General features: G+C 40.7%; 1 protein-coding gene and 1 pseudogene across 3 annotated transcripts; both read left to right on the forward strand.

The window, feature by feature from the left end:
* Nucleotides 1–9,266: 9,266 nt before the first annotated feature.
* Nucleotides 9,267–58,990, forward strand: LOC132405556 (protocadherin beta-16-like). 3 transcript variants are annotated; one of them, XM_059990454.1, is made up of 2 exons: nt 9,267–11,903; nt 57,913–58,990. In XM_059990454.1, the coding sequence occupies exons 1-2, from the start codon at nt 9,444–9,446 to the stop codon at nt 58,045–58,047; spliced, it is 2,595 nt and encodes an 864-aa protein (XP_059846437.1). In that variant the 5' UTR covers nt 9,267–9,443; the 3' UTR covers nt 58,048–58,990. The 3 variants fall into 3 exon arrangements, 2 of the variants coding, with proteins under 2 accessions (XP_059846437.1, XP_059846438.1); XR_009515915.1 differs by lacking the exon at nt 9,267–11,903 and adding an exon at nt 49,141–49,263 and having other exon boundaries at nt 57,913–58,048; XM_059990455.1 differs by lacking the exon at nt 9,267–11,903 and adding an exon at nt 49,276–51,792.
* Nucleotides 31,999–34,644, forward strand: LOC132405558 (protocadherin alpha-C2-like; annotated as a pseudogene).
* Nucleotides 58,991–60,948: the final 1,958 nt, after the last annotated feature.

Genomic DNA, 60,948 nt, shown 5'->3' on the forward strand with positions numbered 1-60,948 from the left:
GAATAGGCAGGAAGTAGCAAACGGTATTCTTGTGAACTATAAGAAAGGCAATAAAACACTGAAGAAGGAAATTAGGAGGGATAAAGGAAGCAATAGGTTGCTCTAACAGACAAGTTGAAGAATAATCTATAGGTATATTAGGAGAGCAAAGGAAATTGGCCTTCTGGATAACTATGTGGTCATCTATGCATGACACCATAGGAGATGGGGGAGATTTTAAATGCTCTTTTTATGTTGCATCTGTATTTACTCGGCAGTGGGAAAAAGTCCAAAGAATTGGGGCACAGCAACAGTGGGATCATGGACCCAAACCAATTACAGAGAACAAGTATTTAATGTCTTGAGGCAAGTTAGAGTGAATAAGACCCCAGGGCCCTGTTCTCTCTGTCCCTGTGAGAGGCTAGTTCTGAAAATGCACGGGTGCTAGCAGAGATACATAAACCGACTTCAGCCACAGGTGAGGTTGCCAAGGATTGGATGACAGCTAACGTTGTTCCATTGTTTACGACAGGGTCTATGAACAAGTCGGACTACCAGGTTATCTATATTGTAAACTCACCAACCTTACATCAGTCGTGTGTAACTTCGAAGGTACTTTAACTACAGGATACATATTTCGATAGACAGTAAATAGGGATCGTCAAAATCGCTTTTTGTGTAATAGGTCGTGTCTCACCAATATTATGGAGGTATAGAGGAAATACCCATAAACCCAATGAAAGTAAGAGAGCAGAGCAGAAGTTTTCTACAAGGACCTTGGCATGTTTGGCAAGCTTCGATGTGGGAGAGTGGTCAAAAATCTTTAGTCGCTTGGCATTTAAGCTGAGATAGTTAATAGGATGTGTCATGATCTTCGCAGGAAAAGCCACATAATTGCTCTGGATGTTTGCTGCTCTGACTGGAGGTATGCAACTAATGCTGTGCCGTGGTTATCAGTGCTGGTTATGTTGTTGCTTCAGCTATATCAGTGACCCGGATGATAATGTTGTAAACTGGATCAGCAAATTTCCGGATAATACCAAAGATTGGGTTCGTACCGGACAGAAAGAAATGCAGTCAAAAATTGTACCGGGATCTGGACCTGATGGAAAAATGGACTGAAAAACAGTTGTAGAGGAATTTTAAGGCAGTGAAAAATGTAAGGTGTTGCACGCTGGGAGTGGAAAGCAAGGTAGTACTTACAGAGTGAGCGGCAGGGCACTGAGTAGTGCGCTGGAACAGAGAGATCTGGGAATGCAGATCCAGAATCACTTAAATGCGAGGTCGCAGGTAGATAGCGTCCTAAGGAACTCTGTTGACACATTGGCCATCATAAATCAATTTCTTGAATACAGGAGTTAGGACGTTGTATTGAAATTTTATAAGACGTCGGTGAGTCCAACTTTGGAGTACTGTGTCCAGATTTGGTGATCTCCCTACAGGAAAGATGTTAATAAGCTTGAAAAGTACAGAGAAAATTGACGAGGATGGGAATGACTTATACGTTCGAGGTCGAACTGCTTAGGCATTTAAACTCCTGAGCCAGGGAGAATGTGGCGGGGGATGTGTAGATTTCACAAAGTCATACAATATTATGACGGTATCGATAGACTAAGTGCAAGTAGGTTTTTTCCCCCATTGAGCTTGGGTAAGACTAGAAACTGAAATTCTGGTGGAAAGGTGAAATATTAAAAGGGAGCATGAGGGGGTTCTTCTTCACTCAGAGTGGTGAGAGTGTGGAACGAGCTACCAGCGAAAGCAGTGAACACAGGTTCGATTTCAAGTTTTAAGAGAAATTTTGATAGGTGCATGGATGGGAGGGGCATGGAGAGCTGCGTTCTGGGTGCAGATCGATGGGCAGATCAAGAGTTCGGCACAGATTAGATATTCCGAAAGCCCTGCTTTGGCGCTGTATTGTTCCATGACACTGTGAGTCTTGCATTGCATTTGCTTCCTGAACAGTGACTCAATTTGCAAATTAATCTTTATGGAATGCTGCAGGAGGACGCCCGCCTTCCTCGCACCTTCCCAAGTCTATTTGCACCTCTAATTTCTGAACTTCCTCCCTGTTTAGCAAATAGTCTGTACATGTACTCCTTTTACCAAAATGCATGATCATACCGTTCCCTGCACTATATTCCATCTGCCACATCTTCTCCCGTTTTCTTGGTCTGTCTGATTCCTTCTGAAGACTTCATGCTTCCTCAACATTTTTGCCCTACATCCCGTCATATAAATCATTCGCATATAACGTGGGGAAAAGTGGATGGAACATCAACTCCTGCGGATTAGAACAAGTCAACAGCAGCCAACCAAAAAAGGCCCTCTCTATTCCCAGTCTTCGCCTCCTGTCAGTCACAGTTTTTTTTATCCCTGCAAACAACTTTTCCGTAATACTAAGGGTTCCTATCTTGTTTAGCAGCCTCGTGTGAGGCAATTTGACTACGTGTTTCTGAAAAACCACGTCAACAACATCTACTGTGTTTATCTTAACTGTTACATCCTCAAAGCATTCTAACAGATTCGTCGGGCATATTTTACTCCTGAAGGAAGATCGGTTCGTTTTATCATGTACTTCCAAGTACCCTGAAGCCTCATCCCTAATAATGGACTCCAACATAAGTGTATAAGTTGATCAGAGGTATTGATCGTGTGCATAGTCAGAGGATTTTTCCCAGACCTGAAATTGTTAACACGAGAGGGCACAGTTTTAAGGTGCTTGGAAGTAGGTACAGAGGAGATATCAGGGGTAAGTTTTTTTTACGCAGTGAGTGGTGAGTGCGTGGAATGGGACTAAAAGATGCCTGGACAGGTAAATGGAGCTCAGAAAAATAGAGGGCTATAGGTAACCTCAGGTAATTTATCAGGTAAGACATGTTCGGCACAGCTTTGTGGGCAGAAGGGCCTGTATTGTGCTGTAGGTTTTCTATGTTTCTATGTTGCTGTATAACATCTTTCAGTGAAGTCAGGTTAATGGCCTATAATTTCCTTTCTGCTATAACCTCCCTTCTTAAAGAGTGGAGTGTTATTGCAATTTTCCACCGTCCGGAAGAAATCCAGAAACAGGTGACCGTTGAAAGATCACCAGTATTTTCTCCACAATATTTTCGGCTACCTCGTTCAGAGCCTGGTCTATAGTCCATCTGCTCCAGACGACTTTTCTACCTTCAGAACTTTCAACTTTCCAAGCATCTTCTCTTTAGTAATAACAGCTGCAATCACCTTCGGCCCCTAACACTCTTCAATTGCTGATATGCTGTGGTGTTTTCCACAGTGAAGACTAACATAAAACACTTTCTGAGTTCCTCCGCCACTTCTTTGCATTCCATTGCTACCTCTCCAGAGTTATTTCCCAGTGGTACAATGTCCACTCTCCTCTTTTATATACTCTCAATGTATTTGTAATAAGTCTTTTGGTATCCTCTTTTATACAACTGGCTTACTTACCGTCGTAGTTAATCTTTTCCCCTATTGTATTTTTGATTTTTTGTAGCATATTTTTATTGAAATTCATCATAAAACAAACATTTCCATAAGATGAATTTCAAATATTGTACATATCATATAGTCATATATGCCACATATCACCCCATAGTATTTATCTGAGGTATACACTTCTAGAAAAGAGAAGAACAAAAGAACAAGTGAAAGGAGAAAAATATGTACAAGTAGGGGTGATTTTTTTAACAACATATTCATCGATTGTTCAGGATAAAATCAGGACTATGAGATGTTATGTAGTTAAAGCATTTAACCCAGTATGAATTAAATTGTTTCAGCTCTTTTCATCCATTATTGAGAGATCAGCCAAAATGTATGGTCTTAATTTCTAAGGGTATTTCACATTTAAAGATGTCTTGTAGAGCATTGTGTATACAACTCCAATAGGCTTTGATAACGGGGCATTCCAAGAAAATATGATAATGGTTTACATTTTGATTTCAACAATTTTTCCAGCAAACAGGGAGGTTACTATCATAATTGAATTCTGAGAGGGTGTAATAAAATATCTTATCATGTTTTCCATCCGAACTCCCTCCGTTTCTGTGAACTGGTACACTTCCACTGATACCTCCATATTGTTGTCCATTCTTCCTCAGATATAATTATCCCTTCTTCCTTCTCCCATTTTGTTTTAATGTATGAAGTCAAATGTGTTTTAAGATTTGACAATTCTACTACTGTTATTTGAATTATATGCTTTTCTAAATTGCTCCATCAAACACGCTATTGCCTTGGTTCTATTTTTAACTGTCCTATTAACATATTGTCGTGCCTATAAATACCGATAAAGGTCTTGTTTTTCTAATGTGTTTCTCTTTAACTATTTCAAAGCTGAACAGTGTTCCTTCGTTCATTATATTGCATAGAACTGTTATTCCTTTAGCTGTCCTGTCCTTGAATCTAATATCCAGTTTATTCGGCATAAAATCCGAGTCATGTGCACATTATTTAAGAATTGCAATATTTTCCTCTAGTTTATAATCTTTTATAACAGTTTTCCATATTTTAAGAGTCAATTTCACCCATGGATTATCAATAGTATTTATGTACGTTTGTAGGTTGTTATCAGCCAAAATTGCTTGTATGGGGTTGGGAAGTATCCCCTCCTCAAAGTTTTTCCATTGAGCGTCATATGATGGGTTGTACCAACATACTGCAGCTCTCAACTGTGCATATTTCTGATTTTTTTTTAAACAGTCTTTTTTTAAAAATCTTTTTAAAACAATTTTCCTAATCTTCTAGCTTCCCACTAATTTCTGCAATGTTGTATGCCCTCTGTTTTGCCTTTATGCTATCTTCATCACCCATTGTTAGCCACGTTTTGTAGATCTTGTTGACTTGGATTATTCAGAAGCACTCAGTCAAAATTTAATCTTCATTATTATGCCTTTAGAATACTTTGTCTTCCAAAAAGATCGTCATATCTGCTAGTAGCATGGTGCAGCTGTTTTCTCAAGCATTTGTAGTTGTTTTTACTCCACTGTAATGCTGATACACTATTAGTACACAAAGAGCTTTTCAATATGCAGGTAGATTAGAAACATCAATTTGGATCTAGATCCCAAGAGAGGGAATTTGTAAGATTGCAAGGAGAGCTTTTTTTTTAAAGTAGCTTCTGGTTCAGCCAACTAGGGGAAAGAGAGTTCTGGACTGGGTGCTCTGCAGTGTACCAGATTTGCTTATGCAACTAAGGTAAAGGAACCCTTAGGAGGCAGTGATCATAATACGATAGAATTTACCCTGCATTTTAAGAGGTATAAGATAAAGTCAGACATATCAGTATTCCAGTGGAGGAAAGAGAATTACAGAGGCATGAGTGTGCAACTGGCCAAAGTTGACTGGAAGGGGACATTTGCAGGAATTACGGCAGAACAGCAAAGGATGGAAGCAAATAAGAAGGCATAGGAGAGATACATCACAATGATAAATAATTATTCTTCAATAGGTTGACGCAAACGTGGCTGACAAGGGAAGTCAAAGACAGCAGAAAAGCAAATGAGAATGTACATAATATAGCACAGTTAGTAAGAAGTTGGAGGATTGGGAAACTACTAATAAGCAACAGAAGAAAATAAATCTGCAGGAAGAGAGAAAATGAAGTATGAACGTAGCCAATAGTATATAAGAGGATACGAAATATTTTTCAGATATATAAAGAGTTAAAAAAAAAGACAGGCAAGAGCAGAAAACAGGTCGCGGTAACGTGACGGCTGTGCAATACTAACGAGGGGAGGGCACGAACAAATAGCGGACGAATTTATGAAGCATCTTGCCGCAGTTTTTCCTATGGAAGACAGTAATAGCATGCAAGAAGATAGTGCCAGGGAGCAAAAGTGAGCGTAGGTTGTAATTGCTAAAGAGAAGGCGCTTAGGAAGCTGAAATGTATGGAGGGAGATAAGTCTCTGGTCGAGATGGACGACAGACTAGTGTTCTGAAAGTTGTACCTGAGGAGATTGTGGAGGTAATAGTAATGATTTTCTAAGAATTGCTAGATTCTGGAATAGCTCCGGAGGACCTGAAACTTCGAAATGTCACTCCACTCTTTTTAAGAAGGCAGGGAGATAGCATGAAGGAAATTATGAGCCATTTATCCTGTTTCATTAGTGGAGATGTTGGAGTTCGTTATTAATGCTGAGATTTCAGATACCTGAAGGAGCATAATAAAACAGGCCAAACACAGTATAGCTTCCTTAAGCTGAAATCTTGCCTCAATAAAACTATTGGAACTCTATGAGGAAATAACAAGTAGGATAAACAAAGGCGAAACAGGAGATAATGTTCCCTTGGATTTTCAAAAGGCCTTTGTTGAGGTGCCACGCATGAGTTTGCAGAATAAAATATGATTGCAGGATAGATACCAGCATGAACAGAAGATTAGCTGACGGACACGAAGCAAAGAGTGGGAATAAGGGGGTACTTTTCTGGTAGCTTGTCGGTAATTATTTGTGTTCTACAAAGCAGTGTTGGGAACACATTCTGTCATTTTAATATCAATGATTTAGATGACAGAATTGATGGATTTTTGGAGGTCTAAGGACGATACGAAGATAGGTAGAGGGGTAGGTCGTATTGTGGAAAAAGGATATTTCTCTTTGCAATGCATTGGTAAGACTACACTTGGAGTATTGCAAGCACATTTGGGCCCTTTATCTAAGAAAAGTTGTGTTGGCATTGGAGAGTAAGCATGGAATATTTATGAAAATGCTTCCGGGAATGAACGGTTTAACGCGTGAGGAGCGTTTCCTGGCTCTGGACCTGTACTGGAATTTCGAAGAATCTGGCATAGGGGGTGGAGGAGGGGAGGTGTCTCGTCTAAACATATTGAACAGTGAAACGCCCAGAAGTAGCGCCTATGGAGTGGACTTTTCATATTATGGGGGAGTCCAAGACCAACGGGCACAGCCTCAAAATAGAGAGCGTTACAGGAGGAATTTCTTTAACCAGAGAGAATCGAATCTAAGGAATTCTTGCCACACCCGGCCGTGTAGATAAGTACTGTAATTACCTATACTTAAAGCAGTGGTTGATAAGTTCTTGAGTAGTAAGAATGTCAAAAGTTACGGGGAGAAGAGGAGTATGGGGTTGAGAGAGAAAATAAGTCAGCATGATTGAATAGCGGAACAGACTCGATGGCCCGAATGGCATAATCCTGCTCCTGTGTCTTATCTGATTTCAGCTTCTTCTTCACATATCACCACATGAATTCCAGTCAATGGAAGAAAAAGTCTTAACGGGTTATTGGCTGAATGTGTGCAGCTGGGACCAGAAGGAGGATGCTCTGGTTGTCATTGACCTGTTGTGCTGAAGAGCCGGTTTCAGTCATTATTACTCTTTGATCGAGCTTTTGGTAGATTAGGAAATGGCTAACCTGTAGAATCAGTCGAGGTACTGTCATTCAACATAACAATAAGAAAAGAAAATACAAAATAGTCCCAGCAGATCAAATAGCATCCATGATAAGAGAAAAGTAAATAAAGGTACAAAATGAAAGTCCTTCTAATCTTGGTCCGACAAAGGGTTTTTGACTGGGAAGGTCCATCTTGTTTCCTGTAAATTGATACATTCTGTCATGTTGAGAGTTTTTACCATTCAGTTGTTTTTTTCCCTGAATTTCCAGGCTCCGCCGTTTTTAAATACTTATCTTCTGTGAAAACACCGACAATCCAACACTTTCGTAGTTCTAGTGTAACCAACTACCTTGATACCCCTCCGAGTCCAGATAAATTGTGAGCGAAAAATACATTCCCGTTCTCAATGTAGTAAAGTTGCAGAATCAACACACTTGAATGGAATCCAATTACTTAGTAAGGAAATCCATATAGGTTCTTGATGAGATGGAGAGATGTCTCACATTTAAAGTAACCAAAGAAATTTGGCACAGAATGGCTCAGACAACAGAGGATTACAGAAAATCAAATCGATGCATCCCTCATCGTTAAAAGCAGGTGGTGTGAGGCAATGTCCTTTCTCAAAGTCCTACTATCACCAACAGCTTCAAGCTATCATTGTACAATCAATACGTTATTGGTATCAACGGCTGAAGGAATTTGAAGGAGATTCATCTCCTGATAGGATATTCAATTTTCTATAAGTAGTCTAAACATTGGTAATTGAGTACACTTGCGTACATCATGTAAAAATACTTGGTCCTGCTTTTCTTTTGTAAACCTTTCAAGACCGGAGAAAACAGACACTGGTGTGGGCCTCTAGTAATTTGACTGATGGAATGGATTCTGAAAAGTAAACGTATCTACTTAACTCATCACTGCTAAGGCAAATTATATTTCCAAATTACGCACTATATACATATTGCTGGAGATGATATTTGAATATCACGTAGCTGATAAATATCATTTTCCTCACTTCAGCCAAGTTCCATTAAGGAAGCAATGAATTTCTTAGCTTGCAAATAATTCAAATGATAGTTTGGAAGAATTGCACTACTAGTCACCTATTAATAAGATGCATCAATTCAATGTTGATTTATCTATGGAATTAAATAACTTATATAAAACCGACAGATTGTCAATAGGTGCAGAATCTAGATGAAGATTTTGAGCATGTCAATTAAAACTGTGATCAGGAGAAATGTTTTCACCCCGACTTTTATGAACGTTGGGGTATATTTATTGTAGTCGTCAGTAGAAAAGAAAGAAAATATCTCCATGCAGGAGTCAATTCTTACTACTGTATGGTTCCACGGTTATGAGTACAAAGTAGAACATGGTGCTGAAGTGGATGCGTTGAAAGTTGGAGCAAGTCTATGGAGACAAATGATAGATTCCTTCTTCTATTTTTAGTGCTTCTGTATCTGTTCAATGTATTGTTCCATTATCTACTTTTTTGATTTGACCAAATCTGGTTATCCTACTTATGTTATGATGGCCACTTTGTTACTTATCTACTGCAGCACATTTGTTCTAAAAGAGAACGGAAATGCGTAAGCAAAAAAAAAAGGAAAAACTTGCTCGCAATGAACACTAATAACCTAATAAGGTCACAGGACAAATATTCGTCATCGAAAAATAATAATAGTATTTCTGAAAATAATGTAGAACTAATTGAAGTTGCACACCAGAAAATGCAGACCGCAATTCTTCTGATGTTCAGTAGAGGCACCATTGCTTTAAGATAGTTTGCTGTTATTATTGGTCCAGTCTCTTTGTGTCGCTGTCTACCAATGAGATTTTAATATGTGGCCAGCGATCCAGCAACCCTCCCCCAACTCCATGTACTGTGCAGTGTGGAAAGAACATACAGCAGTCTTTCCGGAATTGCCTTCAACCGCGTTTGAAAGAAGGACGCAAAGACTCAGAAGATTTTCTGCGGTTATCGTACTAAAAATATACAATACTCCTGCTGTAAAGTATTTTATGAAAAATCTAGTTTTCGCCGTAATATTAAGGGGTGTGCATTCATCAACGGTTCTGGTAATTATATTTCGATAGTTTGTTCCGCAATGGCAAGCTTAATGTACAATCAATTAAGACAATGGCAATTTTTGTATCTGTTGCTCGTATCTGTTTCGGATTTAATCTGTAAGAAAATCCACTACTCAGTCCCCGAAGAACTGGATATTGGAGCCTTTGTCGGAGATATTTCCGCAGATCTCGGAATAGATGCAAAAATCCTAACGGAGCGAAAATTACAGATATTGTCCGAGAGCAAAACGCAATATATCGATGTGAACAGAAACACAGGAACTCTTTTCATAAAGGAAAAGATAGACCGCGAGCAGCTCTGCGAACAAAGCCTCACGTGCGTATTGATACTGGAGGTTGTGCTGGAAAGTCCGCTAACGCTATATGGTGTAGAAATTGAGATTCTCGATGTAAATGACAATGAACCGGTTTTCCCGAGAAGTGAGCTAAATCTTGAAATCTCCGAAATGACTATTGTAGGAACGTCTTTCCCTCTCCAGAGCGCGCAAGACCCGGACACGGGAACCAACGGTGTTCGGTCCTACGAACTGAACCCCAACGGGCACTTTGGTTTGAAATTTCGACCAGGCGGCGAAGGAAGTGGCAACCTAGAACTGGTGTTGCAGAAATCGCTAGACAGAGAGCAACAAGCCACTTATCAGTTAACACTTACCGCGTTTGATGAAGGGCATCCCCGAAAGATTGGGACCAGTCAAATTAAAATTACTGTTGTTGATATGAATGACAATGCTCCAATTTGCGAACAGAAAGTGCAAGAAATTTCAATTACGGAAAACATCCCCGATAATACATTAATAGCGAAAGTAACTGCGGTGGATTTGGACGAAGGATTAAACGGTAAAATAGAATATTCTTTCCATAATGACACTCCAGAAAAAGTGCGGAAGGTATTTAGCTTGGATCCCTTAACCGGAGACATTACAGTAACTGGTAACGTGGATTTTGAAGAAATCCAAATTTATCAGATTACAGTGCAGGCCAAGGATAGAGGCCCACATCCATTGTTAGCGTATTGTAAGATTGTGATACTGGTTAAAGATGTTAATGATAACAGTCCTGAAATAATGATAAAGACTATGTCGAACACTGTTCCTGAGAATATTAGCACGAATTCTGCGATAGCTTTTCTCAAAGTTTCAGACCGAGATTCTAAAAATCCGGCAGATATTCTTTGCCAAATCAACGATGCTATTCCATTTAAGCTTAACACCTCTTTAAGTAGCTTCTACACATTAGTCACACACGGCGACTTAGACCGTGAAAGTATGCCAGAGTACAACATTACCATTACATGCACCGATGCAGGCTCCCCTCCACTGTCGTCCAGCAAGACTGTCCATGTTCTTGTCACAGACATAAATGATAATGCTCCGCGTTTCACTCAGACTTCCTTCACAATGTATGTCAGAGAAAATAATGCCGTGGGAGTTTCAATTGGTTCCGTATCGGCCGTTGATCCAGATTCCAATAAAAACAGTCAAATGACCTTTGTTATTCTGAATAAGTTGGTGCAAGGTTTGCCTACGTCAAATTTCGTCTCATTAAACGCTGCAAGTGGTGTGATAATTGCTGAAAGATCTTTTGATTTTGAAGAACTAAAACAAATTCAAATCAATGTTCAGGTAAGGGATGAGGGAATCCCCCCTCTCTGTAATAACGTTACTGTTAAAGTGATCATTGTCGACCAAAATGACAATGCTCCTCTGATCGCGTCACCTCCGCCAAATGCAAACTCTATAACTGAAGAGACAATACCGAGGTCTGCAGATTCTGGTTATTTGGTGGCAAAAGTGACAGCCACTGATGCCGATTCTGGCCAAAATGCGCAACTTTTCTATCAACTTCAGCTGCCCACGGATAAAAGTCTTTTTACCGTGGCTCACGAAACAGGCGAAATTTGGACCATCCGTCGTTTTCTGCGTAGAGATCCCTCCAAACAATCAATTGTAGTTGTGGTAAAGGACAATGGAACTCCATCCCTTTCATCTACTGTCATTATCAATGTATTAGTGCAAGACGATTATGCAGACAAACCATCCAGTCCTGGCAGGTTTCAAATCCCTAGTCAGTGGCAACATGATTTGAAGTTTTATTTGATTATCGCATTTGGCTCAGCCTCCTTGGTTTTCTTTGTGGCGATTATAATCCTTGGCATTAAGGTGAAGAAAGATAGGATTGAGAATAACCTTTGTTGGAAAGGGTCAAAATTCTCGAGAGCAGAGTCGTTTCATGGGGTTCAAAAAGCTTGCACGAATCTACAAATACAACACAATTATTTGGAAGTTTATCAAGGCGAGGTTGTCTCGAAACCATTTCGTTATGAAGTCTGTTCAGATCCAACTATGAGTGACTTCATGCTCATAAAGTCGCATACTTCTTCTGCACCCACGATATGTAATACGAATGGTCCATGTGTCCCGGAAACACGTATAAAGTCATCAAACTCTTCGAACAAGGATTCAAATGGATTTCACGAGGTAAATTCTGTATTATTAAAATGTGTCTAAGCTTTCTTTTTATTTCACCAAGTATGTTAAAGAGTACGGTAATAATTATGGTTCATGATTAGAAATAGAGGACTCTAACTAAAATGCCCCAATGGTTGAAAAATAACTTCACTTAAAACAAGTCTATAGATTTACTCTTGGGAATTAAGCTATATGTGTTGCAAAGTACAACTGAGAATTCACCTCTTAAATAACAATTACTCTCTTAAATAACTTCTGGTAACGTGTCGTAAAAACACCGGTAAACTTACTTTCTTTACCCAGAATACATAATACTAGACGTCAGTTCAGCGACGAATTGTCTTACAATCATGGGAAATGTACGTATGGTCTAGCAGGATTGCTAATAGAGCAGGTGGACTCAGAAAAAGGAAATGTTGGAGCAGGATCTCCGCATGAGCATACTAAGCCAAAGGGACCTGACTTTATATTTCTTTCTCAGCTTCATACGTGGCTTTTTGGGCAGGCTGTTCCATGTTTTGTGGTTTAATTTAGACTGTGACAGAAAAGCTCAAAGTTCAAAGTAAATTTATTATCAAAGTACACATAGGTCACCATATATAAACCGGAGAAACATTTCCTCATGGTCATACTGAAAAAAATCTGTGGAATAATAACCACAACAAAATAAATAAAAGACTGCCTGACTAGGGCGTTCAGCCAGAGTGCAGAAGAAAACAAACTGAAAATACAAAAGAAAAAAATAATAATACATGAATCCGCAATAAGTATCAAAGACATGAAATGAAGAGTCCTTGCAAGCGAGTGAATGGTTGAGCGCAAATTTCAATGATTAGGCAAATGAAGTTGAGTGAAGTGATCCCTCTGGTACTTGAGCTTGATGGTTGAAGGGTATTAGCTGTCCCTGAGCACAGTGATGTGAGTCCTTAGACTCTTGTACCCTCTTCATGATGGAAACAGCGAGAAGCAATCGTGTTCTGGGTAATAGAGACCCCTGATGATGGATGCTGCCTTCCCATGGCTGAGTTTCATATAGATATTCTCCTTGGTTGGGAGGGCGTTACGCGTCATACACTGGGCCGTATCTGGTGCTTTTTTTAGGTAACCGTTCAAGGGCAATGGTGTTTCTAATCAGGTTGCGATGCAGCCAGTCAATATACATTTCATTGCATGGCATGGCATTTCATGGCGATATGTTGTCCAAGAATTTTATTTATTGGAACAGAATATTAAAACATAGGCGAGTGAAACGAATTACACGGAACAGAGATATTGGACACTGATCAAGCAAATGAAATTAAATATTGGGATGAATTATGTAAGAAAGTCAGAGACTTGATTTCAGAATTTGTAGAAGTAACTGGATTAATGCATTACGAGGCAGTGCAAATAGCTACCCGGAGAATATAATGGAAATAAAATAAATGGAGTTTCCTGAGGCGTAAAACGGCTGGAGCCATGGTATTGACACCATAAAATTTTAAAGAAGTGAATATTTCATTTGTTTGAGACCTGGTTCCAAAATATCAGTTTCTGTCTCCCTGTATTGGTGGGTATTTATAAGGCATTGGTTATACCGCATTTTGGGGTATTGTGAGTAGTTTAGCGACCCATATCTAGGAAATAATGTTCGACCACAGGAGAAGGTCCAGATGAGATTGACGATAATAAGACCGTATGACATAGGAGCAGAATTAGGCCATCTGGCCCATCGACTCTGCTCTGCCATTCAATCATGTCTAATCCTTTTTTGTTCTCTTCCTCAAACCCAGTTCCCGGTCTTCTTCCCGTGACCTTTCATACCATGTCCAATCAAGAACATACTAATCTCCGCCTTAAGTGCACCCAACGACCTGGCCTTCACAGCTGCACGTGGAAACAAATTTCTCCGCATCTCTGTTTTGAAAGGGCGCCCCCTATCCTGAGGCTTTGCCCTCTTGTTCCACCATAGGAAATACCCTTTTCACGTCCATTCTGTCTAGGCCTTTCAACATTCGAAAGGTTTAAATGACATCCGCCCTCATCCTTCTGAATTCTAGCGAGTACAGACCCAGAGCCATCAAACGGTCCCCGTATGATAACCCTATAATTCCTGGAATTTCCTTGTGATCCTCCTCTGGACCTTTTCCAATTCCAGCATATGTTTTCTAAGATGAGGGGCCCAAAACTGTTCACAATACTCAAGGTGAGGCCTCACCAGATTCTTGTAAAGACTCAGCATCACATCCTTGCTTTTGCATTCTAGAATGCTTGAAATGAATGCTAACATGGCATTTGCTTTCCTCACCACCGACTCTACCTGCACGTTAACTTTTTGGGTGTTCTGCACAAGGATTCCCAAGAACCTATATATCTCAAATTTTTGGATTAGCTCGCTGCTTAGAAAATAGACTGCACATTTATTTCAACTACCAAATTATTTGCCAATTTCTTGACCATTGTCCAAATCTAAGTCCTACAAGTGTGAGGTGTTGCACTTTGGAAGGACAAACCAAGGTAGAACATACAAGGTAAATGGCAGGGCACTGAGGAGTGCAGAAGAACAGAGGGATCTGGGAATACAGATACATAATTCCCTAAAAGTGGCGTCACGGGTAGATAGATTCGTAAAGAGAGCTTTTGGTACGTTGGCCTTTATAAATCATATCATTGAGTATTAGAGTTGGAATTTTATGATGAGGTTGTATTAGACATTGGTGAAGCCGAACTTGGAGTATTGTGTACAGTTTTGGTGACCTAATTACAGGCAGGATATTAATAAGGTTGAAAGATTGCAGAGAAGGTTAGCAAGGATGTTGCTGGGACTTGCGAAACTGAGTTAAAAATAAAGGTTGAATAGGTTAGGACTTTATTCCCTGGAGAGTCGAAGAACGAGGGGAGATTTAATAGAGGTGTAAAACATTATGATGGGTATAGATAGAGAGAATGCAAGCAGGTTTTTTTCCACTGAGGCTAGGGGAGAAAAAAAAAACCAGAGGACATGGGTTAAGGGTGAAAAAGGAAAAGTTTAAAGGGAGCATTATTAGGGGTGGTTTCTTCACACAGAGTGTAGTGGAGTGGTGGAATGAGCTCCCAGTTGAAGTGATGAATGCAGGCTCACTTCCAACATTTAAGAAAAACCTGGACAGGTACATGGATGAGAAGGGTATGGAGGGATATGATCCAGGTTCAGGTCAGTGGGACTAGACAGAAAAATGGTTTGGCACAGCCACGAAGGGCCGAAGGGCCTGTTTCTGTGCTGGAATGCTCTATGGTTCTGCATCCTACCTGTTTCCTCAACACTACCTGTTCCTTCACCAATCTTTGTATTATCTGAAAACTTGGCAACAAAGCCATCTATTCTATCATCTAAATCATTTATATACAGCATAGAAAGAAGTAGGCCTAACACCGACCTCTGCGAAACAACACTAGTCACTGACAGCCAACCAGAAAAGGTTCCTTTTATTCCCACTCGCAGCCTCGAACCAATCAGCCAATGCTCTAACCATTTTCGTAACTTTCCTATAATACCACGGGCTGGTTACTTGGTCGGCAACCTTATGTGTGGAACCTTATTCAAGGCCTTCTGAACATCCAAATGTATAACATCCACTGCATCCCCTATATCTATCCTGATTGTAATCTTCTCATCAGGCAAGATTTTTCCTGAAGGAAACCATGTTGACTTTATATTATCTTGTTCTGTGTCACCAACTACTCCATCACCTCATCCTTATCAATTGGCTCTAAGATCTTCCCAACCACAGGCTAACTGGTCTATAATTTTCTTTCTGATGCGTTCCTCCTTCCTTAAAGAGTGGCGTATCATTTACAATTTTCCAGTCCTCTGGCACCATGATTTTTGAAAGATCATTTCTAATGCTACCAAAATCTCTAACGCTACCTGTTTCAGACCGCTGGGGTGCAGTTCATCTGGTACGCGTGACTTATGTACCTTTAGCTCCTTCAGCTTTTTGAGCACCTTCCCTGTTGTAATACTAACCGCACCCATTCCTCTACCTTCACACACTACAACATCAGGCATACTGCTAGTGTCTTCCACAGTGAAGACTGACGTAAAATACTCATTTAGTTCATCAGCGATATCCTTGTCCCCGTTATTATTCATCCTCTCTCATTTTTAGCGGTCCTATATCCACTCTTATTTCTATTTTAAGATATTTAAAACAACTTTTAGTATCTATTTGATCTTATTTGCTAGCTTTTCTCATATTTCATCGTTTCCCTTCTAATGATTTTTTTTTTAGTTGTTCTCTGTAGGTTTTTAAAGAACTGCTCGATCCTCTACCTTCTCACTATTTTTTTTTTGTTTTGATGTATACCCTTCCTTTTGTTTTGCAATAACTTTGACTTCCCTTCTCAGCCATGGTTGTCCTATTTTACCATTTGAATATTTCTTCATTTTTGGAATACATGTGTCCTGCACCTTCCTTAGTTTCCCCAGAAAAGTATGCCATTGCTGTTCTGCTGACATCCCTGCCAGTAAGTCCTTCCAATTTCATTTGGCCAAATCCTCTATCATAGTACTGTAATTTACCTTATTCCACTGAAATACTGATACATCAAAGGTTACTTTTTCCCTATCAGATTTCAAGTTGAACTCAGTCATGTTGTGATAATTGGTTCCTAAGGGTTCTTTTACCTTTAGCTCCCTAATTGCATCCGATTCATTATATAACACCGAATCCAGTATAGCTGATCACCTAAAAGGCTCCCCGATAAACTGCTCTGAAAAGCCATTTCTTAGGCATTCAACAAACTCACTGTCTTGAAATCCATTTTCCTAATCGACCAGCATGTTAAAATCTCCCATGACTATCATAACATTGCCCTTTTGACACGACTTTCTATTTCCTGTTGTAAACTATGGTCCACCTGCCAGCAACTGTTGGAGGCCTGTATATAACTGACATCAGAGTCCATTCACCTTTGCAGTTTCTTAAATCAACCCACAAGGATTCAATATCTTCCGACCCTATGTTACATCTTTCTACTGATTTGATGTCATTCGTTACCATTCTTTAAAGAGCCTGGAAAGAAAGGGTTAACGTCTAAGGAGCACCTGATGACCCAAGGCCTATACACATTGCGTTTGGAAGAATGAGCGGGAATATAATTGAAACCTACCGAAATATTGAAAGGCATAGATAGAGTGGATATGGAGAGGATCTTTCCAAAATAACGGAAGCCTGGGACCAGAGAGCACAGTGCCAGAATGGGAGGACATACGATTAGTAGAGTGTTGAGCAGGGATTTCTATCGCCAAAGCGAGGTAAATCTGAGAAAATCGTTGCCACAGATGACTACGGAAGCCATTTTATTGGGTATATTTAAAACGGAGGTTGGAGGTTCTAGATTAGCAAAAGCGTTAAAGGTTACGGGAGAAGGCAGGAGAATGCGGCTGACAGAGAAAGTAAGTCAGCCATAATCAAATGGTACAGCAGACTCGATGGGTCTAATGACCTAATTTGTTCCTATGTCTTCTTTTATAAACACAATATTCCGAGGCCTTTCAACCTGCCAGAACATTGCTCAATCGCAGTTTCCTTTTGTTCGTCCCTCCACTGGTATACTCTATTTACAACTATTCTTGGATATTTTTTTTTACGTTATTCCAACAACACTGATGCAAATTAACTTCTTAATTTCTTCAATTGTCAACTTGCATTCTCTTATTGATTTCCAGATGTACCTTCCGCGGGAAAGACCCTCACGTTGTTAACTTTATTTTTTGAAGTATCCACGGAAATATTATTTATCTGATTTTCCACAATTACAGTTAGCATTTGCACTTCCCTCAAAGAAGAGTATTTCTCTACTTTAATTCATTACTTGACGCTTTTTCACGCAGTTCTCTTTATGACCTACTGCTCAAATTTTCACAAACGTATGTTTCATTTCAATGTTTACCACGGCATTTAAACTATTTTGGTCACCTTTTTTCTTTCTGGTTAGCATATAGCTATCATATTTTTTTTTGAAAAGTTAATCCTCAGGTTCCCGATGGTTCATTGCATCTCGATCGACTAATCCCTGAATACAATCTGCGAATTGATTTAAAGTGGATATACTTTCAGTTCTTCAGAATGGCTCCAATTTAACGTTTTTGTTCTTAGTCATATGGTCCGCAGCTTCTGCCTGAAGGTAAAATTCGGTAATTTTATGAGCGCTACCACACACTAACATGTCACTGAATAATCCTCCCTCACTTCGCATCAAGAAAAGACTGGGGTAGAAGAACCTTTTGTTTTCGTGTATTTGTAGGGTTATAGAATGTTAAGACCATAGGTCGTAAGGCGCAGGAGCAAAACTAGGCCATTCAGTCCATCGAGACAACTCCGTCATTCCATCATGGCTGATTGCGAATCGCATTCAACCACATAGACCTGTTTTCTCGCTATATCCCTTGACGTCCTGACCGTTCAGGAAACGATCAACTTCCGCCTTAACTGTACGCAGGGGCTTGGCCGCAAATGCATTCTGTGGAAGAGCATTCCACAGATCTACTACTTTCTAGCTAAAAATAAAATACCTCCTTACCTCTGTTCTAGAAGGTCGTCACTCAATCTTGAGGCTGCGCACTCTAGTTCTGGATAACCCCGCCATACTCCTGACATCACCCTAGTTAACCCGGTCAAAATTCTATCGGATTCAATTAGATTCCCCTGTGTTCTTCTAAGTTCCAGTGGGTACAGGCGTAAAGTTCACAAACGCTCGTCATATGTTAACCCCTTCATTCCTGAAATCATCTTCGTGAGCTTCTTTTGGACTTTCTCCAATGCCAACACATTCTCACTGAAGTATGTGCCCCAAAACTGTTGACAATACTCTAGGTGCGGCCTGATTAGTGTCTTATAAAGGCTCAGCATTATCTCCTTGCTTTTATATTCGATCCCCTTGAAATAAATTAAAATATTACATTTGCCTGCTTTACCACAGATTCAACCTGTAAATTAATCGTCTGGGAGTCTTGCATGAGGACTCCGAAGTCCCTCTGCAGCTCTGAAGTTTGAACCTTCTCCCTATTTAGATAATAGTCCTTTTACCAAAATACGTTACCATACATCTCAAAACACTCTATTCCATCTGCCAATTTTTTTGCACATTCTTCCATATTGTGTAAGTCCTGCTGCAATCGCACCGCTTCCTCAGCACTACGTACCCCACCTAGCTTTGCATCATTCAAAATCTTTGCCACAAAGCCTTTAATTCCCTTAACTGCATCATTGATAGACAATGTGAAAAGTAGCGGTCCCAATACTGACCCCTGAGGAGCACCACTAGTCACTGGCTGCCAACCAGAAAAGATCTCTTTTATTCCCACTCGCTGCCTCCTGCGGTCAACCATTTCGCTATCGATACCAGTATCTTTGCTGTAACACATAGAAATTTAGATTGTTAAGTAACCTCACATGTCGCACCCTTTCAAACGCCTTCTGAAAATCCAAGTAAATGACACCCACTGCCTCTCCTTCGTCCACGATGCTTGTTACTTCCTCGAAGAACTGCAGTAGATTGTCAGGCAGAATTTCCGTTCACAGAAACCATACTAACCTTGACTTATTTTATCATTAGTTTCCAAGCGCTTCGAAACCATATCCTTAACAATAGACTCCAACGTTTTCCTGACTACTGATATTAGGCTAGCCAGTCTATAAGTTCCTTTCCTTCGCTTTCTTCCCAACTTGAAGAGTGGGACCATGCCATTCGTTTCTTGAAAGATCATGATCAAGGCAACGGTTATCTCTTCAGCAACCTCTCTCAGGAATCTGCAATGTAGTCCATCTGGCCCAGGTGATTTACCCACCTTAAGACATTTGAGTTTGCCTCGCAATATTTCGTTTGCAATAACAATAGCTCTTTTTCTGTTTTCGGGAATAGTTCTGAAAAAACATTCAATATATGATTCACCGTAGTGTAGTCCTTTTTACATTTATTCCAATCTGCACGTGAGTTGGTAGCCTCCGTGATCTTATTTATGACGGCTCTAGTTGCCTTATTTTACATTCTATCCTGCGTCATGTCTATTGCTAAGGCAGATCTGTCCTATTGCCTCTGTTGTTTGCTTCTGATGATGCTCTTCTAAAAACACTTCCAAAACCCATGTTCCTGAATTAAGTCCTGGTCTGCAGGATGAAATTCATAATTGGAGAAAGGCTAATGTTGATGGCATCAGAAAGAATCCTGCAAGTGCGGACAGACTGTTTGCTGCCAAAGGTATACATGGAATGCAGAAGGCTTCGAAAAACGAAAATTTGAGAGTACAAAGATTGTATGTGCCTGTCCGAATAAAAGGAAACGATAACAAGTGTAGGAAAACTTGGCTTTCAAGAGATGTTGAGCCCCAATAAGAGAGAAAGAAAAAAGGAAGTGCATAGCAGGTATAGGCAGGTAGGAAAAAAATGAAGTGCTTTTGGCGTGAAGCATCACCCTACCCTTTTAAACTCGGTAGGTTCCTACCTTCGGATTTCGGCATAGTGCTTAAAATAGGGACAATATTTAATATAAGATATTTTTGACATGGCCATAGGATTAAAACGAAGAGCAGGGATTTTATGTGAATATTCGAAAAAAGATAGTAAATAAGGCTGCAGTAGATTCATTCAAGGACAAACAAGGGTTTGTCTGTTGATCGAAAGTAAGTGCCTGGTACACTTAATAACTACTTTCCACCAGTGATCTCTATGAGGAACATAGATGTTGTTAAGATTACAGGGTTTTATTTTGATATTCCAAAGAATGGCGATATTGAAATGCTGAAGTTTCTGGATGTCTACAAACATAAATATGAACAAATCCACGTGCACGGAGGGTTGTATCCCAAGATTCTGCCAGAAGCAAGGGAGAACATTACTGCGGCCTTGATACAGATCACTGTATACTATTTAGGAAAGGATGAGGTGCTAGAGACCCTGAGAATGCTCAGTTTTGTTCTATTGAATAAGAAGGGCAAAATGGCGAAAAAAAAAGGAAATCATTCATGAGCTGTAGAGTCGTAGAGGTTTAGCCAAGTACAGCACAGAAACAGCCCCTTTCGCCCATCTAGTCCGTACCACATAATTCAAACAGCCTAATCCTATCAAAGTCCACTTTGACCATAGCCCACCATGTCCCTACCAGCCATGTACCTGCCGAAAACTTCTCGTAAATGTTAAAATCGTGCTCGCATGTGCGAGTTGCATTGGCAGCTGTTCTGCACTCTCACAGCCCTCTGAGTAAAGAAGACTGCCGTCATGTTTCCCTTAAACTTTTCAACTTTCACCCTTAACCCATGACCTCTGGCTTTATTCCTATCCAAACTTAGTGGAAAAAGTTTGCATGCATTTACCCGACCTGTAATCGTCATTATATACCTCTATCAAAACTCCTTTCAATCTTCAAATTTCCAAGGAATAAAGCTTTAAGCTTTTCAAACTTCGCCATAAATCAGGTGCACCGGTCCCGGCAACATCCTTGTAGCATTTCTCTGTACGCTTTCACACTTATTTACAACTTTGCTATAGATAGGTTAGAAAAGCTGCACATAGTAGTCCAGATTAGGCCTTAACATAATATCCCATCTCCTTTACTCAATACGTCGAGTTAAAAAGGCTAATGTGCACCGATCCCTGCACCACTTCACGAACCACAGGCCTCCATCTACTATCACTCCCTTTCGTTTCCCATAGGGGAATGTCTAATCCAATTTAGCACCTCATCTTGAATACCGAGCGACTGAAACGCCTTGAACATCCTCCCATGAGGGCGTTGTGAATCGCACTGCTAAAGCCCAGTTAAACAAAATTCACTGCCTTGCCTTAATCAACTTTCCTGGTAACGTCCTCAAAAAACTCAATAAATTCGTTAGACACGACCTACCACGCACAAAGACGTATTAACTATCCCCAATCAATCCGTCTGTCCAAATATCCATATAAACAGCCCCTTAGAATACCTTCCAGCAACTTTCCCACTGCTGATATCAGGCTACGTTTATATTATATTCCACTAATACCCTGGTTTATTTTTAGAGCCTTTCGTAAACAGCTGAATATTATTTTTCATCCTGCACTTCTCTGATACCTCAACTGCCACTAAGGATGATTTGAATTTCTCTGGTAGGACCCCTGCAATTTCTACACTTGTCTCCCACAGGGTCCGAAGGAGCTTCATGTCAGGACCTGGGATTTTTCCACCCTAATTTGACTCAAGACAACAAAAGCCTCCTCTTCTTTAATTGTATAGGATACATGAAGTCGATGCTGCTTTGGCTCGCTTCTATAAATTCTGTGTCGGCGTTCCAGATAAATACTATTCCGAAAATGGATTTAAGATTCTCCACTATATTAATATCCTTATAGTCGTTGATAACCTTGTATTAATTGGTTGTAAATTATTTGGAAAACATTGACGCAGTTGTGTGGTCAGCATGACTTTATGCAGAGAAGGTGCTATCACACAAATCTGATTAAGATTTTTGAGGAAGCGCTGAAGGTGTCGAATGACAGTGGATTCGTTTACGTGATTTTAGTAAAGAATTTGACAATTTATCCAATGTTAACAGAGTGCAGAATATTAGATCACATAGGACTCATGGTGAGTTTTTAAATTAGATCCAATTTTGTCTTACTCATCAGAAGAAATAAGATAGTCATAGCTAATGTTTTACATTTTGTTTTTACCAGCTGTAGAGTAGTGTCTCATATTAAGTGGAAATCAGCGACCTTTGATGTTCTCCATAAATCACTGCTGGTATCAGTGTTGTTTGTAATATACAGTATTTAAATAATTTGGATGAAAATAGGGGTGATTAGTAGGTTGCAGGTGACAAAAATGGTAGATTTAGTGGTAGACAGGAAGGACGTCAAATGATACAGCAATATAGGTCAATTAGAAAACTGGACAGGAAATTTGTATGGAATTAATTTGCCGAGTGATGTATGTTTGGAGGTCAATGCAAAGCTAGAGTATACATTAAATGGCAGGACCTTTTACAGCATCGATATATAGAGATCGAGGATATTCATGAAACCACACGTGGCCTCAGAAACATGAGAAAATCTGCAGATGCTGGAAATCCAGAGCAAACACAAAAATGCTGTAGGAACTCAGCAGTTGGGCAGTATCTATGGAAAAGAGGAAACAATCGACGTTTCGTGCCGAGACCCTTCATCATTCCTGATACTGTTTATTTCTTTCCGTAATGCAGCCTGACCTGTTAAATACTTCCAGCATTTTAGACCAAATGACACATGAGCAGAAATAGGCCATTCAGTCCATCGAGGCATCTCAGTCATTCTATCATGGCTGATTTCGGATCCCACTCCACAGCGTAAACGTGTCTTCTCTCCATATTCCTTGACGCCCTGACAGATCAGGAAACGAACTACTTCCGCCTGAACTATACGCAGAGACTTGGTCTCTAACGCACTTTGTGGAAGAACATTTCACAGATTTACTACTCTCTGGCTAAAAAACATCCTCTTTACCTCAGTTCTAAATGGCCGTCCTCTCAATTTTGAAGTTGTGCCCTTTAGTTCTGGCTACCCTCGCACAGGAAACATCCTCTCCACATCCGCCATATCTAGCCCTTTGAACATCCGGTACGTTTCAATGAGACCCCAGGCATTCTAGACAAAGAAAGTAACAAGCAGCTACTTTTAGTGGGCTTGTAATTCAGTGAAGATCGTGGCAGCAGTATTTGCATTTTTATCCCGAATGGCCTCAATACTGAAAACTTAGTTGTGACGATACCATGTTTTTTTCGCTGTATTCATGTATGTTACACTTTAGAGTTTTGAGAACATTAGCTATACAATTTCCGAAAAAAATAACATTAGCATGTATAATTGCAATAGTTCTGCCGATGCAGACATAAATATCACCGTTACTGTGTAACCTTTAGATTTCATTCGAGTCTAAAAAGTATTTACCGTATCTGTGAATTTAAATAACGCAATATTTTATAGAACCGTAAATATAGACAGAGAAGAATTGTGCCATCAAAATCATTTCTGCCTGCCTAAACTCGAGAATCCGTTAAAACTATATCATTTAGAAATTACAATTCTTGATGTCAATTACATCAACTTCCCTTCTGGAAAAGAGAAGCCGACATAGAAATATCGGAACTGACGCAGATTGGAGCAACGTCCCAGCTCCTGTTCTCGCACGACGTAGATGCTGGTTGTCTGACGCTGACGACATTTGACGGAGAGAATCCAAAATACTCGGAACATCTCAAATTTTCATAACGGTGCTTGACGCGAACGACAGAGCTCCGGTCTGCAAAAAGTGTCACAACCACGGATTCGGCAGCGTATCAAATTAGGCAATTGCGCTCGTGAATATTCACGTTTCAGCTAGTTACTATTTCATTGTGATAGTATTTAACTCCATTCATTTCGTCGCAGTATTTGTCGAGACTTCGACATAGTTACGCTTCGCTGTCTGCATTCCGCCTTGCTCGAGAAATTGTAGTATCGAGCGAAATGACTCTGGAATCTAGCGATATTCGTTTCATACTTAGTTGTTCTTTTCAGTCGCTGTGTAGTCTACGTTATCCATTTGAGAGTTATAGTTCACGGCTCTGTTTGGCCCAGCATTTACTGTTTTCTTTTCCCTTTAATACTGTTCGCATTAAAGTCTGTGAAATGTCGACCCACTTCAGTGTCTCTCACTCCGCACTTGGGCCATATACGAACCTGATGACAGCAAGTCTCGACCGCGCAAAGCTGAACCCAGCTTAGAGAGAGCAGCTGACTGACGCATGAAATTCATTGATCAGAGTGATTCGTCGAGGCAACAATGTTCCGTTCGAATGAACTCTTGTTTCTGTCTCCAGCGTGACGGAAGGATCTTGCCAAGTAGTGGACCCAGCAAAGTTTGAACAGTGACGGTTTGATATTGGTGGCTTGAGGAGAATGTGCCTTTATTCTCATTGCATGTCCTGACTTTGCATTCCGGGAGTCCGGAGTCTACATGCCAAACTTCGCTAGTCTACGTTGAGTTTATCCGGTATCCATTCCAAGCGTTCAAGTCAAAAGTACTCGGGTTCCCAGCATTGTGGTCCCGTGACTCAGATCTGCATAACAAATGAGGGCTTCAAGCAAGCTTTTCATTTGATTCAATATTCAAGTCAAGTAAAAATTCTAGAACAGCCCTACTGCAAAATACTCAAGTGTGCTTTAGTAAAGTGTTACTGTACTTGAGCATGCAAATACCAAGAAAAGTAACCTAATCAAGAGCATTTTTAACCCCTTGATGAAAGTCATGGTACAGCTTGCAAAAAAATGTGAAAGAGAAGACACTGTGAACAAGATTTGAAAACTTTCCTTCTCTAGTTTTCAAGTTTCACGGTTTCAAGGTTACCCAAGGACTTTTCTCAGTGTCCCCAGGGTTTTCTTATTCTGTTCTTTTCCAAGGCTTATTCAATATGTTTAGGATTTTCAAATGATCTCCCCATCTCGAGTACTCCCAAACCTCCCTCTCGACGCCGCCCGGGGTTTCTTGATATCAGTCTTTTGGGGTTCCAAGGTCTCCGTCTCTCTAGATCCCAAAGTCTCCCTGCCTCCAGAGTTCCGCACGCCTCACTCTCAAGTTCACCAGGTCTCTCGATTATTCCCTGGATTTCGAGTTTTCAGGTCTTCCAAGGCCATCAAATGCCAGCTATAGTGAGGGGGTACTATAGAGACTTCTTCAGGCCTGTGCAGGGCATCAAAGATCTTTTGGGCTCCGAAGTTCTTAGAGCACCTGATCTGGTTAATTGTTGCTTAATAGTTACTAATGGCTTTAGAGTTTCTTGAGTTTTTCTCGAGCGACTCGCTCTCTGTAATGTGGTTTCCTGGCGCTTTCTGCTTAAGTTTAAGTTTGTTTTGATAAATTCATATTCTGTGTCAGTTTTATTCTTGAAGCAGCTGCCAGATTTGCTCCAACCGAAAGGTCCTCATTTTGAGGATGGTTTGACTCATGGTGTCACTTGGTCGAGCTACTTCTGTCTAAGCTCTTGTTTCTGTCTCTACATGGATGTTTTCCGCTCCGATATTGGCAGTGCAAACCATGCCACTTATCTACCAGCCTCACTGAAGGACATCTTGTACTCCTAGGTAGGTACATGGAGCTTAGAAAAATAGAGTGCCATGGGTAACCCTCGGTAATTTCTAAGGTACGGGCATGTTTGGCACAGCTTTGTGGGCCGAAGGGCCTTACTGAGCTGTAGATTTTCTCTGTTTCTAAGTCTCTCATTCGGGACTTACAGCGATTGTGGTGAAAACAGCCAATTATCTTACTCTATTTCAATCTCATGCTTGACCTATATAATCACTCATCCCAATAAACTCAATAAATAGAATGGAGTTTGCACGCAGGAAGTTTAATTTTGTAGAACTTAAATCATTTCAATTCCTCGTGTAAATAAGGGATGCTGGATCACCATTGCGTGGTAGTAATGTAACAGTGAGTGTAATCATGACAGACCAGAACGATAATGCCCCATAGTAATGTCACCTCTGCCAAATAACTAACAAGTAGAAGAAATAATTCCAAGTACTAGAGAACCAAGAGATTTGGTAGCAAAACTGACATCCACTGATGCTGATTAGGTTTAAATGCATGGCTTTCCTGTCGCCTAAGTCAGCCCTCTGCTGGACGTTATTTACGTTGCAACTGGAAGAATGTAATTCGCTGCTTTCTGCAGAAAACCCAATTAAGTCAAAAAAAGTCGTCATTGTAAGAGACAATGGCACGATATCACTTTCATTCACAGAGACAATCAATGTTTCGGTGCAGGATGACTGGACAAAACTTACACCTAATATTTGCATGTTAGAGAGTTCTGGACGAGAGAAAAATGCTTAATAATGGCATCTAGCTCCACCTCCTTGTTACTACTTTTGGCTATTATGTTTGTTGGTATTAAGATGCACAAATTAGGAATGGATACTAACACTTACTGCCCTTACTGGGCACCTTACTGCCCTTGCTGGCATTCTTCTTCGGTCGAGGGATTCAGTAAATTGAATTCAAAGGCAAGCGGAACAATTGAAGTAGCACGCAGATCTACGGAGATGCAGTGCAATGAAAGTCTTCCACAAGCATTTTGAAGTGATATGGACGCAAAGTCCAATACGACTGATTTCATGTTGCTGAATTCATGTGGACAGTCTGCGCCCCTGACTAATATCAAGGCTGGCTCATATGGCACAGTGAACATAGGATTATATAGAACTCCCGTGCATGAATGTCATAGAATTTCACGAGGTGAGTGTTTTAGTGTCCAAATATTAGGACTGAATAGTGCAAGATACCATGCATTCGGACTCGAACAAAACCAGACTTAAGAGTAAATGCCAAAATAAAAATATGAACATCTGCTCCCAATTCACATAGAAAACCTACATCACAATACAGGCCCTTCGGCCCACAAAGCTGTGCTGAACATATCCTTACCTTAGAAATTACCTAGGGTTATCCATAGACCTCTATTTTTCTGGGCACCATGTACCTCTACCACCGTCACCCGCAGCCCATTCCTCGCACTCACCACTCTCGACACACAAAAAAACTTATCCCTGACATCTCCTCTGTACCTACGTCCAAACACCTTAAAACTGTGCCCTCTTGTGCTAGCCATTTCAACCCTGGGATAAAGGCACTAACTATTTAAATGATCGATGCCTCTCATCATCTCATACACCTCTACCAGGTCACCTCTCATCCTCCGTCGCTCCAAGGGAAAATGGCCGAGTCACTCAACTTATTCACATAAGTCATACTCCCCAATCCAGGAAACATCCTTGTAAAACTTTCTATGGTTTAAATATCCTTTCTTTAATGAGGCGACCAAGTGGGGTCTGACCAGGGTCCGAGATCGCTGCAACATTACCTCTCGGCTCCAAACAGTTACATGGACGGATTTAAGGTGAGGAGTTATATGGGAGGCAGGGTCTAAGGGTCGGCACAACATTGCGGGCCGAAGGGCCTGTACAGTGCTGTACTATTCTAAAAAATCTCAATCCCACGATTGATTAAGCTCAATGCACCGTATTATTTCTTAACCACAGAGTCAATCTGCGCAGCAGGTTTGAGTGTTCTATGGACTCGGATCCCAAGATCTCACTGATCCTCCACACTGCCAAGTTTCTTACCAGTAATACTAATTTTTGTCGTCATATTTGATCTACCAAAATGAACCACCTTACACTTACCAGGGTTGAACTCCATCTGCCACTTCTCAGCCCAGTATTGTATTCTATCAATGTCCCGCAATAACCTTTAACAGCCCTCTCCACTATACACAATACTTCCAATCTATATCTCATCAGCGGATTTACTAACCCATCCCTCCACTGACTTATCCAGGTCATTTATAAAAATCGCGAAGAGCATGACTTCCAGAACAGATCCCTGAGGCACACCACTGGTCACCGACCACAATGCAGAATATGACCATCTACGATCATATTTTGCCTTCTGTCCGCAAACCAGTTCTGGATCCACAAAGCAATGTCCCCTTGGATCACATGCCTCCTTACTTTCTCAATAAGCCTCACATGCGGTACTTTGTCAAATGCCTTGCTGAAATCCATATATACTACATCTGCTGCTCTGCCTCGATCAATGTGTTTAGTCACATCCTCAAAATGTCAATCAGGCTCGTAAGACATGACTTTCATTTCACAAAGCCATGCTGACTATTCCTAATCATACTATGACTCTCCAAATGTTCATAAATCCTGCCTCTCAGGATCTTCTCCATCAACTAACCAACCACTGAAGTAAGACTCACAGGTCTATAATTTACTGGGCTATCTCTACACCCCATCTTGAATAGTGGAACAACATCTGCAACCTTCCAATCCTCCGGAAAGTCTCTCGTCCCCATTGATGATGTAAGTACCATCGCCAGAGGCCCAGCAATCTCCTTCCTCGCCTCCCTTAGTAGCCTGAGGTATATCTCGTCCGATCCCAGTGACTTATCCAACTTGATGTTTTCCATCCCCTTTCTGAATATCAACATGCTGAAGCTTTCCAGACAACTGTAAGTCATCCCTACAATCGCCCAGATCATTTTCCGTAGTGAATACTGAAGCAAGTAACTCATTATGTACCTCTGCTATCTCCTGCGGTTCCATACACACTTTACTGCTGTCACACTAGATTGGACCTTTACTCTCACGTCTTATCCTCTTGCTCGTTACATACCTGTTCGTTAAGGTTTTCCTTAATTCTGTCCGCCAAAGCCTTCTCATGACCCGTTTTGGCTTTCGTAAGTTCTTCCTTTCTTCTTTACTAGATTTACAACAGCCTTTATACACCACGGTTCCTGTACCATCCTTCCCATGTCTCATTGGAACGTACCTATGCCGAACTCCACTCAAATATCCCTTGAAAATTTGACATATTTTTTTCCGTACTATTCCCTGAGAACATCTGTTCCCAATTTATGCTTCCAAGCTCCTGCCTGACAGCCTCATATTTCCCCTTGCTCCAATTAAACGCTTTCCTAACTTGTCTGTTCCTATCCCTCTCCAATGCTATGGTAAATGAGATTAATGTGTGATCACTATCTCCAAAATGCTCTCCGACTGAGATTCTGACAGCTGACCAGGTTCATTTCCAAATACCAGCTCAAGTACAGCCTCTCCTCTTGTAGGCTTATCTACATATTGTGTAAAGAAACATTCTTGAACGCACCTAACAAACTCCACCCCATCGATACCTATCGCTCTAGGGACATTCCAGTCCATATTTGGGAAAGGCACATCAATTAAAAACTGCTGTCAGTAGATTTGGCAAAATGTTCTCGCGTTACAGGATGAAAGCTGGCCGGTGCTTCGAGGCGAGCGGTCGCAGGTATGAGTCCGACTGGCTCTTTGCCGGCTTTCTGTTAGTGCTGGGTTGAGCGTCTCAACTCGGCTTCGAAAAAAGAACAGACAAATGCTAAAGAAACGGCTGAATTGCGCTATGAATTCATAGCCACAGTTGTTAATTGTCTTCAAAGAAACAAGGCTCTTGATCCATTATGGCCGATATATACTCAGTCTCAGAGTAACGTGCATGAGCATTATTTGCGCACTGTTTCACCCAGAAAGCCCTTCTTTCAGTTTTAGTATCTAACACAGTAAGGTGTGTCATTCCTGCCACATGTTGTTCAATTATTTTGCATCTTTCCCCATCCCCCAATTACCCGCCTTTGTTGTATATCTCTAGATGGATCCAGATAACAAAAGGTAAGCCTAAGTCCAAAGAGAAATTGCAATGAAGGTGGTGAGTTGCTTTTTGGTTTAGATTCTTCAGATTTGTCTGTTACACCAAAAGAAAGCGCCAAAGCAGAAAATTGCATTAATTGTTTTTGAAATACAATTTATGTCTCGATTACAGATTAACTTTAACTTAACACAACATATTCTTAACATGCATATTTTGAATAATTATGAAAATATATTACCATTGAGCGTAAGATTCAACCTGAGCAAAGTAACATAGATAATGAATTATTTTGAAAACTAGTTGAATTTTAGAAAAAAAAACATGCAACACGATTGTTGCCACTTTACTATTTTTATGGCTTCGTGATACGTTCTAAAATTCAACCATGAGCAGAAGAGATTCTGCAGATTCTGGAAATTCAGGTCAATACACACAAAATGCTTCAGGAACTCAACAGATCATGAATCGTCTATGGAAATTAATAAACAATCCAGTTTCGGACTTAGACCATCATCAGAAGTGGGAAAAAAGAGAGAGCGATGGGGCGGGGGGGGGGGGGTAGAAAAAAGGTAAAATCAGAAGGTGCACAAGCTAGAAGATGATAGGTGAAGCCAGGTTAACGGGGGAGGAGGATGAAGCAAGAAACTAGGAGGTGATAGATGAAATATCGAAAGGGCTGGAGAAGAATGAATTTGATAGGACAGGGAAGTGCAGCATGAGAGAAAGGGTTGGATCAGCGCACCAGGGTGAGGTGATAAGCAGATAAGCAAAACAATTGAGGGAAGGGGGCCGAATGGGAATTGAGGATGTGGGCTGGGAGGCGGGGGGGGGGGGGGTTGTCAAATTACCGTAAATTGGAGAAACCGATGTTCACGTCATGAAGTTGAAGGCTACTCAGATGGAATATCAGATGCTGCTCATTGAACCTGGGATTGGCTTCACCATAGAGATTGGAATTAAAATGGTTGGTCCTCGGAAAATCTTGCCTTTTTCGGAAAGATTGAAAGTGCTTAACAAAACGATCTCCAAGAGGATCATATGTACCTGCGCTGTATTTAATGCTTTTCCTCCAGCTTCTTCAGACTTTTCCTTTTCATCTATCACCAGACAGAATCGGATTTTATCCTACCTACCCCACTTAACCGCCTTCCCCCTCACTTAGTTTCAACTATCAGCTTCCAGAATGTGCTCATTCCACATCCCCCATCATATTATTCTGATTTTCTTCCCGCTTCCTTTCTAGACCTGATTAAGGGTCTCTGCCCAAAACGTCGACAGTCTGTGTTGCTCCATAGATGCTGCCTGATCTTCTGAGTTCTTCCAGAACATTACATGTTATTCTAGATTTCCAACAGCTGCTGAATCTCTTGTGCTCCCTATTCCCTGGATGAGGCTTTGCTTTCCTGGACTCAGGGGTGTCCTCCTTCTTCAAAAAACGGGGTCTCTATTCCTCCACCATTGGATCTGCCCTCACCTGCACCTTCTCCGTTTCCCGACTTTTCTCCATCTTCCCGCTGCCTTAACAGAGATAGAGTGGCTCCTGTCCTCATTTACCACCGTTTAAGCCTCTCATTTGGCATATCGTTCTCTGGAACGTCCACACTTTGAACGGGACCCTACCACCAAATACTAGATTTCTGTCATTTGCAAACTTTCTTGTGTTTGTGCAAGAAGTAACGCGTATAATTTTATAAATAATTTCCTGCAAAAAATTAATGTTGCACACCGTTAAATACACAAAGCTGGTGATCGATCTTAGTGGAGGCACTGTTGCTTTAAGAGTATTTGCTGTTATTATTGGTCAAGTCCCTAAGTGTCGCTCTCTGCCAATGAGGGGAGAAAATGTGGCTGAGGATTTTGCATCACACCGCTCTCAGCATACACTCTGCAGTGTCGAGGAAAGGGGAAAGGATTCTTTGTTCCATGCGCTGGACTCGGTGAAGGAAGTGCGAATTCTGCGAGATTTATTGTAACAAGAGAGACAAAAGAAATCCTCTCGGATCTTCAGAAGATGTACATCTTTTAATCGCCACAACCAAGGTAACCAACAATTCCATTGCTTGCGGTCTTGCCAAATATCTTATATCCGGCGGCTATTCCTGGCTTCATGTAATTCAAAATGGCTTCACAGCTGAAAAAAGGAGTGTTGCCTGTTTCTATTTTTCACGTGCTACTCTTCCGATTCCCTGATTCAGTACAGGGCAATATTCGCTACTCAATTCCGGAAGAGATGGAACTTGGGGCTTTCGTTGGCAATGTTGCACAAGATCTCAATTTAGAGGTTAAGCAGCTTTCTGAGCGCAGATTTCGAGTTGCATCGGAGAAGCAAAGGGAGTATCTCGCTGTAAACTTAAAAACTGGAACGATATTTATAAAAGAAAGAATAGACAGAGAACAACTTTGCGGTCAAATTTTTAATTGCATGCTGATGTTAGAGGCTGTAGTTGAGAATCCACTTAAGGTATTTCAAATTGAAGTTGATATTCTCGATATTAATGACAATGCGCCCAGATTTAAGAGAACGGAGATTAGCAAAGAAATATCTGAAATGACGCCCGTCGGAACAGTATTTCCACTCCCGAGCGCAAAGGACGGGGACATTGGAAGCAACAGTATTCATTCCTATCAGCTGAGCCCAAGCGAGTATTTTTCGTTGAATTTATTATCAGACGGCGAGCAGATTGGCATGCCAGAATTGGTTCTCCAGCGCTCCCTAGACCGAGAGCAGCAGGCAGTACATCTACTAACCCTGACGGCATTTGATGGAGGAACCCCAGAAAAAGTCGGAACAGCCCAAGTCGTCGTTCATGTGCTCGACGCCAACGACAACGCACCGATCTGCGGACAGAGCCTCTATCAAGTTACAATCCCGGAAAATGTGCCTAAAGATTATTTGATAGTGAAGGTAACAGCCAATGATTTGGATGAAGGACTAAATGGTGAGATAACTTATTCCTTCAGCGATCACACTTCTGATGAAGTTCGTGAGTTATTTGCGTTGGATGCAGCAAGCGGCGAAATCAAGGTTAAGGGTGTTGTGGACTTCGAAGAAGCAAATAACTACCAGATTTTGGTGCAAGCTGCAGACAGCGGTGCACAACGAAACTCAGTATACTGTAAGGTTTTGTTAAATATTACGGATGTTAACGATAACTGGCCTGAAATCATTACAACTTCCGCTTTCAACGCAATACCAGAAAATGTTGCTGCGGACACAGCAGTGTCTGTTATAAGAGTCACGGACCGAGATTACAAAAATTCACCTAACGTTTCCTGCAGTATACCTCGAAGTATCCCCTTCAATCTTAATTCTTCATTCAACAACTACTACACGCTAATTACTCGGGTAACATAGATCGTGAAAAAGTGCCGGAATATAATATTACGATTACGTGCACAGACAATGGCTCACCCCCTCTTACTACCAAGAAAATAATTCGAGTTCAAGTCGCAGATATCAATGACAATGCCCCACGATTTACGCAATCTTCTTACACGGTGTACGTAGTAGAAAATTAATGTTATTGGTTCTTCGATTGGATCAGTGTCAGCTAGTGACCCAGATTCTAATCAGAGTGCCCAATTGTCTTACTTTATTTTGGATAGCCTGATAAACAGCTGGCCTTCAGACACTTTTGTCTCAGTAAGTTCGACCAGTGGAGTGCTGTTTGCTCGCAAGTCGTTTGATTATGAAGAAGTTAAAACCTTTTCATTCCATGTGCAAGTAAAGGATGCAGGAGCCCCCCCCGCTCAGCAGTAACGTCGCCGTGAAGGTAGTCATCATAGATCAGAACGATAATGCTCCTGTGATCTTGTCGCCTTCATCTTCATCTGCAATTGATGAACTGATACCACAATCTGCAGAGTCTGGCTACTTGGTTTCAAAGTTATCGCCACAGATGCCGATTCTGGCCAAAGCGCCAGACTCTCCTATAAACTGCGTCAGCCAACGGATGAAAGTTTGTTTACCGTATCTTCAGAAACGGGCGAAGTTTGGACAATTCGCAGATTTGACCATAATGATCCACTCAGGCAGAAGATTGTAATTTTGGTGACGGACAATGGAACCCCATCCCTTTCAAGTACAGTCACGATTAATGTATCGGTGCAGGGCGATTTAGCAGAAAGTTCATCCAAAGCAGGTTTGATTGGCAGAACTGGACCTTGGAAATCTGATTTGAAACTTTATCTGATTATTTTGTTCAGCACGACGTCATTTATTTTACTTGTAGCTATTGTATTCCTCAGCATTAAAGCATACAGGAGCGGATATTATGCCAACAGGTATTGCTGTTTTGGGGGCACATCATACCTTCCGCGGAGAAATTCGCCCTATGGAATTCAAAAGGCCAGTGTGACTCTTCAAATACCGTCTAATTATCGGAGGCACGTGGTGGTGACAGACTCCCAAAGGAAATTATTGATGAGGTAACACCAGATGAAACGTTCAGTGATCTTATGCGTCTGAAAATATATGAGGGTTTGGCTGCATCCACGATTAATAAGAAGAATGGAACAAGTGCACCTGCAGATCACAGAAAGACCACATACTCTTCGTACGGGGATACACCAGGATTTTACAAGGTGAGAGTAATTTTCCTCAAATCCCTGGAAATATGAATGTAGGATATAGCTAATGAGTGAGATTTGGTGGTAAAGTGAATTCGGAAAGATTCATTATTGCTTTAGTGAATAAACATCTTATTTCTAGCCCATGCCCTGTACAGTCTTATTCAAAATATAAAGAATTGTTTACAAAACATACATTAGACACCATCACCTTTAAAGTAGCGAACAACCGAGGAATTGATAGCAAAGGCAGGGAAATACCCTTAGTGGTATTTCTTATAAATTCTACAATAATTCCGTTTCAATAAAATTTGCTCTTCATTGAGCTAAAATTTGCTCATAACTTTAAACGATAAGTGAATTTGAGACTGAAAATCATATATTCAGTATATTGGGCCAACGAATAACATGAATTTAGTTTGAAACTGTTTTATTTTCTGAAAACCCATTTAAGTTTGTAGCAATAATGAGGGAAAGAGTACTGAGTTCAAAAGAACTGTACGCATAGAATTGTCTCCAAGTAGGTAAAATCGAAATACCAGCAAGAAGAAGCAGCATAGTACTTCGCATCGTCTCCTTTATTCAAGTAATGAAGCTGACCTGGCGCAATAATTGCTGCTGCTTCGTCAGAGCAGCAGGAATGCGAGCTCGGTGCTGACCTGTCGAATGTGTGTTCCCGTAGATATCTGCCGGTTCCCCTACTTTATTTCTACTGCGTACAGGTGGTTCTCATGGCTTCATTTTAATAATAGTTTAGCATAGCTAAATGGGAAGAACAGTCAGAAGCGAGATGATGGACATGCAAAGGGAGTATAGACTGAGTAAGAGGTGGAAATGGCGTTGGAAGTGACGTGTTGCTGGGAGCCGGCAGTCCCCAATAGAATAGCTTCGTTTAGTATCAAACTAAACAAGAAGTCCGCGCCTTTCCATCATTTTTTCCATAACCTGTAGTCCAAAATTGTTTACCTGAGCTGTGATGATCCTAAACAAATAGCTTTTCACAGTTGTCCCTAAGTCAGAAATCCGTGGCTTCCGCGAGAGTTCTTGCTACCTGTCATTGTAAAGCCAAGCTGTTTGGTTCCAGATTTCTATTGAAGTATTCTCTCAGCGTGTCAGCTGGCGAATAGTCTTAGAATGTTACATTTTTTTTCCAATAATATCACTCCTGATGAACGAATGTAAACTAAACATGGTAAACCCTAAAAGAAATAGTGGCGTGGGTGTGGACTCGGAGAAAGGAGAAAATGTATGAGCATGGGCATTGAACTAACTGATACAGATATAAGATGAAAACATGCAGAAAATTATGCCTGAACATTGAACTTTGACGTATGCCGCATTTTACCCAGACCGTGATGGCAAGCCATGGTAAGTATTGCTAAAATTTAGACTTTGACCGTGTGCTCAACATCACATTTTCCAATGCTGAAATTATACATCAAGACGCAAACACCAGCAGGGAGTTATTATTATAATTTAGAACATCTAGATATGTGTAGTTCAACAGAAACAACCAGAAAAAGTACTACAAATCAAAGAGTGATATCTCAGGACTTAGTACACATTAAGCTAATGAAATATGTTGGTGATATGCCATCTCGAAGTAGCATTTGTCCCGAATTTAAAAAGGCATAAAATGTTGAAAGCAGCTCAAATAACTTTGTGAGGTAGTAATATGGAAAGGGCAGGCAATCTTAAAAAAAAAGATACATTCTAGATTGTCGATGCGAGTGGCGATTTGAATCAAACGCAATGAATTCTGGAGGATATTGAAAGATTTTATGAGGATACAAAGCAATAAATCAAGTTTATTGTCACTCAACCGTTTACATGTATATCGTCAAATGAAACAACGGTCTTATGCACAAAGGTACATAACGTAATACAAATAACCCAAACAGAACACGTAAAGTATTGTTCCAAGAAAGAAATTACAGAAAGTAAAATATATTCCAGAAGAATGACAGATGTTGAAGAACCTTGAATAAAGAGTCTCTGCTTAAAACAAATGGGAGGCTGAGCTAAGAACGATTGAGAAAATAGTTTTATCTCTCTCTCTCTCTCCTCTCTCTCTCTCTCTCTCTCTCCTCTCTCTCTCTCTCTCTCTCCTCTCTCTCTCTCTCTCTCTCTCTCTCTCTCTCTCTCTCTCTGTCTCTCTCTCTCTCTCTCTCTCTCTCTCTCTCTCTCTCCTCCTCTCTCTCTCCTCTCTCTCTCCTCTCTCTCTCCTCTCTCTCTCATCTCTCTCTCTCTCTCTCTCTCTGTCTCTCTCTCTCCTCTCTCTCTCTCTCTCTCTCTCTCTCTCCCTCTCTCTCTCTCTCTCTCTCTCTCTCTCTCTCTCTCTCTCTCTCCCTCTCTCCTCTCTCACCCCCCCATCACCACCCACCAGAAAGTGAATATCTACATATCTTCAAAGAGCTGTCAATATCATAAATTATATATTTTCAGGCGAGGTATATAATTTCTTGTAACGCAAGATATTGAACAGTACCCTGTGGGTAGGCAAAAATATACAGCTGGTATGATGATAAGATTGTGATTCATCTAAATCTGTGATCTGCGGATAATTCTGTAAAACTGCAGTGGTGCTTTTTTTATAATGCTTGTCGTGTTATTACATTCTTGCTATACTTTCCTGTTAGAAATTATTTCAGCTTGAGAGGTTAAATATTGACTTACGTGTATAAATAACCTACATTTCCCGAATTAATTTATTTAAATTGGTATATAGAACTAATGATTAGATTAAATTTTTTGGACAATTATATAAGCAGTTTTAAATTTTCGTATACTGTAAACGTTCTAATCTTTCGTTTTAAATAAATCAAAGGCAAGCCCCCCTAGCTATAAAGGAGCAGAAAGTTGTTGAAGTCCACAGACCAATAAATGGGGATGAAACAAGCCGTAAGAGTTTGAAGAAAGCACAGAGAATACGGGTCTTAAGCACGCGTAGCTTGGTGCTGAAATAGTTCTCCGGGATGGTTGCCTGAAGTGAACTGTTTCATTTCTGAGGAGAGATTGAAGAGGCTGGGTTATTTGCTTTGAAAGAGAGTATGCTGAAAGAGGACATTAGAAAGGGACACACCATAATAATATAGATGGGCAAGGTAGATAGTTAGAAAACGTTAACCACAGCAGAGGTATCTTAAGCAATAGGCCTGGATTTAAGTAAAGGTTAAAAGGCTTGAAAGAAATATGAGGACGATTTTGATTTAGCCTACACGGACTTAGCTGCACAAAATTGGTGGAGCTGTCTTCGTTTCTGATGACACAAACATGGGCAACGATGTGGACAATGTAGGGGGCTTTCAATGATGCAGCTGACAGCCGCTAAGCCAATTATCTGCGCTCTACTCATCACTGTTACATTGAACTCCAGTTAAAATCCATGTTAATTCCTCCCCCCATTCACGTACTAAACTACTCGGCCTTCTCTATCACCATGACGTAGCCCAATAAAAACAGAAGAATAACACTTTATATTCCGCTCGGGTGATATTAAACCCAATTCCATCAACACCGAGTTTTCCAAATATGGTAACCCGCCTTTACGATGTTCTTTACAGTCGCCCGCCCCATTTACCCGCACTCATTCGCCGTCCGAATTTGCTCAAGCTCTACTATTTTTGTCCCTCCGCCCACCCCACCATCACCTATCTTCGTCCCCTCCAAGTCCTGGATCACTCACGGGTCACCCACAGGATTTTTTTTTAGTTATCATTACCATTCCCTGCTATCCCAATAGTCCCATCACCACCTTGTAGACGTAACACTTGCCTGAAGAATCTCCAGCATATTTTTTCAATTTCTGAAGGACATTTAGCACCTAACACTGGACCATATGTGCTTATAATTTCAGGATCATCTCCATGTCCGTCGAAATATATTCAAAATCAAATTTCTTCTTAGTCCTGTATTCTCTTTCATTTAAATATAGAAAGCCTACAGCACAATGCAGGCAATTCGGCCCACAATGCTGTGCCGAATATGTCCTTACTATAGAAATTACCTAGGGTTACCCATAGCCCTCTATTCTTCTAAGCTCGATATACTTTTCAGAAGTCTCTTAAAAGACCCTATCCTATTTGCCTCCACCAGGCTGCCGGCAGCCCATTCCACACACTCACCAGTCTCTGAGGAAATAACTTTCCCCTGACATCTCCTCACTACCTACTCCCCAGCACCTTTAATCTGTGTCCTCTTACAATAGCCATTTCAGCCCTGGGAAAAAGGCCTCTGACAACCCACACGATAAACGCCTCTCATTATCTTTTACACCTCTATCAGGTCACCTCACATCCTCCTTAGCTCCAAGGAGAAAAGGCCGAGTTCACTTAAACTATTCTCATAACGCATGCTCCCCAATCCAGGCAACATCCTTGTAAATCTCCTCTGCACCCTTTCTGTGGTTTCCACATCATTCTTGTAGTGAGCCGAACAGAAATGAGCACAGTACTACGAGTGGGGTCTGACCAGAGTCCGGTATAGATGTAACATTACCTCTCGGCTCAATCCCACAATTGATGAAGGCCAATGCACCGTACGCCTTCTGAACCACGGAGTCAACCTGCATAGCAGCTTTAAGTGTCCTATGGACTCAGACCCCAAGATCCCTCTGATCCTCCACACTGCCAAGATTCATACAGTTAATACTATAATCTGCCATCATATTTGACCTACCAAAGTGAACCATCTCACACTTATCTCGGTTAAACTCCATCTGCCACTTCTCAGACCAGTATTCTGCGAGGAGATTGGTCACCAGTCGTGTGCATCAGGGATCTGTTCCGGGACCCTTACTTTTCGTGAATTTATAAATGACCTGGATAAGGAAGTGGAAGGATAGGTTCGGAGGTTTGCTGATGACACAAAGGTTAGAGGTGTTATACATAGTGTGGAGGGCTGTCAGAGGTTACAGCGGGACACTGATGGAATGCAAAACTGGGCTGAGAAGTGGCAGATGGAGTTCAACCCAGGTAAGTGTGAAGTGGTTCATTTTGGTATATCAAATATGATGGCAGAATATAGTATTAATGGTAAGACTCTTCGCAGTGTGGAGGATCAGAGGGATCTTGGGGTCTGAGTTCATAGAACGCTAAAAGCAGGTGCGCAGGTTAACTCTGTTGTTAAGAAGGAGTACGGTGTATTGGCCTTTATCAATCGTGGAATTGAATTTAGGAGCCGACAGGTAATGCTGCATTTATATAGACCCTGGTCAGACCCCACTTGGCGTAAGGTGCTCAGCTTTGATCGCCTGACTACAGGAAGGATGCAGCAACCTTAGAAAGGGCGCAGAGAAGATTTACAAGACTGTTACCTGGATCGGGGAGCATGCCTTATGAGAATAGGTTGAGTGAACCCAGCCTTTACTCCTTTGAACGACGGAGGATGAGAGATGACCTGATAGAGGTGTATAAGATGATGAGAGGCATTGATCGTGTCGATAGTCAGAGGCTTTTTCCCAGAGCTAAAATGGTTGCCACAAGAGCACACAGGTTTAAGGTGCTGGGGAGAGAGTATAGAGGAGATGTCAGGAGTAAGTTTTTTACTCAGAGTTGTGAGTGCGTGGAATGTGCTGCCAGGAATGGTGGTGGAGGCGGATCCGATAGGGTATTTAAGAAACTTTTAGATAGGATCATGAAGCTTCCAAAAATGGAGGACTATAGGAAAGCCTAATAATTTCTAAGGTAGGGACATGTTCAGCACAACTTTCTGGACCTAAGTGCCTCTATTGTGCTGTAGGTTTTATATGTTTCTATTAAGTTCCTCCGCTATCCCCTCTGCTTCCATGCCTACTTTTCCACTGTCAAACTTGATTGGTCCTATTTTCTCAAATCTTATCCTCTTGCTCTTCAAATAATTGTAGTATGCCTTGGGGTTTTCCTTAATCCTGTCTGCTCAAGGCTTTCTCATGGCCGCTTCTGGCTCTTCTAATTTCATTCTTAAATTCCTTCCTGATAGCCTTATAATCTTCATTACCTAGTTTTTTGACCCTTTCTTTTCTTCTCGACTAGATTTAGAACAGCCTTTGTACACCACGATTCCTGTACCCTACCATCCTTGCCCTGTCTAATTGAGACGTATCCATGCAGGACTCCACGCAAAAATCCTCTGAACATTTTCCACATTTCTGCCGTACATTTCCTTGAGAAAATCTGTTCACAATTTATGCTTCCAAGTTCCCGCCTGATAGCCTCACATATACCCTTACGCTTTCCAACTTGTCTGTTTCTATCCCTCTCCAATGCTATGTTAAAACAGATAGAATTGTGATCATTATCTACAAAATGTTCTCCCAGTGAGAGACCTGACTGCTGACCAGTTTCATTTCCCAATACCAGATCAAGTGCAGCCTCTCCTCTTGTAGGTTTATCTATATATTGTCTCAGGAATCCTTCCTGAACACACTTAACAAACTCCACCCCATCTAAGCAATTTGCTCTAGGAAGATACCAATCAATATTTGGGAAATTAAAATCTCCCACTACGCCCTGTTATTATTACACGTTTCCAGAATCTGTCTCCCTATCTGCCCCTCGATGTCCCTGTTACTATTGGGCGATCCATGAAATACCCCAGCAGAGTTATTGACCCCTTCCTGTTCCTAACATCCACACACGAGGACTCCGTAGACAATCCCTCAATGACATCCTCCTTTATCTGCAGTCGTGAAGCTATCTCTGATCAATAGTGCCATGCATCCACGACTTTTGCCTTTCCCCCTTCTTTTTTTTCTGAACCATCTATAGCCTGGCATTCTAAGCAACCATTCCTGCCCCTGAACCATCCAAGTCTCTGTAGTAGCCACAGCATCACTGCTCCAAGTACTGATCCACGCTCTAAACTCATCTGCTTTGTTCATAATAGTTCTTGCATTACCTGGTCTGAGCGCGTCCCTTCTCTATCACCTGCCTATCCTCCCTCTCGCACTGTCTACAAGCTTTCTCTATTTGTGAGTCAACTGCCTCTTCCTCTGTCTCTTCAGTTCAGTTCCCAACCCCAGCAATTGCAATTTAAAGTCTCCCCAATAGCTATAGAAAACCTCCCCGCACCCCTTCCCGCTCGGATTCAAGTGCAACCCATCCTTTTTGTACAGGTCACAGCTGCCCCAAAAGAGGTTCCAATGCTCCAGAAATCTGAGTCCCTGCACCCTGCTCCCACGCATTTATCCTCCATCTCATTCTACTCCTATACTCAATATCATGTGGCACAGGCAGTAATCTGGAGATTACAACCTTTGAGGTCCTGCTTCCCAACTTCCTTCCCAACTGACTGCAGTCTGTTTTCAGGACCTCCTCCCTTTTCCTTCAGGATATCGTGGACGCGATCAGAAACATCCTAGACCCAGGCACCTGGGAGGCAAACTACAATCCTTGTTTCTTTCCTGCGTCCACAGGATCGCCTGTCTAACCCCTTAACTATAGATATCCCTATCACTGCTGCCATCCTCTTCCTTTCCCTACCCTTCAGAGCCACAGGGCCAGACTGTGCCAGAGGCGCGGCTACTGTTGCTGCCCCCAGGTAGGCCGCCCCCCCCCAACAGTTTTCAAACATGAATACTTATTGTTAAGTGGGACAGCCACAGGGGTACTCTGACAGACCCTGTTGCATCTGACTCTTGCCCTTCCTTCTCTTGATTGTTACCCATTTAAAGAGTGTCTCAAAGATAAATTAACAGCAGACAAAATAATTAACTGATATCCTTATCAATGAGTATCAAGTTGAGATAAAATTAATCGGATGCATATCTTCAGTGCAGTGTCCTTGATAGCACAATGGCATTCGAATTAATTTACTCTGCAAGATCGAAAAGCTTGTTCTGAGGATTTTGAATGTGTTTCTGTTTTACATAAAAACTTAAGCATGTGCTTTTACATGCATATCGAATTCTATTTAGTATATTGTAGTCAGGTGTTGCATTTAAAAGACTGATTCTGAAAAGAGTCCACTGACCACTCGGGGTGCATCACATAAACAAGGTTGGGAACCCCTGCTTTAGTAGAACTGAAATTTTAATGATTTTCTTCTTAATCAAATGAAACAAATGGAAGTGAAAAATTCAAGATAGGTGAATGTATTTTACGTTCATCACGGGAGGTCGAGGCAAGACCAATTGTTGCTTGCCAACACTAACTTTCCTCAGAAGGAAGTGGTGAACTGTTTTCCTGGATCATTGTAGTGTGTGCAGAAAAAAAGACAGTGCTTATCTGATGACGAAGACATACTGATATTATTCAGCGTGAGCGTGACTGAGGGACTGAGATGTTGCGATCCCAGCCAATTTAATATCAGTAGCGATTCTGTTTTAGGAGGAATTGGTAAAGGGCCCTTGACTAATTTTTGCAGGGGATCGTGTAAATGGCAGATATTGCTGTAATGAAAGTAGTGAACAATTAAGATGGTGTATAATGTTGTAAGCATGAAATCTGATTTGTCCCACAAAAGACTGAGATGTAAACGTGATGTTGAAGCTTCCTAGATGAACTGAAATGTATCTTATGCCATGAAATCCCTAACAACACTGAAGAGAATCGAAATAACTCGGAGGTATTCATCATAGAGTGTACACTCTCTTAACTTTTGGTGCACGGTGTTGTTCTTTTTATTTCAATCATTCCTTGTTTCAGGTAGATAGTGCTTGACGACATAATGATTGCAATGGTTTCGAATGTCCAGAGGGAGATAACTGGTCCTTCTCTCCTCGTTAAAATGCTCATTAGTTGTTTTATGCATTGTCAACTATTAACCCTAAAGTTAATGTTTACCATCAAGTTTACGATGGGATCTATCAGCAATGAGTTGGAAATAATTCTAAATATTTCTGCAAATTTCTGAAAAATATTCCAGTTCAGATATGATGGCGAATGCGAGGGGTGGAATATTTTAGAAAAAGTCTTCCTTCGCTAATATCTTGTTGCTGAAATAGTTGGTGTCAATTAGCCACAGATGTTTTCCTTGGTGGAAGCGTAATGTTCAGGATGTAGAGCATGTTTTCCTTCATTACATTTGGAGTTTCTTTGAACTCCTACAATTGCAATATGTGAGACTTCTGCATGCAGTCATTAAAATGACTATTATGCTTGATCATATGTGCTTATAGAATATAGAACATAGAGGAGAACAGCTCAGGAACAGGCCATTCGGCCAACAGTTTTGTCCAAACCAGCTAAAAATCAATCAATAAATACCCAAACACCGATCTCTCCTAACTGCACAATGTTCACAACGTTCCATCTTCCTTGCATCCATATGCCTTTCCAAAAGTTTCTTAAAAGCCTCCAATGTATTTGCCTCTACCACCATAGCAAGCAGCGCATTCCAAGCATCCACGACTCTCTGAGTAAAAACCTAACTCCTCACATTCCTCTTCAACCTAATCCCTCTCACCTTCAATGCATATTAGATATCTGAACACTGGGAAACGGATGCTCTCTATCTATGCCTCTCGTAATCTTGTAAACCCCCATCAGATCTCCCTCAACCACCGACGCTCCAGGGAAAACAACCCAAGTTTATCCAGCCTCTCCTGATCGCACATGCCTCCTAAACCAGGCAACATCCTGGTAAACCTCTTCTGCATCCTCGCCAAAGCCTTAACATCCTTCTTACGGTGAGCAGACCAGAACTGTACACAATATTCCTGATGTGGCCTAAGCAGAGTTTTATAAATTTGCAATATAACCTCCTGAGTTTTGAACTCAGTGCCTCGCCTAGTAAAAGCAAGCATTCCATTAGCCTTCTTAGCCATCTTTTCGAGTTGTGTAGCCACTTTCAAGGAGGTATGAACTTCGATCCCAAGATCCCTCTGCTCCCCAACAGCTTTAAGAATATTGTCCTTAATAGTGTGCTGTCTCCTTGTATTTGCGCAACCGTGGTGCAACACCTCACATTTATCTAGGTTAAACTCTATTTGCCATTTCCTAGCCCATATCTGCAACTGATCTATGTTGTTCTGTATTCCTTAGCAGTCTTCATCGTTTGGGCTATGGCTGTAATAGCTCTAGCTCTAAAGATCAGGTGCAGAAAATACATTAGAAATTAGATCGGTCAGAGCAATTTGTCTCTTCGCTCTTCGTCGTCTCTGTATTGTCAGTGATCAAAACTAATGTAACTTAGGAGTTACTGACGACGATGTGAGATTTCATCCACAGTTCTGAGCAGGATACAATTCTATTCCGTGAACTGCAATTGTTTTGTTTTTGATTAGATTCGCCAGCGCAACATAGCCAGATGCATGGATTCCCTAAAGTACACGTCCGCATCGCTGCAGTCAATGTGAATTATTGGCATACAACAGTTTCGCTTTTTTATTTTGTTGAATGAAGTGTGTTATATATGCTGAAGGATGGCTCCTGTAATCTTAACGACTTAGTAAGATTAGGTGAATCATTCATTGACAGTTCTGAATGAAAGTACAACGTAAGAACATTGTTAAAAGAGCAGCGCAGGCTATTCGGCTGATACCCATAAGACACAGGAGTCACATAGACCATTCGCTCCATGAATTGTGCTGCTCACCCCCGTTCTCTTACCTAGTTCTTTACTTTTAAACCACTTATCAAAAACCTATCAACCTCTAAGTTAAATACATCCAATAACGATATGACCATAAGTAACAGGAGCAGAAATAGGCTATTTCACCTATCGAGTCTGCTCGACCGATAATAAAGGTTATTATCTATTCGGATTCCGAAAGTACTTCGTCATTCAATTAGCATTCGATTTACTAACATCAGCTCCATTTCCCGTCATTTTTTTTCCTAATTTTCGTCGTGTATTTACTTCAGTTTTGCTCAACTTACTCGCTTTTGGAATTGAGACCCTAAGTACCAGTCTGTGAGTGAATAAACAAATTCGTATAATTTCAGTCAAAGAATCGCGCGCCATGCGTAACTTCATAACCCATGTATTCCAGGTACTTTTGATGTTTCAAAGAGGTCAACTCATAATCTTCTAAACGCCAAAAGAAGATATGCTTATCCTGGTCAAGTTCTGTTCATAAGACAAACGTCTTTCCAAGATCCTTTTAGGCAAATATTTGTTGTGCTTCCACTGGAGCGAATCTCTAACTTTATATACATGATATCAAATTTTGCAGGAAACTCCATATATAGTTTTAGCACAGCTCTGTATAATTGTTGCCAAATCCCCTTGCAACAAAGGACTTGATGCAACTGAACTCGTGTTGTATGTACCCCTAAGCTTCAGTGACTTACTTAAAAAAGACACCAGATTCCTTTGACAATCAATGTTTCCCAGTCTTTTCGCATTTACAATGTGTTGCATTTCTATTTTGCTCTACTGAAGTGAAAGCATTGTATTTCTTTACACTGTATCGAACTGAATTGCTGTTTTCCTCAATCTCAATTTGCATATACCTTCTTGAAACTTATTTGCATATTCCGTTCGAAAGTGATACCAGTCATTAGAAATTATGGAAATGTTATATGTCCGCTTAGCCGAATTGGTAATATGGCGTTAGTCATGCCCCGGGCAATGGTCTCTCCATACCCCCATTAATCATAGTCTATGGAAATGAACAAGATTTATTCCTTTTTGTGTGTGTGTGTGTGTGCTTTGGTTTCCATTTATTAATCTATTTTTGACACACGCTAGAAGCACGCATTAACTCCATACGCTTTCTAACTTCATGTGCAGTAAAAATGCAATGTTCATTGGTTTCCCTCAGCCAGTATACTAGATTCATCCTGAAGGCATTCCAATCGTCAAAAACAAAAGAAACTAGGATAGTCAGGCCTCAGTGTGTAGATTCTTAACCTTTGAGATTTGGTCCCATTCAATGAGGAAGCATTGGCTTCATCTTTGCTGAGGGAAAGGTGTCATAGAGAGTCGCAGCTTTTCATTAGTTGTTTGGACGGTGAGCAACGTGGACGAGAAAGCATCTTTTTAGGTCGGCATGCCATTCTGCCGCTGAGACAAACAGTATACGGTAATTAATCAGATCAGATAACAACGTCCTTGAGGTGAATCATAATCTTCTTTTCCCTCTCCATAGATTACATTACGAAGTAGATCTTTCCCTTCCTCCCTTTCTGCTTTCCACAGGGATCGCTCCCTACGTGACTCCCTTGTCCATTCGCCCCCCCCCCCCATCCCTTCCCACCGATCTTGCTCTGCTCCTGGCACTTATCCTTGTAAGCGGAACAAGTGCTACACAAGCGGAACCTGCCCTTACACGTCCTCGCTCACCATCATTCAGTACCCCAGACAGTCCTTCCAGGTGAGGTGACACAGGTGACACTGGTGTGGTATACTGCGTCCGGTGCTCCCGGGGTGGCCTTTTATATATTGGTGAGACCCAACACAGACTGGGAGACCGTTTCGCTGAACACATACGCTCGGTCCACCAGAGAAAGCAGGATCTCCCAGTGGCCACACATTTTAATTCCACGTCCCATTCCCATTTTGATATGTCCCTCCATAGCCTCCTCTACTGTTAAGATGAAGCCACACTCAGGTTGGAGGAACAACACCTTATATACCGGCTGGGTAGCCTCCAACCTGATGGCCTGAACATTGACTTCTCTAACATCCGTTAAAGCCCCTCCTCCCCTTCTTACCCCATCCCTGATATATTTAGTTTTTTCCCCTTTTTTCTCTCTTTCTGCCCATCAGTCCGCCTGTTCTCCATCTCCCTCTGGTGCTCTCCTCCCCCTTTTTTTCTCCCTAGGCCTCCCGTCCCATGATCTTTTCTCTTCTCCAGTTCTGTATCCCTTTTGCCAATCACCTTTCTGGCTCTCAGCTCCACCCCACCCCCTCCGGTCTTCTCCTATCGCTTCGCATTTTCCCCTACCCCTCCTACTTTCAAATCTCTTACTATCTTTCCTTTCAGTTAGTCCTGACGAAGGGTCTCGGCCCGAAACTTCGACAGTACTTCTCCCTATAGACGCTGCCTGGCCTGCTGTGTTCCACCAGCATTTTGTGTGTGACGCCTAATCGCTGTTTATTTTCAGCCTTTTCTGAGTATGTTTATTGACTTAGGAATATAGAGTCAGATTGTTTTTGTTTAACTTACGACTGAGGTAGAAAGCTGAGGTAGAAAACACTAGTTTAAAGAGGATAGAATGATTTTCGTTCTCAGCTGAAGGAAAGAATCCAAGAACCGGGAAACTGTGCTAAAATTTAACACACAGAAAATTGATCCACGTCAGATAATGCATATTACAGGAAAATGTGTTTGCATTAGAAGACGTTCCTGTGATGTTGTCCAGAAGAGTATATTGAAAGAAAAGTAAAGTTTAATTGCGCTATTTGTGTTGTGGCTTGGGGTAGTATATAGTTACATAAAGACACAAAAGTAATTTCATTACCATTTTAATATTGAAGTTTAAATCAAGGGTATGTTGCTAAAACTAATCCACGTTTGGTTCATTGGTGAGCCAGCAACTGTTGAACCATGATTAATAATAAGTTGATATACCTGTGTCAGGTACAGTGCGTTTATTAAAATTGACCCGTGTTTGTGGTAGGACAATTGCCTTACTGGACAGGTACATTGAAGCAGATGATGCAGGAGTGTCTTCTGGTGGATACAGAGCATAAATCATATTATAGAAACTGGCATTTTTTAAGATAATTGCTCAATATTCGAAATTGTACTTTCACTGAAATATAACCAGCTTCGCTATTTTGGCCTATGAGATTAGAATTCAACTGAAGGAAAACTTTTTACTGATCTACCCGTAACTTTCAGCGCTATCATTATAAACTATCATGGTCCAATCTTTGAATGAACTGCGCTATCAAATTCAAAAATACCTCCAAAATCTACAGACCAAACCTTTTACGTTGCTTCACAAGTTACTAACCTTTCTGGATAGACATATTTATATTAATCCTTTCATCTCTTTTTATCAAAGAAAAAAAACACGTAAGTCTTGACACAGATGGAATGTGTGAATGCAACAACACTGCAATACATAACGTGTAGGATTCTCTGTCATTATCCCATTGGTTCTGCGGAATTGTCAGTAAATCAAAATCTCTGATAAGCAACACACAGCAAAACACGACCAGTTCCAAAACCGTCGAATCTTGTTATCTCGGTTCTATTACAACATTTCCATTTTTATACAGATACGTTAGTAGTTCGGATTGATATCTAAGCTTTCAGTCAAAACCACTGGACAATAATTGTCTTTCTTTTGTTCTTCACCCTTGTTTTAATTCCATTTCTCTGTGAACATAAATAAACGCATACTTTATTCAGAATGATCAAGCAAAATGTTGCCAATATTTTCATGGCAAACGAAGAATACAAAATGAAATATGGTTGTACAACTTTAAATGAAAGCAAATATACTTGCTGTGCTCGTCAGAAGCACTGCTGCTTTAAGTGTGCCTGCTCTTACAATTGGTCGAATCTCTATGTCGCTGTCGACCAATGAGGTGAAGGAATGTTGCTGGTGATCTTCCACCACTCCCCGACAACACAAAGAGCAGCGCAGCTTCAAATACGCGACACAATCGACAGTCGGCGTCCTCGGTTCACATCCGAGGTCTGACACTTCACATCTCGTAATGACGATGACCATAATAAAATTCAATTTACATCCCGTGTTTACCATCGGACAGAATCTGGAAATTCAAGGTAAGGCGCAGTTACATACTTGATGCAGCGGCAGTAAACTTATTGTTTCTCAGAGAAAAGGACAACTGCATTTGCAGAACGATTGCCCAAATGGCCGACTTAGTAAAGTGGCTTAGAATGCAATGGCGTTTTACCTTATTAAGCAGCATTGTTACACTGGATACCGTTTGCGGAGAAATTAATTATTCTATTCCTGAAGAATTAGAGCCAGGTTCTGTTGTTGGAAATATTTCGAAGGATCTGGGGTTAGATATACGCCAGCTAATGGCGCGTAAGTTGCATATTGTATCAAGACGTAAAAAACAGTATCTGGACATCGACTTAAATGCAGGAACTCTGTTCACGAAAGTGAAGGTAGACAGGGAACAGCTTTGTGAACAAAACCACGCGTGCACATTGAATTTGGAAGCTGTGCTGCAAGAACCCCTGCAAATATATTCTGTTGAAATTGAAATTCTCGATATAAACGACAACGTCCCCGTGTTTCAGAAAAACGAGTACTGCTTAGATGTCTCAGAAAAGGCTTCGGCTGGGACTCGCTTCCCACTCCAAAGCGCGCAAGACCTGGATGTCGGTACAAATAGTATTCGCTCATATCAACTGACCCCCAATGAACACTTTGCTTTAATATCGCAACTTGACAACAATCAAAGTGGTATCCTCGAATTAGTACTCCAAAGACCCCTAGACCGAGAACAACGACAGACCTATGAGTTAACAGTGACCGCAGCTGACGGAGGGGAGCCGCAGAAATTTGGTACCAGTAAAATTATAATTCGTGTGATTGATGTGAACGATAACGCGCCGGCTTGCGAACAGAATGTCTATCGTATATCTATCCCTGAAAATATACCCAAGAATACTCTAATTGGGAAAGTTACTGCAATGGATGCGGACGAAGGTTTAAATGGTGAAGTAATTTATTCTTACAGCGATCGCACTTCTGAAAGAATCCGTAGGTTGTTCAGCTTGGACGCGAAAAGCGGAGAAATCCGAGCGACCGGCACAGTGGACTTTGAAGAAACCAACAAATACACGATTCTGGTGCAGGCTATGGACCGGGGATTGCACGCAATGCCAGTAACTTGTCAAGTCGTTTTACAAGTTACTGATGTTAATGATAACTCTCCTGATATTATGATAACTTCATCATCAAGGTCAATACCAGAGGATGCCCCTCCAGGGACTCTTGTTGCCGTTTTAAGAGTTACAGATGCTGATTCAGGAGAAGCCGGAGATGTTAACTGCCACATCGCAGATAATATTCCATTTGTACTTGATTCTTCTTTCAAACATTATTACACCCTCCTCAGTGCTCGCCTTGTTGATCGAGAAAAGGTATCCGAGTACAACATTACAATTACGTGTTCAGATGCCGGCATTCCGCCCCACACTATGAAGGAAACCATTCGAGTTCAAGTGTTAGACGTAAACGACAATGCCCCATTCTTTCTACAAACTTCAGTCAACGTGCATGTTACAGAAAATAACGGTATAGGTACTTCTATTGGCTCTGTATCTGCTTTTGACGCAGATTGTGGTGAAAATGCTTCACTATCCTATTCCATTATAGATGATCTCATTCTTGGCTTCCCAACTATTAACCTTGTCACAATTAATCCAGTTACTGGTGTTATGTTTGCACAGCACTCTTTCGATTATGAGCAGTTCAATAATTTTCGGGTAATTGTACAAGCTGCGGATGGTGGTTCACCCTCGCTAAAGAGCAATACAACTGTAAATGTGCTGGTTAACGACCGGAACGATAATGCTCCCGTGATCATAGCACCCATGTCAACTAAAGGCTCATCAACAAAGGAGACCGTGCCCCAATCTGCCGATCCTGGTTACTTGGTTACTAAGGTGACCGCGACCGACGCCGATTCTGGGCAGAACGCCCTCCTCACTTATCAGCTTCTTCAGCCGACCGATAAAAGCTTGTTCACGATAGCCTCCGACACGGGAGAAATCTGGACAGTTCGCTGTTTTGGGAGTAAGGATTCACTCCAACAGAAACTCATAATCCTGGTTAAGGATGGCGGGGACCCATCGCTTTCAGCCATTGTCGTTGTTCACGTTTCAGTTCTAAAAGATGATAAAGAAACCGCGGACACAATTAGCACAGGGGAGAGTACTGGGTCATCGATAGCCGTTTTAAAACTGCACTTAATCATTGGGTTTGGCATATTATCGTCGGTTCTGTTTATAGCTATTATCTTCCTTGCTCTTAAGATCCACAAATGTCGACATGGAAGTGGGAGGTGGTGTTGTGCGAAGATGCTGTTCGAAACCGAACAGTCCACTACGAGTATTCAAATCCCCACCAATTATCTGGAAGTGTACGAAACCGGAGTTCTTCCTCCATCTTTTTGTTATGACAAATATTCTAAAGCAAATTCAACCATGAGTGATTTTATTATTCCTAAGTCTGCCACACCCAAGATTGATATTAACGATGACTTTGATGTAAGGGAGGGGCAATACATTGCATTGTCCTGTGCGAATAAGAAGAACATAAAATCTTACCAGGTAAGCTATGTTTACATATATGCGCTGGGCTTCGTAAGAAATTACCTACGTTCTTTCCGTATCTAAATTAGGATAGCAAGCAGTCAAATTGAAATGATAGCTCATAAATTAATAAAAATATGTTTGATCTCCAATGTTATTTTTTCGTCCCCAATCATACGTTCCCTTAAATTAATTTTCTTTTTCTGCCAATACCTGCATATACCACGAGGAGCTGACTGACAGCGTCTTATTTTTACTTCCCCAGCAGTACTGGTTAAAGTTCTTTAAAGCCATTCCCGGATAGGAAGTTCCAGTATGAAGGACAGAGGATATATTTCTAAGTTGGAACGCACAAAAGTTTTTAAAAAATTTGCACAAAGTTTCACGGTCAGGGAAAGGGAAAGCCTTATTTATGAAAATGGAAAACGTTAAGAATTGTTACCAGTGTTGTGTGAAAATAGTGTTCCTTTAATCTGCTCCAGCATGTTTTATGACTAAATTAGTGTTCAAGCGGAAGGATGTCGTTGCTGAACTGCATAGTTAGAACTGATCTGATCTCGGATGTAAACAAATAAAATTAATTTTATATAGTTTACTAAGAGTGATCGGTAGGTCGTTCGAACAGGTAGTACAACTTTTATTTCAGTTTTTCCCTTCATACACTTCTGTGCCATACTAGAGGATCAATGTTGCCAAATTCCCTACTCAAACTCAAACCTATTTTGCCATCAAATTCAAACAGACTATTCAATATCTTATTTTAGCTTTCCCCATCCTTTGACCCTTTGGTATCTTTCTCCAATAGAAATCTATGTCAAAACTGAAATCTTTTTCAATATATAGATCCACGATCTTATGGAAGGACGGATTACAGATCTATATGAATGGGATATTCATTCACATTTTCAGTTCAATCGGCGTCATCTAATATTTTAGAAACATATTGGTCAGTTCCTAATTCTTGTAGGTGACGTATTATCAATTTATTTTTACAACTCAACAAGACATTGTAATTTACACATATTCTTTCAAAGCCACATATACAGGAAAATGGAAGCTAACTTCTTGCATCACCATCTCCCCTATTAAGATTCAGTGGAACTGTGGATAATGTGCATCACACCCTTTTTAAGACGTATATATGATTTGATTATATATAAGTGAAAATATTTCTCTTGGAGTTAATTAGTTCATTTCCAGGATGAAGGGTGGCTTAAAAGGACAATTTGCGTATATGCTCTTAACCAATCTGGTCTTGAAGTATATGGAAATGACATTAATAAAATAATATGACTTAGAATGATTGAATAGTGATCCAGTGAGTATTCTGCACTCTGTGGGGTCAATGGAACCATACAACATTAACTAATTTCAGGTTAAGATAAAGAACAACCTCTTCTTTCGAAAAGATTAAAATCACTTGAATTTTGGGCTTTCAGTCATGAAGAATGGAAAGAATAATGCAAGGCATAAAAACATGCAAGTTTTCAACACTTTTGCTGAAGTGTACCCGAGGTTTAAGGAAACGTCGCATTTTAATTAATAATGACATAAAGTTATTGTAATTATTGCAGTATGATATTACAAAATAGGAAATTGAAACGGAACCGATCTGTAGACGCAGTGCACATTACAATGGCCTGTCAAAGAATGTGTACAGAAGCATCTTATCATTGCCCATGGACAGCAGTGTTTATCTCCCCAGTTTTCTTCACTAATCCTAATAATAATTTATTCTTCCAATCCTGTACCTCACAGGACTGCAGATTAAATGGGTTCTGTCTTTTTAGAAAGTGTATTGCCCTGATATTGCCTAAACCTCACTACCGAATTATCGAGGCTAGTTAGTGGGCCAGATACAAAGAGTTACGCCAAATAAGTCCTCATTACTTGGGAATGATGATAGGTAACGGAATAATCCGTGACTTTACTATAGTGGCTCTGGCACTATCCCAAATAAGAACCACGAGAGTGATAAACCGAATGGGCTTGGTCTTCTAACCAGCTAGAAGTACCAGTATAAACCACTTCAGATTCAATTTCCTGCACTGAAGCAGACATGTTACATTTACCGTTTTCCGGACGATGCATTGGACGCTGTTAATGACCCCTTCAAGCAGATAGATACTTTAAATATTTCGTTTTCTTCTTTCAAATCACTGAATACAGTCTCAAACACTTGTTTTCTGTTCTATTTTCCATCACCACAATATTTTAACCACTAGTGTTGCATTAAGTAGTTGGCATTGATAAGGGATTAGTACCTTCTTGATTTTAATCACACTGCAATAGAACTGTAAATTAACTTCCAATATTTTCATCTACTACCATTCATCTTACAGTTATGTGTTGTTATTCAGTTACAAAGCAAGGTAGAGAGGGAAATAACATCACTCGTCACATTTTAAATCAAATATGATTTTCTTCCTTTCGCTTATAAAAATTAGAAAATGGCATTTTGCTATTTTGTTCCTCTTCAACATGTTTTTATATCAGTTTTTGTTTTCCTGAAGACGTAATGATGACACTCTGAGCAAATAAATCAAGATAATTACTTACTAACTGGAGTTAAAAACATTATTTTTTTAAAAAAAATTCATGGACACAGGCCTAAAGCGTTCGATTTCGTTTTCACTTCTGCATATAAGGCCGAACTGCAAGCATGCTCATGTACATTTTAAGTCCCAAAGTCGCATTATCTGATGTTACTGAAATTGATTTTTTTTTTAAATCTCTAGCTACGCTCGACATCGTAACGCTTTTTCTTTGACCGGATTCTTAACGATAGTTAGCTGTACGCCTTCTGACTGAGTTGTCTAATGAGAAGAATACCACCCTTTCAGCAATAGCAGCCCTTCATATCATAATATGCTACATTGCTGATGTATTTTCAAGCTATAAAAATACACTGAGTGGCCACTTTTTTAGATACATGAGTACACTTGCTCATTAATACGTATATATACTCAAACAATCATGTGGCAGAAACTCAATGCGTAAAAGCCATACAGACGTTATCAAGATGTTCAATTGTTTTCAGATGAAATATCAGAATGGGAAAAATATGATCTAGTGACTTTAACCGTGGAATGGTTGTTGCTGCTAGAGCTGGTTTGAGTTTCAGAAACTGCTGACCTCCTGGTACTTTCACGCACAATAGTCTTTAGATACAGGGAATATTGCGAGAAAATCATCCAATGGGCGGCTGTTCTATGGGCGAGAACGTCCTGTTCATGAGATAGGCCAGAGGGGAATGACCAAACTGGTTCAAGCTAACAGGAAAGCGACAGCAAGTCGAATAATCATACATTAGAATGCTGCTGTGCAGCATAGAATCTCTGAATACACAACACATTGCAACCTGAAATGGGTGGGCTATAGCAGCAAGACTCCACTAGGATACACTCAGTGGCAAGTAGATTACGTTGATCAAGAAGGTTTAGTCGTTCGACATTCAAGATGAGGTAGTAAATTGGATTAGAATTTGGCTTGATGGGAGACGCCAGATGGTCATAGTAGAGGATTGTCTCTCTGACTGGAGGCCTGTGACTACTGGTGTCCTGCAGGAATCGCTGTTGGGTCTGTTTGTCATCTATATCAACGATCTGGATGATAATATGGATAACTCGAACAGCAAATTTGCTGATGACATCAAGATTGGGCGTGTAGTTTTCCAGCGAAAAAGGCTATCTTGGCTGACAGAGGGATCTGCATCAGCTGGAAAAATAGGCTGAAAACTGAAAACAATGCGGACTAGTGTGGGATGTTGCATTTCAGTAGGATCAACCACGGTAGGTCTTACAAAGTGAGCAGTAGAGTTCTCAGGAGTGTGATAGAACAAAGAGATTTGGGAATGCAGGTCCATAGTTCGTTGAAAGAGATGTTATAGGTTGATAAGGTCCAAACAAAAAGCGTTTGGCACATTGGCCTTGATAATTCAATGTATAGAGCACAGAAGAAAGGATGCTATATTTAAATTGTACAAGACTAATTTGGAGCATTTTGTGCGGTTAAGTTGACCTACCTACAGAAACAGATGTAAATAAGATTGAAAGAGTAGAGATAAAATGTACAAGGATTTTACTGGGTCTAGAAGTCCTGAATTATAAGGAAAAGTTGAATAGGTTCGGACTTTATTCCTTAGAGCATGGAAGATCGAGAGGGGATTTCATAGAAGTGTGCAAAATTATGACGGGAATAGATAGGGTAAAAGCAAGCAGGTATTTCCAATAAAAATAAGTGGGTCTATGGGTGTTATGCCCAGATGTCATGGGCTAAGGGTGAAAGGTTAAGGGGAAAATGAGGAGAAACAACCTTACGTAGAGTGGCGTGAGAGTGTTGAATGACCTGCCAGCACAAGCTCGATTTCAAAGTTTAAACGAAGTTTGGATAGGTGTATGGATAGTAGAGTTATGGAAGGCTCTGGTACTGGTGCATGTCGATTGGAGTAAGCAGTTTAAACTGTTCCACATGGACCAGGTGAGCTGAAGTGCTTGTTTCTGTGTTGTACTTCTCTATGACTTTATAACTCTGAGTAAATAAATGTCAGCAAAAAACGGAAATATTAGAGTTATGTTTTGTAGAGCCGGCGAAGTGATGAATAGGATCAAAGGGTAGATCTCTGAAGAGGTGCGGATAGGCTGCTGTGGATTTAAAATAGAACGTAACAGCGTACAACACAGGAACAGGTCCTTTGCCCAATGGTGTTCGTGGAAAATCGTTTTGTAACTCTAGGCCAACTTACCTGTCTGTATCGGTCAACTTTTTGCCTACGTCAATAGACTTCAAATACATCTTAAACGTTGCTGTCGTGTCTTCTTCCACCACATCTCCAGTACAACGTTCAATGTACCTATCACTTTCTGTGCCTAAAATTGCTTTATAAATCTTTAAACTTCCTCAATCGCATATTCTAGTATTGATATTGCCACCCTGTGAAGAAGTACGCTACGATCTATCTCGTCTCTATATCTCATGTGATATATTTCTATCCGGTTACCCATCAGCCTCCAATGTTCTGCAAACTACCAACCAAGTTTATTTAACCGTTCTTGATTAATAATATTTCCAAGTCTAGGCAACATCCCACTGTGCCTCTTCTACATACTCCGCAGAACTCCGACTTCCTTTAATACCGGGCCCAGAACTACACACCGTACTTCAGCTGCAGTCAAACCAAATGCTGCAATGCTACTTTCAGAGTTTTGTACCTAATCGATGAAGGCACCTATGCTGTATGGGTATTTGTACTAGCCTATCCACGTGTTTTCAATTTTAGGAATAGATAATAGATTTAGCTATGGGATATATACTTAAGATGAGGCTAATTGGAATGATAGATTTGTGCAAGAATTGGAGAAAACGAAAATATCTAAATTGCTGTGTTTCATAGTGGCTCCTTGACAGCAATGGCGGATATGCTGTTTGAACTGCTGCGGGGATCGTGTTCAAAGTGCTTCGACATTTTTAATAGGCGTTTCATAGGCTGAACACAACGATATCGATAGAGTGCACTTCCAAGTCAAGACAACGAATAACTTTGAGACGAAACATGTCTTAACATAGGCGTTTCACTGTGCCTCTTTCACTTATTTCTTGAGGCCATTTTGAGGTAGTGGGGATTGCAGCCACGATGAGCTACCGATGGAAGCAGAGCCATCAGACTCTTGTGTAACTAACATTTGGAGATGTTCACCAAAATCAGGCAGGCATTCGAAGATATCGGTGAGAAAGTAATATATTAGCAATTGATATGTTTGCTAGATATATTCAATGTGCATTTTAGGGTTAATAACGTTGTCATAGATCTGAATTTACACAGTGGACAGATCTGACAAGGATTACAGATTCACGCGTCTATCCAACCCCACCACACCTTCGTGAGGCGTGAGCAGAGAATGTGGGTTTTGCATCCTTTTCGTGGTTATTATTACTAAGACTTTTTGCAGAAGTCCACATTATTAAACTGTACAACAGGCAGTCTGGGATTTGATAGTCCAGGCGTCTGGGGTTAATAATATGCCAACTTATTCCCTGTGCCATCACAGCAAAATGACTCAAGATTTTCTACAATTGTTATCTGGATAAGAAGGCTAAATAAATTATATTTCTGAAACTTGGTTTCTCGTTCAATTTCAGATACGTGATAACCGACAATGGAATTTGGAGCAATCTTCGATGGAAAGGTGCCCTTCTGGACAAAGTACATTGGCTAAAAATGAAGTGGAACGGGAACAGAGAAGGTTTCTGGAAATACATTCCCACGCATTATAGGAAGCATAAATTACTTCAAAGTGGATGAAATGATTTTGCTTTATTTTCAGAATGGTGGCCAGACGTTTCCATAGGGACTAGTTGTTCTATGTAATCTGTCCAATTTTACTTTCTATCAATAGCGATCTCATTGTGTATGAGTACGCTTCAAGCCTTCTACATCTGTGACTGCATGTGTTAGTTATTAGCCATATTGTGCGGCTGAATTGTCCTGTACTCATGTAGGCATGCCTCATAAACATCTATCGTCATATATGATGATCGATGTATGCATTACAGAACCATCCTGCGATTCTCTGAACATTGTAAATGTAGAATTATATGAGCAAACCCCCCCCCACCCCCCACCCCCCCCCGAGGTTCTTTAACGTGTCTTTTTGGAAAATGCAAAACCTTGGAAGAAGATTTAGGCAAACTTAACAATAGCTCAAAAATTACAATTGTGAGTTAAAACATGGACTCCGCACTCACTAAAGTGCTATTTAAAGTCCAGGTCGATTCTTTATTTTCAATAGTTCCGAATTGTTTGAATATAGCCCAATTGTGGCCGATGACAAAGGCAAGGATCAAGTGCGATAATAGACTAAAACATTGCGTATACGAAACAGGTCATCAAAACAGAAACCATTTTGGAAGAAACTAACCGTTGCAAGAGAAGACTAGAATGGACTATAGAATGTGCTTTCTGTTTCGCACTGTATTAGAGAATACATTCGTGGCTACGACTTGCTTATGTATTGATATTTTTCTTTCGCTACCTTTCTTGGGGGTTTTAACTGGTTGGTGTTCTGTCCATTCAGCTTTTATTGCTATGTTATATTTCTGACTATCACGAAAATGCGGAGAGCTTTCTTCAGTGAAAAAATACTACTTTTGGTGTTCTAAATAATATATCTTGTTGTTTACCAAGTTATTTCAACCAAATAAAAAAAACTGAGCTGGATATCCATCTTCTCGTGTTCTGGTAGATTCCAATCAAGCTAGTGCAGTCAAAGTTTATGAATTAATACGGTTGATCTTCAGTATTGATGGTTCTTAAAGCGTGAATACTTTTGGGAACAGAACAATTACTGCAGGAGCCCTGCACAACCAGAATGAGGTTAGTTATCCCTGCCTTATATGAGTTAAAGTATATGATTTGTGGCCGCCGTCAAATCTACTATAAACTATGACCTAAATAATACGTAAAAAAGAAATAAAGAAGTAGTGTTCGTAAGTTCATGCACTGTTTAGAAATTTGCTGGAACAGGAGAAAAAAGCTGTTCCCGAATCATTGAACATGTCCGCTCGGTCTCCTCTACCCGCATCCTGACGATAGTAATAAAAAGAGGACATGATCGCCTTCATGAGACGATGATGATGATGGTGCTGTCAATCTGCAGCCTTCTGCAGCCCGCTCAAATCGTTTGTATTGGAGTGTCTATACCAGGCTGTGATGAACCAGAGTGCGCTCCACCATATACATATAGAATTTTGCAAGTCTCTTCTGTGACATAGCAATTTCCTCAAACTGTCAACTAAACAGATGCGCAGGTGCCTAATTTATAAATGCATTAATATGATGGGCCCAAAACAAATCCTACTAGACACAGACACATTGGAACCTAAAGAGAAAAGGATAAATATTAGCTTTATTTGACTTATCTACATCGAGACAGTAAAATGTATCCTTTTGTGTCAACAATGGTGTCCGGGGATTGCGATTGGGTCAGCCTGCAAATATCGCCACGCTACCGGAGTATGCCCGCAACTCACTAACCGTAACCGTATGTCTTTGGAATGTGCGGTGAAATTGAAACACTCGAATGAAATGCACCCGGCAACGGGGAGAACGTGCAAACGCCTAACATACTGCAGCGAGTCGAAACCCGATTGGTGATTGCTAGCGCTGTAATGCGATTGTGCTCAACGCTCTGCTTCCGTGATGCCCTACTCATTACAGTGCTGCTCATCAGATTTGACCGTTGACCCCTCAATGGGGAATGCTGCATCTCCTCCTAGCTTTTTCTTCCTGAAGTACACTATAAATTCTGTGGTTCTCCTGACGCTGAGTTCGAGGTTTTGTCGCGACTCCGCTCAAACAGCTGATCTACCTCATTCCTGTATGCCTCCTCGATGCCACCTGCATTTTGTCAAAACATTCACTTAAATACGCAAAGATATTTATAATACATATGTGGATCTGATGTGTTCAGTTTGATAGTTATTATTATCGAGTCTTCACGCTACAGTGAACAAGATAGGTGAAGGGATCCCAACAGTATCCACCTCCTATGAACTAATCCTTCGCGTTAAAGAAAGCTGTAATTCTGGGTGATATTTTAGTATGCTACTAAATAGGTGTCAATGAAGCAAGTGGAAACTTTATTGTCTTCTGAGTAACAAACTACCCACATTTCTACTAAGCACATATGCTTACTGGTGATGTGTAATGTTGCACTGCCTTGCATCAAAATAGCGTGAATTCAATTTTATTCTTAATTGTCATAATTTGGTCACCACTTCTGTAGGTTTACTGTGAACTCGGAGCAAAAGACGAAAAGAAAGAAAATATAAATAGCCATGTACTTATCACAACGAAAAAGGAAGTCACATTAATTAATAAAGTACTAGTCAAAATTCTTAGCTATTAGTGAAGTAAGTTAATTTTTTAATCTGTAGTGTTGATTAATCAGGCAATTCTGGGTGCCATTTGACACCAGCGTAGAGTGTAGACGTCTTCAGTTATTAAATATGGTTAATTATTTTATTATATCCATGCTCGTTGCCAATGTAAACTACAGCATGACTTGTCCACTGGATTTTTTAACGTTTATGTACATAGTACCAGTTAAGTGTTCACCGTACTCTGCTTATGTGTTGCTTGTGTACCGCCTCCTTGAAATGCTGATTTCCGTTTTG

Source organism: Hypanus sabinus, chromosome 15 (genome assembly GCF_030144855.1).
Source record: "Hypanus sabinus isolate sHypSab1 chromosome 15, sHypSab1.hap1, whole genome shotgun sequence".
Taxonomy (NCBI): Eukaryota; Metazoa; Chordata; class Chondrichthyes; order Myliobatiformes; family Dasyatidae; genus Hypanus; species Hypanus sabinus.

Bases quoted from the DNA above. Each gene is read 5' to 3' on its own strand.
- LOC132405556 (XM_059990454.1), top strand. From the start codon at position 9,444: ATGGCAAGCTTAATGTACAATCAATTAAGACAATGGCAATTTTTGTAT. The intron at 11,904-57,912 runs GTAAATTCTGTA...GTTCAATTTCAG, and splicing joins ATTCAAATGGATTTCACGAG to ATACGTGATAACCGACAATG.